Source organism: Impatiens glandulifera, chromosome 4, assembly GCF_907164915.1.
Source record: "Impatiens glandulifera chromosome 4, dImpGla2.1, whole genome shotgun sequence".
Classification (NCBI taxonomy): domain Eukaryota; kingdom Viridiplantae; phylum Streptophyta; class Magnoliopsida; order Ericales; family Balsaminaceae; genus Impatiens; species Impatiens glandulifera.
The window spans coordinates 38,770,334-38,842,422 of record NC_061865.1 but is presented as its reverse complement, the minus strand read 5'-3'; the positions used below and the strand labels follow the sequence as shown (position 1 = coordinate 38,842,422).

Here is a 72,089-nt window from a genome sequence, read left to right as displayed (position 1 = left end):
GAGTTTTATCTTCGAACATCCATAAAAACCTGCCTTGTTATTTACTTTCTGTCTGCTTTACTTTTTAACCGATCTGCACTAACCTACTAATACCGCTCCAACCGAATTACTAAGTTCCAAAACCGACCCAACAATCTTCAAACCTGTCCTGTTCGAAACCAGTTCTGCCTATCTTGTGTGCGTGCTGCTTCAACCTGAAACAAACCACTTCCGCGCTTGAACTCGGTTCAAGTGTTTGTGACAGTTTGTGTAGTATTGAAACCCCGGTATTAATCTCTAACCGGATTAATCACCACCCTTTGAGTGAGACGCGATAACCGGCCAACCCCGGTCCCCTAACCACAACCTAGATTCTAACAATATATTATAATGAGTTTTAATGTTAATTAATAAATAAAATAGGAAAACTCGAGTTTTAAAATCTAAAGTAAATTAGATGGGAATGAATGAAAAACTAGATTAATTTGAAAAGTTAAACGGAAACAATGTTAATTTAAGAATTGGTTTGGTTGAGAGGTTTAATACAGTGATAAATATATTTTATTATTAAATTTAATAAAAGTAATTTGTCTTAATTGGTTAATTATGTTTTTATAAACTTTATATAATATAGGTTAAAGATTCAAATAATTAAAAATAAATATATTTGTTTTTAATTATAAACATATATATATATATATTTTTTCTGATGAACCTTTAAGAAGGGTAGATCTATCTTAATGCATAAATTGTATCGCTATTCTTACTTAGCCTAAAAATAAGTATGTAAAGATTGAATACAACTAAATGATAAATAGTAATAAACACACAAAATCACTTGAATTTAGGATTGAATTTTCATTTTTTATTAATTTATTAAGAGAACATTTAAATATATTTCAATTCATAAATTTGAAAAAATAGTTATAATAATATTTAAGAGATTTATATAATTTTTTCACCTATTTTTTTCACATATTTCTTTAAAATTTAAACGTCAGATAAAATTTTATTAGTCTTTCAGACTAAGATTTTAATTGAATACCACCAAAGTGAGTATAATGGAATTAAGAGATAATTAGTTGAAATTTACATAAACATATTGTGCATATCTTAATTCAATTTAGAATGGTTTATATTTTTTTCCGTTAATTCATAGATTCCGCTTACACTTGTGCACCAAATTATCAACTTAATATGATAAAGGAAATAAATTATTTCCTTCATGCATCGCTATATTTACTTTAGCCCCTAAAAACAAATATGTAAAGATTGAATACAACTAAATGATAAAGAATAATAAACACACAAAATCACTTGAATTTAGGATCGAAATTTCAATTTTTATTAATTTAATAAGAGAACATTTAAATATAATTCAATTCATATATTTTATAAAATAGTTAGTACAATATTTAGGAGATTTATGTAATTTTTTCACATGTGTATTTAAAGTTTTAAGCGTATATGAACATATAACTGGATATAAAATTTTATTAGTCTTTTAGAATAAGATTAATTGAATCCCACAAAAGTGCGTATAATGGAATTAAAAGATAATTTGTTGAAATTTACATAACAAATTATGCAAATCTTAATTCAATCCGCTTAGACCAGTGCATCAAATTAGCAACTTGATATGACAAAGGAAATAAGATATTGCTAGGAATTTTTAAACTAATTTTATAACTTCAATTAATTAATGAAAATTAAATATGAGTAATAAAATCAAATCAAATTTTTATTAAATTCAACATGAATTAAGAGTTTGAAATTTGATTAAATGTATAATTTGAATTACTTAATTTTAATTTAAATTGATTGATTTAATATGCCTTGATAATGAAGGGGGCAGTTAATGATTTCTTTATAGAAAATAAAGAGACTAGTTAAAATGACTTTAGTCGTCATTGATATTGAAAGAATTTCAATTTATTGTGTAGAAAATATGAGATGAATGAGATAGTCAATAATTTCTTTGTAGGCATCAAATTTGTTAAAATAACTCTAATCATTGATGTTGAAATCATTCAATTTCTTGTATAAAATTATGATATGAATGAGCTCTGTTATATGATTTTAATCATGGATGTTGAAATCATTATAATTTTTTGTGTAGAAATTATGAAATGAATTGGGGCACTTAACAATTTCTTATATAGAAATTTAAATTACTAAAATGACTTTGTCAATGATATTTTGAAGCATTCTTATTTCTTTTATAAAAATAGTGTGATTATTTCTTTTATTTGTGTTATAACTAATTATATTAATGCATTTAAAGAGACAACTATATGAGTCAAAATTATTTTCGCAAGAATTATCTCGGTGAGAACGATCCACCTAGATTTGTTTAGAGTATACTCACTTTATATCGTTTATTGTTCAGAACATGACAATGTAAGTTCTTCAATTAAGATATGAAATATATTTATAGATATATTTATTTTATTATGTTGTTAAATGATTATTTATATATATATATATATATATATATATATATATATATATATATATTAATAATATGTTGATGAATGTTTATTTATAATAAGTATGATTATATAGCAATTTGTATACATATAAAAATAAATATCTATTGTATATAAATTTTATTTTAATAAATAATTTTGAAATTTGTCACAAAATTACGTGTCTTTTAATTGACAAAGATATTTTTATAGAAAGTTAAAGGCCATCCAATTAAGAAATGAATAATGGATAACATTAATAACTATTTATATAATTAATTAGTTTTATATTTGATTAAAGATAAATGGTCAATATTCTAAATAATTGTAATAATTAATAGTCTAATTTATTATTATGTATTTTATAGAGATATTTTTAATGATATATGAAATTATATATATATATATATATATATATATATATATATATATATATATTTGTTTAATAATATATGACATGTCATTTGTTTGATTATGTTCTAAACTATTCGATTATATATTTGATATACATTGTTCAATTCATCGCAAAGACTTACTTAATTTGATTTTTTTGAAATCAAATAATTACAAGAAAAATCTTATTTGATTTGAGAATAATGTGGCAAATGTGCCGATATAATGGGATACAAACGTGCAATCGAAAATAAATGTTTAAGCGACTTCGGCCAAGATGCATGAAACATTATGATTTCTTTTGTAGACATCATGTGACATGGTGAATATTAATTTGATTAAATGTTCTAATTTTTTTTATAGAAATAATGTGATAAAATAAATATTTTAATTAATTAAATATTATAATTTTTTATATAGAGATTATGTAAATAATGATTTATATATAAATAAATATTCTAATCTCTTGTATATAAATTAAGTTTTTTTCAATTAAATATTTATAATATACTTATCTTATTCATTGTATGATAAGTATCACAAAAGAATAGATGTTAAAGAATTATGTGGCAATCTCTTAATTAGAAAACATTGATTTAATTCACACATATGTGCGTGATTTTAAAGGTTACCAACGCGAATTTGGGGGAAAATATTTTTATTGATAATAACACAAAATTTATTGTGTATATTATGATAAATAAAAAATAATTTATTGTTAGAGAAATATGTTCTCTACAAAAGATAAAGTTGCACAATTTTACCAAAATAAATAAAATAACAAGAAAATATCTTATTTATATTTGCTGAGTGTGTGCTCAAATCCATATTTTAAATTTGAGAATTTTGAAATCAAGAAATGTGTCATATTTTAACATTATTTTCATAAAAATTTGAAGAACCAATGTCTTCAAAATGATTTTATGAAATAAAAAAAGAAAGTTTATAAAGTCTTGACATGACTTATAACAAATTTTATAATAATGATATGAAAATTTGATCATACTTTTATTAAAAATGAAGGTGACAATTATATATATTATGAAGACAATTAAAATTATTTCATTACGAGTCTTTTGTACGATATTTTTATCGCTAAAAATTACGATAAAAGTTATTAAATCCATTAAAGATGTGAATTGCACTGCACGAAATATCATGTTGTTATCAAATGATATATTAATATTATTAATTGAAAGACTTTACGTCTACAAGTTAATATGTAAACTTGAAAGTGGAATCTATGTATGAAAATCTTCTAAAAAAAATTATAATTGATAGAATAAACGTTATAATCTATAATTTTAACTTATGTTAGGAAATAAAATATGTTTATGCAAAATATATAATCGTTTACACGAAGACATAATAGTTCAAAGACATTTTGTCTACTAGTTAGCCAAGTAAATAATATTTTCATAAAAAAAGTTGTTCAAATGATAAGCATGTATGAATGATTATGCTTCTTATTAGAAGATATTACAAGATAATCTAAGAATGTACCAACGGGAATTTCTAATTATTGTGATAATAATCTGAAATTGGATAAGCTTAGAGTCTATGACAACTCTTAGACATAATGTCAATAAACTATACTCTCTAATAGAGTTATCACATTTGACTAAGTTAGTAAAAGATAACATTGTGGATTCACTAATCAAATTATTGAATAGAAAGTTAGTTTGAAGTCTTTTGAGACATTAACCTACTATAAGTTGATATGAAGGAAAACTCAACCTATGCAGACTGGAGATCCCCAAAACTAAGTTCAATGAGACAACCTAATCGTAATAACTTGGAAGATTATTGTTGAAGAATAGTACTATAACAAAATAATATATATTCTAATGAGAATAAGTGTTAGGATCTAGGTAGCCGCTGGAAGACCGGGGTTGGACCGGTTAGCGGTTCTCACTCGAAGGGTGGTGGTTAATCCGGTTAGAGATTAACACCGGGGTTTCAATACTACACAGCCTGTCACAAACCCTTGAACTAAGTTCAAGTGCGGAAGAGGTTTACTTTCAGGTTGAAGCAGCACACTCGTCTAATTGGCAAAGCCGGTTTCGGATGATGATGATTTGAGAATTGATGGGTCAGTTTCGGTAACCTGGTGAATCGGCTGGAATAGAGTTAAGTCGGTTATAGCGGTACGGGTCGGTTATAAAATGGAACCGGCAGAAAGTAAAAGACACAACAAGTTTTATGGATGTTCGGAGATAAAACTCCTACGTCACCCCTTCCTCTCGAAACCGCGAGAAGGCTATTCACTAAGGAAGTACAATCCGATCGAGACTTATTTCCTGCTCGATAACACTCTTACAATTTACACCGAAATTGTAAAACACACACTTTAACTTTAGGCTTTCTAGAACAACACAGTCTTATCACTTGTAGAATAAATGCTCTTAGAATTTCTCACTTGTTTCACTGTATGTCTGTTGTGTCATATTTACTCTTCTTCAACTGCCCCTTTTATAGGTGAAATATGCCAACGGTCATATTTCACTACCTTGAATCTGATTGGCTGAGCAGAGGTGCAGAGATTCAGTGATTCAGATATTCAGACCTGCGGTCGTTTCCTCAGACCTGATGGTCAACCTCAGACCTGGCTGTCTGTTCTTCCGGTGTGTAAGACAAACCTGCTAGGTTTGTCTTTTACTCAATGTAGACACTGTCTGTTAGGCAATTGTTTGTACTTGGAAGATCTCCTTTCTAACTTATCCCGAAGTGGAAAGATCCTGTAGGACTGTCTTCTGCAGACTGCAGACTTTCCTCAGACTTGTATGGATATGGAAGTGTTCAGTCTGTTCCTTTGGTATCATTCTCAACAGATACCCGAATTGTCTTCTTGTACTGGTCAGTCATTTGACTTAACCGGATGGCTTCCAGTACGAGTGATGTAACCGGACTTCTTCCGGTTATTCCTTTGCCTTGTGGCTGGTCGTCTGTTTGATGATTCCGGTTTTAAGCTTTGGCCGATCCTTTCTTTGTGCGGTCATGTTCCAAGTATTCTTGGTCGGTTTGGTAGCTTGACCGACTAGTTTTCTTAGCCGGTTCTTTTGTTTGTCCGGTCTGGTTCCTTGTTCCTGCATGGAAGATTTATTTAAGTTAAGTTTATTTGAACCAGTCTGATTTTATCTAACAATTTCTCCTTTTTTGATTATTTTATTTAAAATTATCAAAACAATGTAAGTTTGCAAACGTAGGCCGGTTCTTTCTTTGACCGGATTTTTGAAAGTGACTTGGGAGAATATTTCGAAAAGTTTGGAAAAATTTTGAGAAGTATTTTGGAAAAGTCTTATCTTTTTTATCTTATCAATTTCTCCCTTTTTGATTATTTTATTTAAAATTATCAAAACCAAGTAGAAAATTTGGTAGACACCCCTGAACTAAACCTCAGAAGAAACACTAAACATCCTCCTGAGCAAATTATAGGTGACCCTTCAGAACCTGTTCGAACTAGGCGTCAACTTCTGGAGGAATACTTCAATTCCGCGTTTATATCCCAGATTGAGCCGAAAAGAATAGATGAAGCATTATCAGATCCGGATTGGATCTTGGGAATGCAAGAAGAGCTAAACCAGTTCGAGAGTAGTAAAGTCTGGTACCTAGTCCCTAGACCGAAAGATCAATCGGTCATAGGAACAAGATGGGTATTCAGAAACAAACTCAATGAGGACGGTTTGGTCACGAGGAACAAAGCCAGATTAGTGGCTCAAGGTTACAAACAGGAAGAAGGCATTGATTTTGAATAATCATTTGCCCCTGTAGCTAGGATTGAAGCAATTAGAATTTTTCTAGCCTTTGCTGCTTTCAAAAACTTTAAGGTTTTTCAAATGGATGTTAAAAGTGCATTTTTAAATGGTGACCTACGTGAAGAAGTGTATGTTGAACAACCACCCAGTTTCAAAAGCGCTGCATTTCCAAACCGCTAACCGGTCCAACCCCGGTCCTCCAGCGGCTACCTAGATCCTAACAATTGGTATCAGAGCAGTTAGTTTCAATACTCAAGCAAGCATGTTTCAGGATAGGCCTCCAATGCTAGAAGGTGATGACTTTGCCAACTGGAAGGCACGCATGCACCTACACCTAATCACTTTGGATGATGAGATGGAGTCCATTCTGGCCGAAGGACCGATAATCATTAATAAGGACAGAAAAGAATGGACAGCTGAAGATAGAAGGAGAAACAACCTGGATAACCATGCTAGAAACCGGATCTCCAACAGTGTGGACAGAAACACATACTGCAAGATCAGAGATTGCAAAACCGCAAAAGAGACATGGGACACGGTTATCCAGATCTTTGAGGGAAATGAAAGAACAAAGGAGAACAAGATAATGGTGGCTACACAGAAGTTTGAAAGCATCAAAATGAAACCGGGAGAAACAATGAAGGAGTACAGTGACCGGTTCACTGGCGTGTTAGATGAGCTAGCAACACTTGGAAAGAGGTATGATAACAAGGAGATCATCATGAAAGTTTTAAGATCTCTTCCAAGTGCGTGGGACATAAAGACAATGGTAATGAGGGAATCAAACTGCCTAAACAAGATGAAGCTGCATGATGTATTCGAAGATCTTAAGGCATATGAGTTTGAAATGAGATCTAGAACCGAAGAAGAGGTTTCGGCCGCAACCTCAACCAGAGCATTGATAACACCCATAGAACCGGTTGTTCCTGCTCCAGCACCGATCAGAACCGCCGAACAGTTCACCGAGGATGCCATGGCTATGCTCGCACAGAAGTTTGGAAGGTTCATGAAAAGGGGCCAACCAACAAACTACAACTACGGCGATAAATCCAATGTAAGATGTTATAATTGTAACTGTATGGGTCATTTTAAGTGGGAATGCAGGAAACCAAGGAGGGATACCCGGAAACCGGATAACCAAGATAACCTAAAAAATTATCAACAAACCGGTGAAGGAAGTGAGGTACCGAAAACACTGATAGCCGATGATGGAGGAAGCTTATGGGCTCACAGTGACAGTGATGATGAACTCACATGCCTCATGGCAAATGAGGAACAGGTATTTGACTCTCCTTGTGATGAATTTACTAAAGATGAACTATACAATGCATTGAATGACATGGTAGAAGAATATAAGAACCTACTAGCAATGTTGCCTAAGCACCTCAACATTAGAACCGATCCTATAATACTCATTCCGACAGAACCAGAGGTACCCATTATAACCGAACCGGAAGTCGTAAAACCTGATGATACCCATATTTTAGAAACCGAGTTAGATCCTAAGACCGAACAATCCAGTGAACCGGCTAGAGAACTAACCGAGGAAGAAAATGCCCGACTCCAATATAAGATGGCTGCATATAAGAGATCTAGTGATATAGTAAAGAAAATGTGTAGTCATTACAGACATCCCCGTTGCAAGTTCGGCCTAGGATACACAGAAGATAGCTCCAAAGACCAAAAACCCGTAGAGAAAGTAAGGTTTACAAGAAGTAACCTCCCCCTTATAAGATTCCTCAAAAGCTCCTGGACCGCTGAAGAAGAGTTGACCGCATACTATAGGGAAGAAAAGATAAAATACGACTATGTTGGTCCAACCGACTCTGAAAAGTGGCTTGATCCCGTAAAAAGAAAAGCCGAAATTCTCAAATATATGAAAGCCAATCCTGAACCGCATAGGTTAAACCAAAGATCACCAAACCGAAGATCACCACCATTTAAGACCTATGTAGAAAAACCGAGATACACGAGACCGAGTGCCAAAAGGACGGTTAAAACCTTAGCAAAGAAGACTGTCCGGTTTATCAAGGTTTGGATACCCAAGGGACTAATCGCATGTGGACCCAAGTAAATGTGGGTACCAAATAGTTGTAAATATGTACATTTAGCACAATCCAAAGAAACGGTTAGGAAACTCTGAATGGTTCTTGGATAGCGGTTGCTCCAGGCACATGACCGGAAATAACAATTTGCTAACCGACATCAGAATAGAAACCGGTGCTCTAATCACCTTCGGTGATAACTCTAAAGGTAGAACTGTGGGCAAGGGTAAGATTGTCCATGGTAACCTAACTATTGATAATGTACTTTTAGTTGAAAACCTACGTTTTAACCTGCTTAGCATTAGTCAGATGTGTGATGCTGGATACACGGTAGAATTTCTTAAACATGCATGCTTAGTTAAGAACTCTCAAGGTATTATACTGCTAACCGGAAATAGGATAGGTAATATTTACAAGGTAGACTGGAAAACTAGAGTAGAACATCCTAAATGCATGATAGCTAAAACTGATCAAACCTGGTTATAGCATAAGAGACTAAACCATCTGAACATGAAAACTTTAAACTACATTCGCGGTAAAAAGCTAGTTGAATGTATTCCTGATATAGTGTTTAATCAGGATAAGGTCTGCTCAGCATGTCAAATGGGTAAACAAACTAGGTCAACCTTTAAGAGTAAAGGAAATATCCACTCTAGCAGATGCTTAGATCTTCTTCATATGGACTTATTTGGACCAATTCAGGTCGTTAGCATAGGAGGTATGCTGTACACCATGGTAGTTATAGATGACTACTCTAGGTTTACATGGGTAATATTTCTACTATCTAAACGTGAAACCGCATCAAACCTGATTACACTTCTTAAACGTTTGCAAAATGAAAAATTAACTCGCATTAATTGCATTCGAAGTAATCGAAGTACCGAATTTACCAATAGTACATTAACCGCATATCTTGATGAATCCGACATTAGACACGAGTTGTCTAGTGCTAGGACTCCTCAACAAAATGGCCTGGCCGAGAGAAGAAACCGGACTCTCAAGGAAGCCGCACGGTCCATGATAGCCGATTCCGGCATTGCTCAGAAATTTTGGGCTGAGGCTATCAATACTGTATGTTATACACAAAACCGGTCTTTAATAAACAAATTTCACAACAAAACACCGTATGAAGTCTATTTTAACAGAATTCCCAAACTTAAGTACCTCAAGATTTTCGGTTGTAAATGCTATATACATATAAATGGGAAAAACCAACTCTCTGTTTTTTGATGCAAAAACCGATACCGGGATCATGCTAGGATACTCAGCAGTAAGTAAAGCATATAGAGTGTATAATAATAGAACTGCAACCATGGAGGAAACACTTCACGTTGTTTTCGATGAATCGGTTGAAAGTAATACTGCATCATGCTTTGATCTACACAACAGATTGGAAAATAACAATATTCATTCTGATAGTGAAGATGAGACTCCGGTCTTCAGGCGGTTTGTCCATGACCAAATGGGTGGCATTGAAACCCAGCCGGATCAAGCTGTCCCACAACAGGAAGCTGACACTTTGGTCCGATCCGAGGAAGTCGGTCGGTCTGACAATCCTGTTCAGCCCACCGACATGTCTAGCCTTGATCTAGTAAACGGTAACTTGGTAGACACCCCTGAACTAAACCTTAGAAGAAACACTAAACATCCTCCTGAGCAAATTATAGGTGACCCTTCAGAACCTGTTCGAACTAGGCGTCAACTTCTGGAGGAATACTTCAATTCCGCGTTTATATCCCAGATTGAGCCGAAAAGAATAGATGAAGCATTATCAGATTCGGATTGGATCTTGTGAATGCAAGAAGAGCTAAACCAGTTCGAGAGTAGTAAAGTCAAGTACCTAGTCCCTAGACCGAAAGATCAATCGGTCATAGGAACAAGATGGGTATTCAGAAACAAACTCAATGTGGACGGTTTGGTCACGAGGAACAAAGCCAGATTAGTGGCTCAAGGTTACAAACAGGAAGAAGGTATTGATTTTGAAGAATCATTTGCCCCTGTAGCTAGGATTGAAGCAATTAGAATTTTTCTAGCCTTTGCTGCTTTCAAAAACTTTAAGGTTTTTCAAATGGATGTTAAAAGTGCATTTTTAAATGGTGACCTACGTGAAGAAGTGTATGTTGAACAACCACCCGGTTTCAAAAGCGCTGCATTTCCAAACCATGTATACCGGTTAAATAAAGCTTTATATGGTCTAAAGCAAGCACCTAGAGCCTGGTATGATACACTAACCGCATTTCTGTTACAACATGATTTCACCATCGGTTCGGTGGATAAAACGTTGTTTAAATTTGAAAAGAAGGAACATATCCTACTTTTTCAAATCTATGTAGATGATATCATTTTCGGTTCCACCGATCCTAAGCTATGTGATAAATTCTCAAAAATGATGACTGACAAGTTTGAGATGAGTATGATGGGAGAATTAAGTTTCTTCCTAGGTCTCCAGGTTAAACAACTCAAGGAAGGAACTTTCATAAGCCAACCTAAGTACACCAAGGAACTTCTAAAGAAGTTTGGAATGGACACATGCTCCTCATCGGCTACTCCAATGAGCTCATCGATTAAATTGGACAGGGATGATGAGGGCCAATCGGTAGACCAGATCGCATACTGGGGCATCATCGGTTCTCTCCTATACTTGACAGCGAGTAGACCGGACATTTTGTTTGCAGTCGGTGTGTGTGGGAGATTCCAAGCAAATCCAAAACAATCTCACTACACAACCGCAAAGAGAATATTGAAGTATCTAAAGGGCACACCTGATGTCGGTCTGTGGTATCCAAAGGACTCGTCCTTTAATCTAACAAGTTACTCAGATGTAGACTATGCAGGTTGTAAGATTGACAGAAAAAGCACCAGCGGAACATGTCAGTTCCTAGGTGACCGGCTTGTTTCATGGCATAGCAAGAAACAGACATCGGTGGCCACATCCACTGCAGAAGCTGAATACTTGGCGGCCGGAAGCTGCTGCTCACAATTACGTTGGATCCAACAACAGCTGAGGGACTTCGGTGTCACAGCCGAAGAGTCCCCGATCTTCTGTGACAACACGAGTGCCATAGCAATTACTTATAATCCAGTTCTCCATTCTAGGACCAAGCATATTGACATACGGCACCACTTCATCCGGGAACATGTCACGCAGAAGCATATCCGGCTGGAATACGTATCGACTGATCAACAAGTAGCCGATATCTTCACGAAGCCCCTACAGGAAGCTAAGTTCTCTCAATTCAGACTTACTCTCGGTTTAACCGACATTAGCCAGATCCTTCCTAAGGATGCTTAAAGGGAAACCGGTTCGGAAAGATAAAACCGGTAGTTCCTCCTAAATTGTTGGACTTCAAATTTTCAAGATACCTATGGAAGAACCGCCCAATTCATCAGATAGAGTAAACCGACCGGCCACCTGGTGCATGCACCAAATAACCGCATCAGGATGAACAACTGATGACTGACCGGTTTGGAAGCAGGTTATCCCAGATTATTTGAATTTCAAACAGAAGTGGAATAATTATCAGTGTGTAAAGATATCTGTTCTGAAACATTGCCCTTTCAAAGTAAAATGGTCGCACCTAAAAAGACGTGAAGATCTGATGATATCTTTCACAGTCCAGGTCTATGACCAACACCCTAGACTGCAAACATACCTATTTCATACAATATCCTTTATCCTGCAGTTAATAGATATCATCATATTTAATACCTGGACAACATGATACTCCCCAAACTAGTATTTAAGTGAATCAAACATTCGCCAAATCACTCACAAGTCAAAAGATTATCCTCTCACTAAGACAAAAATGTCTCAGTTCCCCAACATCCTTTAGATTGATTTTCAATCCTGTTCAAGCACAGAACACTATGAAGTGTATAAGATGATCAAATCTCTGGAGGATACCGGTCTTCGGTACTTCCTGGACGACAAGCACACCATTTATCCTGAATCCATACTAGAGTTTTTCTACCACGCCAGGGTGTTTAGAGAGACCCCCCACTTTGAAACTCACATCCAATCTAAGGTGGGAGACATCCTCTTTGACTTCACGGAGAAAGACTTTGCGCGGTGCTTTAACCTGCCAAAGCAAGGGTTGATAGATCTCGATGTTCCGGCGAACATAAAGGCCGAGATCTCCCTCACCCTTGCACGGTCTAACGAACCGGTTGAGGATCACGATACAAAATCACACTTGAGAGTTGAATATCAGCTCCTCAATGATGTGATCAGTAGGAGCATCTTTGGGAAAGATGTCACAAATACCTACAGTACCTCGAACTTCAACATGATGGCGGCTATAATCACCGGCACACCGGTGAACTGGTCCAGGGTGCTGTTTGACGTCCTCATTTGGATGGTTGGCATCCGATCAGTCGACCTCATCCCCCAACTAAGCTGCCTTCTTGTGGAGCTTGGTGTTCCGACCTGTCCCGGAGAAGGTTTGAACCAAGCCCAAGTACTGACCAAAGAGATAACCGACTCATTCTATGAGCGGTTCGAGAGAGCTTGGAGAAGGAGGAACCGCCATAACAACCCTACTGGTGTCGTCAACTCCCAAGCATACTGAGTCACTCCTTCCTGCACCCGGTCGTTTTGTTTCATGCACCGAGTGTATCTTTATCCAACCTATCTTTGATCGTTTCGGTTTGATCCATGTTTTCTTCGGCCTTACCTACGTTTATCTCGATCTTATGCTCACTTCGGTGTTATTCATGACCTTTCGGTATTATCTATGTTATTTTCGGTCTCTTTTGATTAACCTCGGTTGTGTTAATGCAATTAATGAAAAAGGAATCCTTAATTAATGAGATAACCCCCAACCACCTGAACTTTTACTATCCAACCAACTTGGTTACTTCTCAACTAATACCTACCTCGAGCTCTGCAATCTGCTTCTTCCCAATAAACATTGGAAACATAAAGATTCTCTTGTCTAATAAAACAAAACTGACAATCAAAGCTCATGTTTTCCCTCCAAAACCGACCCTATATAAAGGGCCATCCTTCACTCAACTCAACACATCCTAACACATATATCACTTCTGAAATCTCTTGAATTCTATCTCTCTCAAAACCGTAATCATGCCGAGTCGAACCTTGGGAAATTTTTTAAGCATCGATTTCGATTCATGTATGGAGGAATGGGACGGGCTGCACGCAAAGGAACTCATGTTCGAATCCCTCATTCTTATCGGCCTTCGACCGTTCCTCGAAGAATCCGGTCCGATTCTGACTGAGGACGTTAAAACGTTCTTCAGAAGCGCCTGCATCAGGGGCAATTACATTGTCTCTACGGTGAGGGACCACACTTTCTGGCTCGATGAAGCCGACATTGCCTCCCTATTCAACCTGCCCACAGAAGGGTTCTCTGATTTTCCACCTCTGGAGAGCTTGACGAATTCTACTACGCACTCCTCTTTTCTGGAACCATGGAACCGGTGGAAGACCATGGACCCAAAAACCTTCTGGGGAGACACGCTCAACTTCTTCTTGAGATTGTCACTCGGTCCATTCTTTGTCAGTCTCCTAATCAGCGGTACTCAAAGAACACCTACAACATGATGACCAACATCTTTACCAAAAAGGCCATCAACTGGTCCACGGTCATCTTCCAACGTCTGAAATCCATGGTGATAACCAAGAAAGGTCTTGGTTATGCACCTCACATCAGCAAACTAATTCTCACATACCGGCCAGAGTTTGGACCGGGTACACCGGCTTCACCCTCGAACATCCTTGACAAGGATTCGGTGGAGGAAAGGATTTCCAGAATGTTTCTTCCATAAGCTGTATTTTTCCATTTTTATGTATGCTTATTTCAATCTATCTGTCGGTTTCCCTTCTGCAATGCTTCTTGAATACAATCTCATTTCAGTTTAAATGACCGAGTTATTTTAACATCTTGAATATACATCTAAGTAACCGATTAACATTATCAAAATAACCGCGTTCCTATCCGGCTTCAAAGAAAAACCGCTTAAACTCAAAAGATTGCAAAACTCTGCTCACTCTAAATAACCGGTTAAATTTAGAAACCGCAGCATCAATCGGTCTCAAAAGAGGATTGCGTCATCAATGGCGAAAACAAAAGTTTTGGAGGGAAATTTCCCGCTCAAAACCCCCGCCCATGGATTGGCGCCTATTCCACTCCCGCCCATGGTTTGCCGCTCATTTGGGTTGGAGGGAAATTTCCCGCCCAATGTTGATGGGACGGTTGGGCTTCCAAACCGCAGCTATAAAAGGGAATCTCGGCCATTTTATTTCATTCTCACACGAAATTAATTTCTCTCTCTAAGCTCTCAAACTCTCTGAAGCGGTTATTCCTCAAACTTTCTCAAACTCTCTAAGATGGGGCGCGATTCGAAGGGTGGTGGTTAATCCGGTTAGAGATTAACACCGAGGTTTCAATACTACACAGCCTGTCACAAACCCTTGAACTAAGTTCAAGTGCGGAAGAGGTTTGCTTTCAGGTTGAAGCAGCACACTCGTCTAATTGGCAAAGCCGGTTTCGGATGATGATGATTTGAGAATTGATGGGTCAGTTTCGATAACCTGGTGAATCAGCTGGAATAGAGTTAAGTCGGTTATAGCGGTACGGGTCGGTTATAAAATGGAACCGGCAGAAAGTAAAAGACACAACAAGTTTTATGGATGTTCGGAGATAAAACTCCTACGTCACCCCTTCCTCTCGAAACCGCGAGAAGGCTATTCACTAAGGAATACAAGTACAATCCGATCGAGACTTATTTCCTGCTCGATAACACTCTTACAATTTACACCGAAATTGTAAAACACACACTTTAACTTTAGGCTTTCTAGAACAACACAGTCTTATCACTTGTAGAATAAATGCTCTTAGAATTTCTCACTTGTCTCACTGTATGTCTGTTGTGTCACATTTACTCTTCTTCAACTGCCCCTTTTATAGGTGAAATATGCCAACGGTCATATTTCACTACCTTGAATCTGATTGGCTGAGCAGAGGTGCAGAGGTTCAGTGATTCAGATATTCAGACCTGCGGTCGTTTCCTCAGACCTGATGGTCAACCTCAGACTTGGCAGTCTGTTCTTCCGGTGTGTAAGACAAACCTCCTAGGTTTGTCTTTTACTCAATGTAGATATTGTCTGTTAGGCAGTTGTTTGTACTTGGAAGATCTCCTTTCTAACTTATCCCGAAGTGGAAAGATCCTGTAGGACTATCTTCTGCAGCCTGCAGACTTTCCTCAGACTTGTATGGATATGGAAGTGTTCAGTCTGTTCCTTTGGTATCATTCTCAACAAATACCCGAATTGTCTTCTTGTACTGGTCGGTCATTTGACTTAACCGGATGGCTTCCGGTACGAGTGATGTAACCGGACTTCTTCCGGTTATTCCTTTGCCTTGTGGCTGGTCGGCTGTTTGATGATTCCGGTTTTAAGCTTTGGCCGATCCTTTCTTTGTGCGGTCATGTTCCAAGTATTCTTGGTCGGTTTGGTAGCTTGACCGGCTAGTTTTCTTAGCCGGTTCTTTTGTTTGTCCGGTCCGGTTCCTTGTTCCTGCATGGAAGATTTATTTAAGTTAGGTTTATTTGAACCGGTCTGATTTTATCTAACAATAAGTATATCTCTTCTAATGATTCTTTGTGAGAAAAGAGATCACCTATGTGAGGGAGAAGTGGGACCGCTTCAAAGGAATTGCACAACTCAATTCTAGACTCTCTCACAAAACCAAGCGCGTGTTCTATGGCCAAAACGGACACAACCATGAGAGCTTAACATGTATCAGGGATAATTCTATGTGAAAGTGTGTAATCGTTTACACATATGGAAGAATAGTTTAAGGACAATGAGTTTACTAATCGACTAGTAAAGTTATATACTTTTATAAGAGAAAGTTTAAAGGCTTACACCTACCTATCCTATGTAGAATTCAACTATTGAACCTTTCATCGGGTTAATCTTTCAATTTTTATTAATATGGGGGATTGTTGAAAATTTTAAACTAATTTTATAAATTACATTAATGAATAAAAATTAGAATGTGGGTAATAAAATCAAATCTAATTTACATTAAATTTAAACGTGAATTAAGAGGTGAAATTTGATCCAAATGTATAATTTAATTAATTAATTTAAATTGATTTATTTGAAATGCCTTGATGATCAATTAACAAATTGTTGTTAATTTTTAATATAACTTACATGAGGCAAGCAATGTAAGCCGTTGGATCAATTGATGATTTTATTTAATGGTTTAACTTTTAAACAATATAAAATATCTCATCAACAAATTATTCAAAATAGTCATGTATAAATGGCTAAGGTTTAATGTCATGAGATATGTAAGAGAACATGAAAGTTTTAACAACTTTCATGTAAGTTACTAATAAATAACATTCAAGGTGATCATATATGTATGATTGCGAGACTACCAATAGATGAGTCTTGGTGAAAGCTGACAAACTTTCTTATAGGGCTTACTAACAAGTAATGTATTGAGCAATCATATACAAATGATCATGGTACTATCAATAGATATGTTTATCGCAGGAGCTGACGAACTTGCTACGAAGGTCACTCACAAGTGATGTTTAGGGTGATCATGTAAAAATGATCGTGGCTCTATCAACATATATACTTTTTTGTTTTTTTTTTAATTTGAAAGAAGTTCCGATTGAAAAATAGGATTTTGATATACCTATCATGAGATACAGTTTCGTTTTGGGGTACCTATCGAGGGACATGTTTTTCTGATACTTATTCGAGTGATAGGTTTTATTATACCTATTCGAGCAATAGGGTTTAAAATACCTATTTAAGCAATAAAGTTTTATTAGGATCATGTACAAATGATTGTTGTGCTTGTTGATAAACAAGGCATGGATACCTATCGAGAAATAGGTTTTTTGTTTGAATACCTATCAAGAGATAGGGTTTTGTTAGGATCATGTATGAATGATCGTTGTTCTTGTTGATAAAAAATTCTTGAATAACAATCAAGAGATATAGTTTTTGTTTAAATACCTATAAAGAGATAGAGTTTTGTTAGGATCATGTACGAATGATCGTTGTGCTGGTTGATAAACAAGGCTTAAGACATAACGAGTGTTAAGATCTAGGTCGCGGTTGGAGGACCGGGGTTGGACGGTTAGCGCGTCTCACTCAAAGTGTGGTGATTAATCCGGTTAGAGATTAACACCGGGGTTTCAATACTACACAAACTGTCACAAACCCTTGAACCAGGTTCAAGCGCGGAAGTGGTTTGTTTCAGGTCGAAGCAACACACTCATGAGATAGGCAGAACCGGATTTGGATAAGACATGTTTGGAAGTTGGTGGGTCGGTTTTGGATCTTAGTAATTCGGTTTAGGTAATGTGGAGTCGGTCGAAGCGGTTAGTGCAGATCGGTAATAAAGTAAAGTAAGCAGAAAGCAAGTAACAAGACAGATTTTATGAATGTTCGGAGATAAAGCTCCTACGTCACCCCTTCCTCTCGAAACCGTGAGTAGGATATTCACTAAGGAATACAAACACAATCCGATCGAGACTTATTTCCTACTCGATAACACCCGTACAATTTTAACTGAAATTGTAGAATTACACTTCAACTTAGCGCTTAAGCTTTCTAGAGATAGAACACAATCTTATCACTCAGACTGTAGAATATTCAGAACTTGTAACCCTCTTAAAATCCCTTTGTGTCTCTTATTTACTCCTCTTCAGCTCCTTCTTTTATAGGTAAAATGTGCCAACGGTCACATTTCATTTCCTTGAATCTGATTGGTTGAGCAGTGGTTCAGTAATTAAGACCTGGCGGTCTAGTCTTCCAGTGAGTAGGTCAAACCGGCTAGGTTTGTCTTTTACTCAATGTGGTAACTGTCGGTTAGACAGTTGTCTGTACTTGGAAGATTGCCTTTCTGATTTATCCTGAAGTAGAAAGATCTTGTAGGACTATCTTCTCCAGCCTGTAGACTGTCCTCAGACTTGTATGGATATGGCAATGTTCAGTCTGTTCCTTTGGTATCATTCTCAACAGATACCCGAAGTGTCTTTTTATGTTGGTCGGTTATGTTTGTTAACCGGATGACTTCCGGTTATTCCTTGGCTTCTAAATGACCGACTGTCTAGTGTTTCCGGCCTTCTGTTTTGACCGATCTTGTCTTTCTTGTTCGGTCAGGTTTTTGGTCGGATTTGATAACTTGACCGGTTGAGTTTCTTAACCGGTTGAGCTAATTAGCCTATTGAGTTACTTGATCGGTTTCGTTGCTTGACCGTTCCTGCATAGGAAATTTGTTTGTGTTAAGTTCTATTAACCGGTCTAATTTTATCTAACAATTTCTCCCTTTTTGATTATTTTATTTAAAATATTCAAAATCTTGTAAGATTGCAAATATAGGCCGGTCTTGTTTTTAAGAGTTATTTGGCCGGATTTTTGGAAATTAACTTAGGAGAATTTTTCAATAAAATTTTGGAAAATTTTGAGAAATATTTTGAAAATTTTTATATTTTATCTTATCAATTTCTCCCTTTTTGATTATTTTATTTAAAATATTCAAAATCAAGTAGGATTGCAAATATAGGCCGGTTTCCAAAAATTACTTTATATTTATATATAAGAAGAAGACACTAAGGCAAAATGCTATATATATATAAATAACCGAAAATAAAAGTAAAGAAAGCGTTCATCAGTTGGTTGTCCCTTAGCCGGTCTGGAGGAGGGACCTTGACCGCCTGAGGTTTCGGTTTGAGGCTGACCGATCGTACTGATTGGAATCGCATCGAAAACCCGCTGTCTTGTGGGTAGCGGCTGGACATCCTTTTCGAAATCATCCTCAGTTTGCGTAGCCGGGTTGAGAGGAGGGTCAACAACTGTCTCTGTGATTCTGTCCAACATCATGTTGACTTGCTCCTTCTTTGAAGGAGCTTTCCTTTTACGTGTAGCCGGAACCGAAGAGAAGGCAACCACCTGGGACTTCTTGTGAGCCTTTTCGAAATTGTGGTATGTTTCTTGTTGAACCTTTAACCGGTTAGCTTCTTCGGCTTGTTTGGCCGCCATGGTTTTTGCGAGTTCCGGATTTTTGGCCGTTAATTTTCGTATTTGTTCGGCTATGTTCGCATCAGACCATGTCGCCTCCTTCTTTTTCCGCGTCTCCTCGTCCAGCGCATCTTGAAGTTGCCGGGCCGCAAGAGCATTCGCCTCCTCAATTGCCTTATTCGCAGCAAGTTTGGCCTTTATTAACTCAGTCACCTGTTCGGTTGACCGCCTTGAGGTCTGCTTCAAGCTTGGTGTTTCTTTCCTCAAGACTTGCATTCTTTTCTTCAAGGCTTATGACCCTGTCAAGTGTTGAACCGGCTTGGGCACTTGACCGCTCCAGGTCCTCATTGACCTTTGTCAACCGTTGCTCGGTCTTTTCTTGAGACCGTTCCATCTCTGCTATCCTTTGGCTGACCGACTCGAGGTCATCCACCAACTTTGGAGTCATATCCTCCAAGGCCTTGGTTCGCTTAAGATGAGCGCCGTATAATACATCGGCATTACCGTAGTTGGTTTCGACCGACGTGATCCGCTTGACCGCCTCGCCAAGATCATCCCTTGTTGTCTCGGCTATCTTGATTGCTTGAACCGCGACTTTCTTAATTTTCCTCTTCCAGGGCTTAACCGCGTCGTTGACAAACTCTTCAATGAGAGTCTTGACCCTTTCTTCTGTTACGGCCGGTTTGTCGGTGAGAGATACTTCGGTCATGTTGTTTGTTGGATCCGGTGGGGGAGAGAATAGCTCTTCATCTATCTGATTCCGACCGTCAACATTCTCAGGGGGCGGTGTGTTTGTTGTATCATGATGTTCGGGCACCGCTTCAAGCTGCGCCACTTCCTCGGTGAGCTCTCTTTTCTTGACCGTAAGTAACTCCAACACCAAGAGTTGTAATTGAGAATTCGGTGTTCCCGGAGTATACTTTTCTTTTAGGTGTTGAATATGTTCGGCTAGCTTTTGTAACCGAGCACGCGGTTCTACTGTTGCGTGTCGGTTCAAGGCTTCGTTGGGATCCTGAGCTTTTGTTAGGTTGATGACTTCCTCCTCTATCTCCATCAACCTTTCGAATTTCTGTCCAGCGGTTTGACACGGTAGCATTTGTTTGTAGAATATTTGATTCTGGTGCTGGAACCACTGACAAAATACTTCGGACGCCTCGCGAGCTTGTTGGTGGATTTCGTCTATGATTCTGTTCACGATATTCTCGGCCACCTCTTGGGTGTTGTCGTTAACTTGATCATCTTCTTCCCCAAGGCCGTCTGCACCGGTATCGGCATTTTCAAGACTAGCCGATTGTTCCTCGTCTATCGGTCCTTTTTCTTTACCGGACAGATTTTCTTCGGTATTCTGTGAAGCGGTTCGGTCAGAAGTGGAGGCCGAATCTTTCTCATTGGGCGTTTCGGATCGCGGATCAGCAGAATCGATCGGTTGTTTGTTTTTCTTGCTTCCAGATTTCTCTTTTACTGGAGCTGCTTTCTTAGCGCCTACCTTCTTTCTTCGGCCACCCGTAGAACCAGAGGCCTTCCTTTTGCTCTTCCTTTCCATGAATTGGCGGGACCTTATGATTTTGCTTGAAGGAAGAAGAACACCAGGACCGGTGTTGATGTTGTGGTAGAGCATAATTTTCCCGAGTGGGATGGAGTATCCCCATGACCGGGTTGAATCTGGAATCACCATTTCCTTTAGGTTGTTGAAAATAACCTTGGCCCAGTTTATTTGAATGCCGTTGAGTAAGCTGGCAAGCATCTCAATCTTCGCCTTGGTGAGACTGTCATAATTTCCCCCTCTCGCTTGGACCGATTTGGTGAAGATGTCACATAGTAGTCTGTATTCCGGTCGAAGTGATGTTTTCTTCCCAGAGACTTCGATAGGAGCCGCGGTTGCCGAGAGAACCTGGCAAGCCGTCTCGAAGGTCTCTTGATCTATAACTGCCGAGATGTTGCTTCCTTCCGATGGTACTGTAGGATTTTAGCGACCGATTCTTCTGTTAGTTCGAGTTGCTGATCGTCGATAGTTCCAGTGATCGTTCTTCCGGTGAGAGATGCGGTTCGGAAGAACTCGTTAACCGCTTCCTGGTATAAGATAAATGGACCGCCTAGAAAATATTCGAGGTTGGACTCGGAGATCCGGGATAGGACTTGCTTTGCCGAGCCAAACCGTTTGCCCGGATTTCTTCAAAGTCGACCTGGAAGATATATTTGAATAGTGCAGAGTCACGACCCATTGTTGATGATTGAATCGAGAGAGCAAGAGAAAACTTTTTTGAGAGAGTTTGAGAAAGTTGAGAGTTAGAGAGAGAAAGCCGATTCGCGTAAGAATGAAATAAAATGACTAAGGACCCTATTTATAGTCGCGGTTTGGAATCCCAACCGTCGCAAACCGTCCCATCACTTTTAGGCGGGAATTTCCCCTCCAAGTGTATTGAGCGGGAAACTGTGGGCGGGAAAACAGAGCGGGAGTTCAAAGGCGGGAAATTTCCCTCCGAAGACTTTGAGCGGATTTTTGCTTTAACCTTTGATTAAGCGGTTATTCTTGAAACTGTTTATTAAATGATATGATTTGTTAACCGCGAAGATGCGGTTTTTGACTTTGACAGGATATTTCAACGAAGACGAAGTTGTTTATCGATTTTAACCGGTTAGTTAGATGGATGTTCTGAATTTTGCAACTTTTGACCCGGTTATTAAACTGAAATGGATTTTCATTGAAGAAAAAGTACAAGATAGAAACCGAAACATGAATCGGTTTAGAAATAGAAATACATAAGAAATAAATATATAACTTATGTAATGACTACCCTAGAGAGCTTTTCTTCCACCCCATCCATATCTAGAATGTTCGAAGGAGATGTCGGTGTGCCCGGTCCAAATTCTGGACGATATTTGAGAATGAGCCGACTTATATGAGGAGCGTAACCGAGACCTTTCTTGGTCATCACCATAGTTTTCAGATTCTGGAAAATGACCGATGACCAATTGATAGGCGTATTGCTAACAATGTAGGTCATCATGTCAAACATTCTCTTAGAGTAGCGTTGGTTCGGAGATTGACAAATGATAGATCGGTTAACAATCTCATGAAGGAGTTGGATGTGGTGGGCAAAGCGGGTTTTTAACCCGTAGTTTTCCACCGGTACATCGGTTCTGGAGAAAAATTCTGAGTAATCGGTTGCTGCACTTCCCACCCGGGTTGGGAAGTCGGAAAACCGTTCTGTGGGCAGGTTAAATGTTTGAGCAAATTCGGCTTCATCCAGCCAGAAGGTGTGATCTCTCACTGTGGAAACAATGTAGTTTCCTCTTATACAGGCACTTCTGAAGAAGGTATTGACATCCGGAAGGAGTATGGGACCGGATTCTTAGAGAAAGGTGCAAAGACCAGTGTCAATGAGGGATTCAAACATGAGCTCCTTGGTTTCCAGGTCCCAATGTTCCATACAGGAATCGAAATCGATGCTCAAGAAGTTTCCTAGAGTTCGGCTCGGCATGATTCAAACTTTGCTAAGAGAGAGAGTTCAAGAAATTTTGTTTTGAGATGTGTTAAGTTGATTAGGGGGATGTTCCTTATATAGATCTGAATTTGGAGGGAAAATATCAGCATTTAATGTTGAATATCAGTTTTGTCTTATTAATGAAGAGAATATTTATGGTTTCAAAGCGTATTGGGAAGATGTTACTTTTGACCGGTTGCGGAGCTCGAGGTAGGGAATCTAGTTCAAAAGGAACCAAGTTAGTTGGATAGCAATTACTTATGTAGTTGGGAGTTAAGAGTTACTTTTCATTAATGACAGATGCTACAATAAACTGAAAAGTAACCGATTGAAACCGAAGATAGCATAGACCAAGCCGAAATGATCATAAGGAGTTGAACAGAGATATAACCGGTGCGTACAGCAAAATGACCGGTTATAGGAAGGAGTGACTTAATATCCGTTGAAGGTGGCGTGACCGTTGGAGTTGATGTGGCGGTTCCTCCTCTTCCAAGCTTTTTCAAACCGCTCATAAAATGAGTCAGTGACCTCTTTTGTGATTATTTGGGCCTGGTTCAACCCTTCGCCCGGACAGGTTGGAACTCCAAGCTCTAGAAGCAGACAGCTTAGTTGAGGAACGAGACCGACCGTTCGAACACCAATCATCCAGATTAGGACGTCGAACAACACCCTTGACCAGTTGACCGGTGTAGCCGTGGTTATAGCGGCCATCATGTTGAAGGCTGCGGTGCAATAGGTGTTTGTCACATCCCTTCCCAGGATGCTTCGACCGATCACGTCGTTGAGAAGCTAGTATTTAGCTTTCTATAGTGACTTGGCACCGTGGTCATCAACTGGTTGATTTGACCGGGCAAAGGTTAAGGAGATCTCGACCTTTAGTTCAGTCGGTACATTGAGATCGGTCAGCCCTTGTTTTGGTAGGTCGAAACATCTTGCGAAGTCACTTTCGGTGAAATCGAATACCAATTGTTAGGATCTAGGTCGCGGCTGGAGGACCGGGGTTGGCCGGTTAGCGCGTTTCACTCAAAGGGTTATGATTAATCCGGTTAGAGATTAACACCGGGGTTTCAATACTACACAAACTTTCACAAACCCTTGAACCAGGTTCAAGCGCGGAAGTGGTTTGTTTTAGGTTGAAGCAACACACTCACGAGATAGGCAGAACCGGATTTGGATAAGACATGTTTGGAAGTTGCTGGGTCGGTTTTGGATCTTAGTAATTCGGTTTAGGTAATGTAGAGTCGGTCGAAGCGGTTAGTGCAAATCGGTAATAAAGTAAAGTAAGCAGAAAGCAAGTAACAAGACATATTTTATGGATGTTCGGAGATAAAGCTCCTACGTCACCCCTTCCTCTCGAAACCGCGAGAAGGATATTCACTAAGGAATACAAACACAATCCGATCGAGACTTATTTCCTGCTCGATAACACCCGTACAATTTTAACCGAAATTGTAGAATTACACTTCAACTTAGCGCTTAAGCTTTCTAGATATAGAACACAATCTTATCACTCAGGCTGTAGAATGTTCAAAACTTGTAACCCTCTTAAAGTCCCTTTGTGTCGCTTATTTACTCCTCTTCAGCTCCTTCTTTTATAGGTGAAATGTGCCAACGGTTACATTTCATTTCCTTGAATCTGATTGGTTGAGCAGAGGTTCAGTAATTCAGACCTGGCGGTCTAGTCTTCCAGTGAGTAGGTCAAACCGGCTAGGTTTGTCTTTTACTCAATGTGGTAATTGTCGGTTAGACAGTTGTCTGTACTTAGAAGATTGCCTTTCTAATTTATCCTGAAGTAGAAAGATCTTGTAGAACTATCTTCTGCAGCCTGCAGACTGTCCTCAGACTTGTATGGATATGGCAATGTTTAGTCTGTTCCTTTGGTATCATTCTCAACAGATAACCGAAGTGCCTTTTTATGCTGGTCGGTTATGTGTGTTAACCGGATGACTTCCGGTTATTCCTTGGCTTCTAAATGACCGACTGTCTAGTGTTTCCGGCCTTCTGTTTTGACCGATCTTGTCTTTCTTGTTCGGTCAGGTTTTTGGTCGGATTTGATAACTTGACCGGTTGAGTTTCTTAACCGGTTGAGTTAATTAGCCTATTGAGTTGCTTGATCGGTTTCGTTGCTTGACCGTTCCTGCATAGGAGATTTGTTTGTGTTAAGTTCTATTAACCGGTCTAATTTTATCTAACAATGAGAGTTAGGGTTTTGCATTTTATTATCTGATAAAAGACGGTGTTTTGATTAGAGAATCCTACTTGGGATAGGATTTGTGAACAATGTTGTGCATGAACGGTTTACCGACCTTTCAATAGACATGGTTTTGGCAGAATCGTGTACGAACGATGTCTCAACCTATTGACAAATATGGTTTTGGGAAGAATTGTATACAAACAATGTCTCAACCTATTGACAAATAGATTTTTTACCAGAATTATATACAAACAATGTCTCGACCTATCGATATATAGGGTTTTTAGTGGAATTGTATTCAAACAATGTCTCGACCTATCGACATATAGGATTTTTGGCAGAATTGTATACAAACAATGTCTCGACCTATCGACATATAGGGTTTTTAGAAAAATTGTATATAAACAATGTGTCGACCTATTGACAAATAGGGTTTTATACGGAATTGTATACAGATAATGTCTCGACCTATCCATATATAGGCTTTCTAACGGAATCATATACAAATGATGTATCAACCTATTGACAACTAGGAATTTTATACGGGTTTGTATACAAACAATGTCTCGACCTATCAATAAATAGGATTTTTATACGGAATTGTATACAAACAATGTCTCTATCGATAGATAAGGTTTTCGCGGAAATGTATACAAACAATGTCTCAACCTATCAACATATAGGTTTTTTTGCAGAATTGTATATAAACAATGTCTCAACCTAACTACAAATAAGGTTTTTGGCGGAATCATGTACGAATGGTTGGTGCACCTATCGACAAATAGGGTTTTAGAAGGAATCGTATATAAACGATGTCTCGACATATCGACATATATGGTTTTGAGACGAAATCGTGTGTACAATAATTAGCACACCTATCAACAAATTTGATTTTAGAAGGAATCGTATATAAATAATGTCTCAATCTATCTACAGATAGGATTTTCAAACATAATCGTGTACGAACAATTGACACACCTATAAATAAATAGGGTTTTAGATGGAATCGTATATAAACGATATTTCGACCTATCGACAAATAGGGTTTTTAGACGGAATCATGTACGAACAATTGGCACAACTATCAATAGATAGAGTTTTAAACGGAATCGTATATAAACGATGTCTTAACCTATCAACATATATGGTTTTTACTTGATCATGTATGTATTATCTTAGGTCCTTGTCGACATACAAGATTATTAACGGGTCATCTACAAATGATATCTATGCTTGTCAACATACAAGGCTTACAACGTCATCGTGTACGGACGATTTCTCGTACTTACCAATAGATATGGTTTATAACGGAATCATATATAAATGATTTCTCGATCTATCGACATATAAGATTTTTACTAAATCATGTATGCATGATCATATGCCTTTTTTCTACAGATAAGATTGTTAATGGATCGATCATCTGCAAATAATCTCTATGCTTGTCAACAAACAAGGCTTACAACGGAATCATGTACGGACGATTTCTCGTATCTATCAATACATAAGGTTTAGGTTAACTAAGGATAATTAGGATTTGGAAACAGGATCGTGTACGAACGATCTCACGGACCTATCGACATATAGGGTTTAGATACCTAATTATAATTTGGATTTGAAAATGGAATCGTGTACAAACGATCTCACATAGCTATCAATAAATAATTTTTAGATATTTAACTACAATTAGAGTTTTGGTACCTAATTAAAATTAGATTTTCAAAATAGGATCGTGTACGAACGATCTCGTGTACCTATTGACATATAAGGTTTTGGTTACCTAATAACAATTAGGGATTCAAAACGAGATCGTGTACAAACGATCTCACATACCTATCGATTGAAAGGATTTTGATACCTAACACTAATTAGGGTATTTTCGGTAGAACTGGTATATCCTTGCCCTTGTCGTAGAAATTAAGACTAGAGTTTGAGTGAGAAATGGATGATGATTTCAATACCTCAAATACTTGAGATGTTTTCTTTTTTCGTTTACGGGGTGTATCTGGTAGAATCTGTACATTCTACTCTTGACTAGAGTTTAAGTAAGCACAAATGGTGATTGCAATACCTCAACAACCATATAAACATTTCTCATTTTTTAGAGATTTTTGGGGTTTATTTGGGTTCTCTTTTGGGAATTTTCATTTTTTTGTTTTATTCTTCCCAAAGTATCGAGTTTCATACCTCTCTTCCTTTAACAAAAGTAACAATGAGGTGTCCTTTCTCAATTTTGGGTTCTAGACCTGTTTTTATGGAGTTTATTCCGGTTATTTTTTTCAAAAAACCTTCTATAGTGGGTTACTCTTTGAATAATCTCCTATAAACGTAAAAGATCGTAATACCGATATCTCTTAAATTAGAGTCATTGTGAAATCTTCGGTTTATTTATGAAAATATCACTTGAATGGAAGCGATGTTATTAGTTTTGCTTCTCCTTGTTTCTTAAAATTTGTCACATCGACTTTAGGATAAAATCAAGGTTTTCTTCCTTTACCAAAAGATTTTCTCATTATCTTGAGGAAGGGACTGAGGGTTTTATTTATTTATGTGAGACCAGACCCAAAAACATGTGTGCTGCCTACGTATCTCATCTACTTTATTTTTTTTACATTGATAAGAATCAAGTCTTCGTAGTTTGGACATGAGTCCTCTGTCCATGTTGCAAGTAATACAAAACTTGGAATCGGATTAAGTTGAAATAAGCTTCTTTCAATGTCAAGCTGTAAACTGTTTTTTGCGTAGCTTGATATTATACAAAATATTATACTCTTCTCCTTCTATATTAGATAGGCGCACAACTCCTCCAGAGAGGATTTTCTTAACTAGAAAGGGTCCTTCCCATTGGGATCAAAATTTTTCCATGGGATTTAGGAGTTCCTAAGTTTGCTTGAGAACTTGATCATCTTCTTTGAGGTTTCTAGGTTTTACCTTTCTTTTGAAGATGCCTTACATGCGTTTTTCGTAGGGTTGGATTTTACATAAAGTGTTTAACCTCTTATCATCCATTAACGTTAGTTTTTCATATCGAGAGTTGATCTAGTCTTCTTCAATAACATGGCTTTCTAAGAGAATTCTTAGGGTTTGAATCTCGATTTCAATAGGCTATACGACGTTGATGCCGTAAACTAGAGAGTAGGGACATTCTTCTTTCAAAGTTTGAGCGGTTGTAAGATATCTCCATAAGGCGTATGTCAACTTCTCGTGCTATTCCTTGTACATCATGATCATCTTCTTGATTATCCTAATCATGTTTTTGTTTTCCGCTTCGACCACAACATTAGTTTGGGGTCTATAGGGTGATAATTTGTGATGCTTGATTTTTAACTCATCGAGAAATTGTACACTTTTCCTTAAAAGTATCGAACATTGTCTGAAATCAGGGCGTGATGAACTCCATATCTAGTGAAGATGCTAGTTCGGATGAACTTTGATACTTGAGATGATCTCAAAACTTTGTAGGAGGCTTCTTCAAACCATTAGTGAAGTAGTATATGGTGACGAGTATAAACTCGTGACAATTTGATGCGTGGGGATAAATTTTCCCTATGACGTCAATGCCCCATGTAGAAAAGGTCCAAGGAGAATGTCATATTAAGTTTGCATAGATTAGGCATTAGTGACAACTCCTTACATAGCTCACACATTCATGTTCGAGGTTTTGCCAATAATATCCTAAACGAAGTATTTTCTTGTCTAAAGGCATTCCATTCATGTGTAGAACACATGTCTATACATCTACTTCTTTCATAATTCTTTTGGATTAAGGATTATCTATGCAAAGCATGTTTTGACCGTCGAAAGATCGTTGGTAAAGCCTATTGGCGATCGAAGCATAATTTGTGGAATATTGGCGCAACGCCCTTCGTTCCTTAGTTTGGAAGTGAGAAGGATATTCTCCGTACTCGATATACTTTTAGAGAGTATTATACTAGGGCTTAACAACATTCTCATAGTATTTTACTACTCAGGTCATTTCTTTTGTTGGATTTTTAATGGTTTGACTTTAATTCTGTCAGGAATTTGAGTCATGACTACTAGAGTAGCTATGGCATTCACAAAGCGGTTTTCTCTTCTTAGAAAGTGAACAAATGATACTTGGTCAAATTTGTTCATGAGTTTGGTTAGGTGGGCATTATAGGGTTTCAAGTTTTCCCCTTTCACTTGTCATGTGCCATTGGCTTGGGATATAATCAATTTAGAGTCACCGACGACTTCTAGATTTGTTGCCCCTTTTTCATATTTCAATTTGAGATCCAAGAGGCATATCTCGTATTCAGCTTCATTATTGGTGATGAGATATTCGAGTTTTATGGATATGGATCCCAATTCCATAACCCTACTTTCCAAAAGCTTTGTTAAACATCAGTTTACATTTATCTGATGCTATACTCAGAATTCCTTTGTCGGGGAATTTGAATTCATCTTCTGACTCAATAATGATGGGTTGATTAGTGAGGAAGTCCACAATAATGCTTCCTTTGATAGATTTTTGTACCATATTCGGATAATATTATTATCTATTTGGCTAGTCTGGGTGACAGAAGAGTTCATTGGAACAAGAAATGGATCGGGTCTAGTCTTGATACCAATTTGATAGGTGGGTTTACATGTAGTATCTCAACTTTTTGGTAACCTATGCTAATGCCTAACATAGTGTAACTCATTATCAATTCACTTCACACTATCAGATTTTCTCAACTAAAGTGTAATTAAGTTCACACCCAGTCAATCATTTACTAATGTAGTACACATCCTTTACGAGTTTGTCCTCGTTTTCATGAGCCAACAGGCTTTCATGGCTATGTTTGTTATATTAAGGTATAAGATGAGAGGAATGTCGGTTCCGGGCGACATGAGTATGGGAGGGGATTTTAAGTAATCCTTTATTCTGTCAAATTTGTTTGACAGTTTTCATCCCATACAAAATTTTGTTTTTTCTTCGGCAGCTTAAATGGCAGATCACATGTCATAGTAAGCTTGATGATGAATTGACTAATATATTATATTTTATCTAGAAATCCTTGGACCTCTCTTTCATTTCGAGGGACCGATATAGATATGATTGCTTCTATCTTAGAGGGATCAGCTTCGATTCCCCTCTATGTGATTAGGATGTCTATCATTTTACCAGTTGTGACTTTGAAGGTACATTTCTTCGGGTTGTGTCGTAACTGATATTTCCTGATTCGTTGTAGATATTTATCGAGGTTTTGGACATGTCCTTGATCCTTCGATTTGATGATCAAGTCGTCGACATATAATTTCACTTCCTTGTGGATGATGTCATGAAGTATCATAATAGCTGATCTTTGATAGGTTGATTCCACATTCTTAAGACCAAAGGCATGACACGATAATATAAGGTTCCTAATTTTGTCATGAACGTAGTCTTTTCCTTGTCTTGTGAGGCCATTAGGATATGTTTTGTATCCTGAACATACGTCCATGAATGATAACAATTCATGACCAGTAGCATGGTCAACCAATATGTTGATATGTGGTAGTGAGAAGTGATCTTTAGGCCCGACCTTATTCAAATCTCGATAATCTACGCACACACGTATTTTCCCATCTTTCTTTAGAACAAGAACAACATTAGCTATCCAAGTAGGATATTCCATTACCTCAATAAATTCAACTTCGAGTTACTTTCGGACTACTTCTCGAATTTTTGTCACAACATCCTCTTTCATCCGTCCGAACTTTTTCTTTATCATGTTAGCGTCTAGATATAAAAGAATGTGAAGTCGTGTGATTTTTGATCAATGCTTGACATATAATTGTATGACTAGGCAAATACGTCTTTGTTGGATTTTAATAGTTCAACTAATATTAGACGGTATTACAAGTTTAAACTTTGGTCGATAAATATGATTTAAGGATCGTCGGGCGTGTTTAAATTGATTTTGATTGTCTTTTCTGCTGAGGAGACAATCTCGTCATTAGTTTCTAAGAAGTGTTTGGTTTTGAAGATTAAATTATAGTAAGAGGAAATATCCTTTCTACTAATATATTCAAAGTCAACTTCTGATGATACACGAGGGGTTTATTACGTGTAAGAAAAGATGATCTAACAAGATCATTGTTCTAAAATTTCTTACAATGTATTTGACATCTCTCTACACATGAGAGGAGAAAGAGTTCTATTTTTGTCATTCAAAGTATCGACAGTTGAAAGGGAATCGTCTATTTGGTTACTAGAAGAGTTGGCTTCCTAAGCTGGATCAATTGTCTTGGGAATACAAGACATGTTTTCCAAGGCGTCGCGCCAATAGTCCGTTCTTTTCCTAATCACGCAAACAAAAGAGCTTGGATTATGAGGACAGTCTGAAAAGATTTCGAGACTTGGAAAATGTCTTTGTAAATCTGGATTAATAAAGAGTTCTGGCAAGTCAAAGCATAAGGTGCTTTGTCACACGCGGATGAACTGTCCATTCAAGGTTAGCGGAATATCTATGAATTGTTTGGATATCCTTTTCTTATGGATTTCTTTGAATCATGTAGGGACATATCCTAAACCATGGCGCTCCATGTTACAACATGGTTGCGGGAATGTTGGCATGCCATTAGCATTAAGGCATAAGACTATGCTAGGGAAATATCCCATTCGACGAATTCTAAATGTACTAAAGTTAGGGTGTTTGAATGAGTCCCTACCTTCTAGGAAGATCAGACATATCTTAAACTCGCTTAGTTCAACCTCAAGGGTGTCAATATGGGTAGCCCCAATGACTGATGTAGTGTTAGTTTGGTCATTGACTGTGATAACCTGGTTGTTGGTAATGAACCAGAGTTTTTGGTACAGTATAGAGGCTACAACCTTGGCTTGATTCAACCATGATCTTCCTAAGATCAGGTTATATGAAGGTTTCATGTTGATGATGCAAAATTCAACTTGAAAGGGTATGTCGATCACTCGGACGGTGCACTTTAGGCAACCCATGTTAGCATTTGTCCTTTTAAGTTGACTCAGGAGGCTTTCTTCTAAGTTAAGAGCTTTGGGCTTGTCTTCCTTTCTTTTCCATACTCGTGGTTAAGAAGTGGATAGCACATTGGACGATGTGGTTTTCATGAAACTGGGTTGAAAATCTGTTACACCATGTGTTTCTGCAATGTCTATTGTGGCGTAGATGTGGGTATTCGTTTTTGACTTCCACCATTCATAAATTTTATCGGAATGAGTTTCTGACTTTTTTGGGTCAGGGATCAATCATGTTGATTTATGGTTTAGTGTCATGGATCAAGTCTAGTAACGTGTTGGTGTCAAAGGATGCTTCATCAGTTGTGATCATGTCGACTTTGTTATCTCTGGCTTGGCGATCATATTCTGATCGATCAAGTCCTAGAACATGTGTTTAAGGGTGCTACAAATGTCCGTTGAGTGGCCCTTTGTTTGATGGTAGTTGCACCAAGCGTTCTACTATTTTCCGAAGAATGGTTTGTTCGTTCTTAGAGTGAGTGGTTTGATATGAATTTTCTCTTGGAAAATCTTCATCAACTAACTTAAAGACATCCATAGGTCGTCAAAGACTTTAGGAGGTCTAGGTGTCTTTAGAGGTGTGGATTTAGTAGGGGTGGTTGTACCTACCTTAGTATGTGGAAGCTTGTTTAGGCTCATCTTTTGAGGAGGACGTTCCTTCTAGGCAGTGGTTACCTGGTGTACTTATGTCTTTTCTTTTCGTAGCAAATGACTTGGAGGTGGGGTAGCTTTGGCTTTGTTTCCATCTCTCCCTTCTTTCTAGATGGCTTCATCGAGATTATTGCTAGTTTTCAACAATTTCTTTATATTTTGAAAGGTTTTGATGGAGAATTCAACAGAATATCGTCTGTTAACGCTTTCCAAGATCATTGATCTTTCGTTGTTTTCTCGGGAGAAAATCGTTTTCATCGGCGACAACTTTCTATCTTTTGATGAACACAAAGAATTTATCATTTTCTCCTAGTTTCATATTCTTCAACCTCTTTTCTACTCGTTTCAGGTTGAGGTACATAGAGAAGCGTTACATGAATGTTGCAGCCAATTTCTTAGGGCTCTATAGATACACTATCTTTTATTGGTGATACCAGCGTAGAATGACATCAACGAGGTACTGAGGGAATAAGTGGAGACCTGTTAGTTCTCCAAGTCGCACAAGGGTTATTGTAGAAGTGTATATTTTGAAAAAGACTCACGTATTGCTTTTTCTGAGGTACCTGAATATGGATGGAAGCTTAACATGTAATGCAATGATTGCTCGTTCAATAGTTTTCATAGCATCTTTCCAGTCATAGTGTTCTTCAATACTATTTTCCCTTAACCATTTTGTATAGTTATGCTTACATCTTTGCCTATATGGCTTGAACTTGAGCCATTTGGCATTCATATTACGTTAGCGGTGATTGGCCCGTCGCTGGAATTTGTCCTTTGTGTGGTCCTAAGTGGTTGAGTACCTCCTCATGTATCCCATGTTGTACCCGTGTGGTTAGGTCGATATCCCATTCGAAGTCTTCGTAGAGAGAGACTTCCTATTGAGCTTGAGGACTGGTAGGACGGGGGTTGATGAGAGTGAACATAACTGGGATAGGCTGGGTAGATAATCGAGTGGAGGGCATGTTTTGGAATGTATACAAGAATTTTTTATTAGTTAAATAGTTTATGATCAGCGTGAGTTGTTCCGTCATATGTTGCAAAGTTACCTTCATTTCCCTAAGTTACCGCATGTGGTATTCTACCTCTAGAATTCTTGAGGAAGGTTTACTATTTACTGACGTTAGGAAGAAAGCTAGTACGATCTTTATCGTTATCATGGACGATCCTAAAGTCAAGAGGATTTCTCCATTTTTTACTTCCTTCTTGTTCCATTTTTGGAAGTCGATATATGTCTTTGTGAGGATAATATCATATGTTATCTTGGCGTATCCGTACTACTCTTGCAAGAAATGAAGTAGGCCCGTTTTACAGGATTCCACATTTTTTGAATTTAAATCATGAAGGTGTGGTTTATCTCAAAGTTTATGAATCTTATGATGGGAATGAGTTTATAGGATTGATAATTCTATTCGTTTTTGTGGAAACTATCGATCCATAGGATCAGTTCAATATCCTATAAAGGTAACATATTTAAGATGTTCATTTAGACTATAAATGCATACACTTAATACATATATAGTAGTCACATAAGGATTGTAGTGACGAGGTTTTGGTTGTCTTGACACTTTAAACAATCAACTTGGTGATAGTATCCAAGTTTTTTGTACTAAGGGGAATCATAAGGGAGTATCATTCGCTAATAGTCCAGGGAATATCAACTCAATTGGGAATTTTTCCCCACCTCCACAATGCCTACGTCCTATAGGACGGCTCATCGCCAAATGGTGGGGTCGATCACTTGCATTCTATTTTTTTCTCTTGCAAGATCACTCGTTTTGTAACAAGTGATCATTCCTCATTTACAATCTTTGTGCATAAGTGTAGAAGTACAGGATTTGGTCGTGTACTTCTTTGCAAGTAGAGTTAGGGTGATGTACCATTTACATGTATAGGCATTTAATAGGTTAAAACATATGCTTCCCTTAGGTGTTGTACTTTTCAAGTCATGCTTATTAAGTTAAAAATCTGATACAAATGTTTCAAAAGCAAAGTTTATGTTTTGAAGTTAAACATTTAATCCCTAGTAGAGTCGCTAGAAAGTTGTAATCCCCGTAAAACTCTTTTGGTTATGTGAAAGCTTGAGGTTCAAGAATTTCAACATCGGTTTACGTGTTAAGAATCTTTTAAAATAAAACATTATTTTTAAAAGATTTTAAATAATTGCTGTCAACTTTTAAAATTAATTTAAAATAATTAATTTGGGTTTAATTTTTAAATAATCTAGGGATTTGTAATAATCAAATTACAATTTTATTTTTTAGAAATTCGTTGTTTAAATTAATTAAAAATATTATTTATTTGAAATTAAGTCGCTAATTGATGTTTTTTGAAAATCAATAAAAAGGTATACGTGTACAAACATATTTTAGCAAGAGTTTCTTTTAGTTCGTAATTTGATGATACTCGGGAAAGGGATTTTGCACTTCATCCTCCGTACCCATTTTAAAATGGTCTCTACATATAAATTTGACTTTTGAAAATCAGTTGTATAACATTTTATTTTAACCAATTATTCTTTCGGTCCTAGGTATGCATAGACTTTAGCGTTATTTAAATAATTATAACAACAATTATTTAAATTCTAATACCTGTTGTTGATGATGACTAGGGAGGAAAATACCTGAATAACATCAGTTTAAAAGGCTGATTCAAAAATAAATCTTAAACGAGCCTTTGTTAGAACATTTTTTGTGAAAATATTTTGAAATCATTTTCTAATTTTTTGGGATTTTTAGAAAATGTTTTGAGCTTCCAAAAATTACACACACAATTTTGGAGTTTGAAAATGGAACCAAAAATGCCTTATGACTAGTCTCCCTTGATCATGGGTTCATTTTATCGGTTGAGGGCTAAGAGCCCTCGGTTCGAAGTCGGAAACCCCTTGGTTCAGGTTCAGGATCTTTGGTCGGGGTGCGGGAGTTCCTCAGCCAGGGTGCTAAGGCCTCTTGATCCTTGGCTAGAATTCTTGGTTGGGTACCAAAATTCTCGGTCATACGCATTGGTCCTAGGTGGAAGTCATCAGTCCTAGGTTCAAGAGTATTTGGTTGGGTGCGAGACTCCTCAGTCCTAGGTCTGTCTTTTCAGTCCTAGGTGGAAGTAATTGGTCCTAAGTTTAAGAGTTCTCGGTCAGATGCAAGACTCCTCGGTCCTAGGTTTGACTTCTCGATCATATGTAAAAATCATCAGCTGGAATTTTCGGTCCTATGTTAGATTTCTCGGTCAGATCTCTTGGCCCTCAAGAACATCAAAATTGCAGATTTTGCAATTTTGATGGAAGGTTAAATTCTTTGAGCCAATGGCCTGGGTAGATTCACAAAACTCCCATGAACATTTAGAACATCTCATCCCAAGGTATCAATCGACCTGGATGAAAATCAATTCAATCAAAACAGTTTATGGACAAAAATCAGGTTTTTGGTTTTAATTTTGTTTTGAAGTTTAAGGAGTTTTCCAATTGTTTCCTTATACTTCGTATACTTGATTGGTAACAGAACATTAACACTAGTTGTTCATTTAGACCAAATCAAGAACTTATAATTTTTAATTATTTTGAAAATTTTGATTTTGATCAAACATGATCGGGATGGACCAAACATTATTCAAATAGTTGCCCAACATCATTAGAAATATGTTGGGAAGCTTTTAAGCTGATGTTCTTGAGGATTAGCTCAAGAACAATAAATCTAATTTTTAGATTTTAAAATTCAAATTTTAGTTTTTCTGTTTAAGGTTGATTGATTGATTCTATCCTAAATAGAAAGTTTTGGAATGATCAAGAATTGATTTTCAATCTTAAAATCCAGCAATCAGACTGTATACAAACTTGTGAATAATGAAATATAAAAATTTCAAATTCAAACTAGAAGTATGAATTAAATGGTGATTGGAAGCATACCAAGGATGGGAGAACACTCTTTAGACCTTAAGAAAACTTTGTAGATGATCAGATCCAAGCTTTAAGACCTTATACAGAATTTCGAAAAATCCAATAAGCTAGAGCTTTAATGGCAGGTTTTTAATTTCTTTTGATTTGAAGTTGGAGATTGGATTTCCTGGCTTTGGAATTGTTGAGGGCTTCAAGTGGATTGAATCAGCTAAAATTCATTTATGGTATTTTAGTTGTTCTTCATCCAACTTGCCGAAATACGCATGATTAATGTCTATAGATGTATGAGAAATGATTACCGAAGTAGGGTGATTATTTCACTTTTTGAATCATCCGAAATGGTTGACTAATGGTTAGTTCTATCTTTGAGAATCAAAGAATGAGACATATTCTTATCCTTGGTATGCTAGGGAGAAACGACGCCGTTTTGGGCACATTTGGCGAACGCGGAGCGTTCCGTCTACGATCAAGCATTCTGTTGGCGTTTCAACTAACAGGCATTGGCTGATCTTGTTCGCCACGGGCGCGCGCTCCTTTGGCTACAACGGGCTATGCGGTTGCTCCTGGGACGTTAGATGAAAATCCAGTGCATATCCAATGGACGCAGTTTCGACTGTAGTTTTCTTTCTGAGTTTCGACTACACCCGATTGCGAATTTTATTTTTTATTTAAAACCTTAAGGGTTTATTTGAAATGATTTTTCTTTTACCCTTTTGGCTTTAATTTTAATCTTTTCATATAAACAAAATATAAAATAAATATGACAACTATTTCGTCAATTTATTTTATTTGTATATTTAGGCTAAATAAATAATTTTTAGGGATGAAATGGGTACAATATTTCATCCTTAATTATTTATTTTAATCCCTTAATTATTCTAAAATTATTTTGAGATAAATTGAGTACAATATTTATCCCAGAGATTTTTAATTATTTTATTGGCCATTTTTCTTAATTAATTATGTTTTTATCACAATAATTAATCTAATTAATTATTTTAATTAGGTTTTGGCCATGGAGTTAATAATTTTAATTTCATTTATTCAAAAATAAATCAAAATAATTAATTTAATTTTTTAAATTTGGTGCATAGATTTTTAGGGCTTACAATAATATTATAACAAATTACCCTAATTTTGGTTTTAAAATTATAACTACTATTAACACAATTACATAACAAATAATTATAAAATCAAGACGGAACATCATTAGTGTATCATTGATTATACAAAAAAAATAATTTTATAAACATATGCCGATTAACCCGCGATATTATATATATATATATATAATAGCATTAATGTGTAGTGCATGTAGTTATAAATTTTGCAAAATTATAATATAATAAATATTCAAAATATGGGTAGAATTTGCATCAAAATAAGAATTTTATAGTGTTGACATCAACAAGACGATAAATACTTATTTTTTAAAAGACATTGCATGTATATTTTAATTAATATTTTGAATTTTAAAATAATATTAATGTATAGGAACATAGTTATAAATGTTGCAAAATTATAATGCAATAAATATTCAAAATATGGGTAGAGTTTTTTTGAAACAAGAATTTTATGAGGTAAACATCAACAAGATGGTGCATAATTATTTTTTATAAGACTTTGTATATACATATTTAATTAATATTTTGAATGAAAATTTTATTTCAGTTGTTTCAATCTAAAAAGTATCTTTATAAATAAAAATTAAAAATAAATGTGAGATTAAATAACTTCATACACCATTAAAAGAAAATGAACCAAGTGAAAGAACAACATACATACAATATTAAAATTTCTGAAACTTCAAAAAGGTCACGGGTTCGATTTCACCGGAAAGCGTTTGTAGTTTAAGCAGTGGACCATGATTGTGGGGTGTCATGCTAGTTCTACTTTAATTCCAAAAAATATAATATTTATATATTTTATATAGATTGTGTTTAGCAATTATAATATTATGAGATTCATATGAAACACAATATAATGATAAAAATTATTTAATAAAATTTAAATAACTATTAATAATTTACAATTCATGTATAAAGTTATAAATAAAAAATGTAACTTAAATGTGTAAATTTTTCATATAATAAAATTTAATCAATTTAAAAAATTTATATTTATTGTATTTGATTAAAAAATTTAAAACTATTTGTAGAATTAGGCCTAGGATTTTGAGGCCCAATTTAGTGTACCTCAATGTTAGGTAGAAAAAAGGAAAGTATCTATATATATTATATTATATGGAGAGAGAATGATATATTCTAAAAGCGAAAGAATATATATATATATATAATATTATATAATATAATATAGAGAATAATTCTTTCTAAACGTTTATATATATTTACTAGTGTTCTAAATGGCGGTGACAGAGCGGTAAGTGACTGCCTACTGCCTCGGGTGCCTAGGCGGTGCCTAAGCGGTTGAATATAAACATAAATAAATTTAAATATAAATATAAATATAATAAAAATGTTTTATAATTATCATTTTACCAAAAAACCAAATTAATATTCTCTAACATAGTAACATCTAACAAAAATAAGTATGTAGACGAAGTGAAGAAGAGATAGATATTTTGATGATCAAAGGATATGTAGATGATAAGGGAGGTGAGGTGAATGAGATAAGAAACGAAAAAGAAGATGAGAAATGAAAAAGATAAAATGAATTACAATGTAAAGAGTCATTTCAAAATTTAAATAAATATTGGGAGATAAAAATTTTTTTTATTAAATATATATATATATATTAATATTAGTAATTAATTAATTAAAAATAATAAATAATTAAATAATATGTCCGCCTCATGTATAGGCGGAGCGGTGTTGGACCGCCTACTACCTAGGCGGCCGCCTCGACCGCCATTTAGAACATTGATATTTACAATGTAAACGAGTTGTAAAGAGTGGTGAGACTAAAATCTAGAACATACAGAGAGTTAGAATTTGTAATTATAACTCTATTGAATCGATTATCCGAAATTAGGATGTAGGACATTGTTGGTTTGAATATGGGTAAAACTCTTATGTTATAATTCTGTTTATTCTTTACTTTTATCTTATTATTCTACATTCGTTACGATTGCTATATTTCTGTTTTTTATTATTCGGGTAATAGTTTTCACAACAAACTGATATCAGAGCGAAGTTGGTCTAAGGCGGTCGTAGTTCGATTATGTTGACTTGAGATGAGGTCGACTTCTAGGGTGGATATCGAGAAGTTTGATGTGACAAAGGATTTTGGGTTATGGAAGATGAAGATTAAGGCACACCTAGGAAACATGAGAGTCGCTAAAGCACTCGAGGGGGAATCAAAATTACTAGCCTCGATGGACTTGAAGAAAAAGATGGAGGTGTTGGAAAGGGCCTGTAACACCTTGATTCTTAGTCTTAGTGACAAGGTACTACGAGAGGTTGTTAGTGCCACGACCGCAACAGAGGTGCGACTTTAGTTAAAATCTTTGTATAAGACTAAAACACTATCGTCTCGGATCTAAATCAAGAAGATAATCTTCATGTTTAGAATGACTAAGGGGAAGGATTTGCAAACGCATCTCGACGATTATGTCAAGATTCTCCTTGATTTAGAAAATATTAAGGAGAAGTACAAGGATGAATATAAGGCGCTAATGCTTTTGAATTCTTTAATGAAGTCGTATGAGATGTTCATAGACATACTCGAGCATTGGAGGGAGGATATTACCCTCGATGATGTAATTAGTGCGTTGAGATCGAAGGAACAAAAGAAGAAGAATGTTGAGAGAAACATGAGTGGAGATGGACTCTTCGTTCGAGGGATAACGGAGAAAAGAGATAATAAAAGCAAGAAGAAAAGGCGTTCGAAGTCTCTCGGGCAGAAATCTACTAAGTGCTACAATTGTATCAAGGAGGGGCACTTTAAACGAGATTGTCCAGATTTGAGTAATAATGGGAAGAAAAACAAAGAAGCGACGGTTGTTCAAGAGGTCGAAAATGGGTACAAAAGTGTGGATGTTCTCGTTGTCTCCACTAATTAGTTCGACAAGCGTTGGATTATGGATTATAGGTGTTCATTCTATATGACAGCTAACGAGAGTTGGTTTGAGATCTATGAGAAGACTTTGGTGGGTGAAGTTTTGTTAGGTAACAACAATTCTTGTAGGGTGATGAAGATCGGAACAGTGCGTTTGAAGACGCATGATGGAATCGAGAGGGTATTGACGAAAGTACAACACGTCCCGGATTTTCGGAGGAATTTAATCTCTTTTGGCTCACTAGACTAACTTGTTTTTGTATGGAATGGCGATAAGAATGTATTAAGGGTCACAAATGGGTCACTAGTGGTAATGAGGGATATGCAAGAGAAAAGTTTTTACGTCCTTCAAGTCAGCACCTTGGTTGGTTATATGACTCTAGTGGCAGAACCTCGAAATGTATCGTCCACTAGTCTATGGCATAAAATATTAGGGTATGTGAGTGAGAGGGGGTTAAAGGAGTTAAGTAAAAGAGACTATTTTGGTATGGAGAAACTCAGACCAGGAAGAAGGTTAAAAAGGAGTGGAAGAAGATAGTAGAGACTCAGACCAGGAAGAAGGTTAAAAAGCTCGGAACAAATTATGTGTTGGAGTACCTAGGCGAGGAGTTAAATTAGTTCATCAAGGAAGAAAGGATGATTCGTCACAAAACCGTCCGACAGTCACCGCAACAAAATGGCTTGGCGGAGCGAATGAACATAACACTACTTGAGCATGTCTGGTATATATTGTTTAAGGCTAGTATAACGAAGCAGTTTTGGGGTGAGGCAATTAACACTACGACTTATCTTATCAATCGTTGTCCATCGACGATATTGGAATGCAAGACACCAGAAGAAGTTTAGAATGACGCTCCTCCAAAACTCGACAACATGAAGGTATTTGTGTGTGTGACATATATGCACCAATGGGATGGAAAGCTTGATCCGAGAGTGAAGAAGTGTATGTTCGTTGGATACTTTGAGGAAGTATACAGTTGGAAACTCTTTTACAAGGATGGAGAAACGTCCAAGTCTATCATTAGTCGTGATATGGTCTTTAGGGAAACCAAGTTCTATTATGGATCAACACAGTTAGTCAAAGATGGCGAAGTCGCTATAGAGATGATTGAATTTGAGGTGGAGTTCTTAGGAGGGATTACTAAAGAATCAGTAGACATGGAAGAGGCTAGTGAAGAGGATGAAACAGACAGTCAGGTAGAGGAGGAAGGTACAGATCCGGAAGGAAATCTTAGCTCATACCAGTTAGCACAAGATAGAGATAGTAGGACAACCCGAGCTCTAGAGATATTTGGCTACTCCGGTTTTGTAGACTTTGCATTACTTGTGGTAGATGAGGTACAAGATTCAGAGTAGAAATCGTTTAAAGAAGCGATAAAGAGTAAGGAGAGAACTGAAAGCAAGCGTGCTATGGTTGAGGAGATGACATCGCTTGTCAAAAACGAGATGTGGGAGTTGGTGAACAAACTCAAGAATCAGAGAGTGGTTGATTTAAAATGGGTGTTCAAGCGCAAAGAAGGTGTATAGGGTAATAATAAGTCAAGGTTTAAGGCAATATCGGTAGCTAAGGGATTCACACAACGCGAAGGAGTCGACTTTAACGAGATCTACTCCCCGATAGTGAAGCACACACCCATTTGTGTGTTTCTCGCTCTAGTGAATGAGTTTGACTTGGAGCCGAGCAAATAGACATGAAGACAATATTTCTTTATGAGAACTTGGAGGAGAAGATATTCATGACATAACCTGAGGGGTTCGTTAAACTCATTAATGAAGGCAAGGTAAGTCTCCTTAAATGATCGCTTTATGATTTGAAACAATCCCCAAGATAATAGTATTTGCGCTTTGAAGAGTTCATAGATCGTAACGATTTTGTGAGGATCAATTTTGATAGTTGTGTCTATGTCAAGTGGGTTGATGGTTGCAGGGTCTTCTATTGTTATATGTGAATGATATGTTGATCACATCAAGAAACAAGGAAGAGGTTTGCTAGGTCAAGAGTTTGTTAGGGAGTGAGTTTGATATGAAGAATATGGGACCGAAAAAGAAAATTTTGGGAATGGTGATTGAGCAGGATTGGGAGAAAGGCTCTATGTTCTTGTCTCAAAGCGACTACCTCCAAAAAGTGGTTGCCAAGTTTGGAATGTCTAACGCCAAGGCTGTTCAAACATTGTTAGCTACTTATTTCAAGCTCTTCTCAAAGATATCAACGAGTACCGAGGAGGAAAAGGTTAGAATAGAAAACACCCCATATGCGAGTATCGTTGGGAGCCTAATGTATACCATGGTATGTACGCGACCCGATCTTGCTTACATGATTAGTCTTGTTAGTCGCTTTATGGAAAACATGGGGAAAGAACATTGGGAGGCGATAGAGTGGGTTCTCCGTTACGTTAAGGGATACTTAGATGTCGGTCTTTGTTTTAAATGGGCGGGTGTAGGTGATGATAAGTTGAGAGGACATATTGATGCTGATTTTGTATGTGACTTGGACAAGAGAAGGTCTCTAACGGGATATGTGTTTACCCTATTTGGATGCTCGGTAAGTTGGAAGGCACAATTACAATCAGTAGTTGCTCTTTCAACACGGAAGCCGAGTATATCACTATGAAGGAGGGAGTCAAGGAGGCACTTTGGTTGAAGAGTCTCGTGGGTGAATTTGGGTGAAGCATGATAAGGTGGAGTTATTCTGCGATAACCAAAACGCCATACACTTTTCCAAGAACTCAATGTTTCACGAGCTCACAAAACTCATAGACATTTGACTTCACTACATTCGAGATGTTATAGCTGGTGGAGCGGTACTTGTAGAGAAGATTTACACAGATGAAAATCCCGCAGATATGGCCACGAAATTAGTGACGGGAATCAAGTTTAAAAAATGTTGCAACTTGATTCACGTTACAAAGTTAAGAACATAATCAGAGATGTAAGAGAATCGATTCTAAGATATTCTTAGTGATGAGACTCATTTGTTTGACAATGGACATAAATACAATGTGGAGATTTGTGAAATTGGGCCTAAGGTTTTAAGGCCCAATTTGTGTACCTCAATGTTATGTACAAAAGAAGGAAAGAATTCATATATATATATATATATTATATTATATGGAAAGAGAATGATATATTATAAAAGAGAAATAAAATAAAATAAAATAAAATAAAATAAAATAATATAATATAATATAATATATATTGAATGATTCTTTACTAATTATGAATTCTAAAAGTTTATATATATTTATATTGTAAACGAGTTATAAAGAGTGGTGAGACTAAAACTAGAACATAGAGAGTGTCAGAATTTGTAATTATAACTCTATTTAATTGATTCTCCGAAAACAGAACATAGCACATTGTTGGTCTGAACCTGGGTAAAACTTTTGTGTCGTTATTTTGTTTATTATTTGATTTTACGTTATTGTTTTACATCAATTACAATTGTTATATTTTCGGTTTTCATTCTTGGGGTGATAGTTTTCACGACACTACTGAATATAGCAATCATTAATATATTATATATTGTGATTCAAATTTTTTTTATAGAAATTTTGATTTTTTTTAAATTTTATGTTTAAATTATTTCACTTGTATATTTGTCGTGTGCAACGTACAAGAATTCTCCTAGTTATATATGAGAAATGATAAGGACAAGAATTGAGAAAGTGAATAACGTGATGCAATCTAATTGATTGAATAAATTAAAAAAAATATATAATACCATGTTATTTCTTCCTTTTCCCCTCAAACATTTTTTTTTAGTTAATGACATAATGCAAACATCATTTCTTCCCTCATTTCTCCTTCAATTTTCCTCACCTCTTTCTATATATATTTTTTTATTTTCATATCAACTTTTACTTTATTAATTATTCATTATATATTATATGAATAATTATTGTGTAAACAATGTCATTTTTTACCTTTAAGACTGTTTTTTAAGTCACTTTTTTTTAGATATCCTTATTTGGACATTACGTTGGAGTTTTTGCAAACTTAGTTAACTATGGGTGTTCATTTAGTTCACAAGTGAATCGATGTCAAAAAATTATCATCATCATATTTGTACATTCTTTTTATTATTATTATTATTCTTGATTGCGACATATTATTCAAAGAAATTCTTCCTTATAATTTCGATTATAACCTTCACAAGTATATTTAACATGGAAAATATATTTTAGAATTGGTCTTAATTTTAAATTTTTTAAAAAAATCTCTTTTATCTTGAGTTTAGAAGAAATATTAATATAAATAATATATATTATATTTTAGCATTGTTATTAAAAATATTAAATATTATGATAATAATATTGTTATATTTATTTATTTATTTATTTTATATACATAATTTAATATTTATAAATTAGACATAATTCAACCAAACTTAGAGTTCATATTAACTTCATAGCTTTAATTTATTTTTATTATTTTTCTTTAAATCTACTTCATAATCCATCCTCACTTTTCTTATGTTATGCTAAAACAATTTACTGTCGATTCTTTATTCAACCCAATAAAATATTTCCCTCATTTATAATATAAACAAAGATTAAGAAAATCTAACTTGACATGTATATATTGTGTGCATGAGAAAGAGACAGAACATCAATATGGAGCAAAAGATAATGGGAATGCCTAAATTTTCTTTATTTTTCTTATTGTTATTATTTTTCACACTAACTATTGGAGGAAAGACCAACATGAACTTTGTTGAGGGAAAACAACCCATTCAAACAATTGTTGTTCTTGTTTTAGAAAACCGATCATTCGACCACATTTTGGGTTGGATGAAGAGCGTTAATCCATCCATCGACGGTGTAACGGGTCGAGAATGCAATCCGATTTCCACCAAATCTAAGTCGTCCAATTCAATATGTTGCACGGACGACTCGGTATATGTGGATCCGAATCCGGGTCATGAATTTCTTGAAGTTAAGCAACAAATTTTTGGATCCGGAACCACCCCTTCCATGTCAGGCTTCGTTGAACAAGCAATTTCCATGTCAAAAAACATATCCGACGTCGTAATGAAAGGGTTCAAACCCGCATCCGTGCCCGTGTATGCCGAGTTCGTGCGTGAATTTGCCGTTTTCAATCGTTGGTTTTCATCGGTTCCTGGTCCGACTCAACCCAACAGATTATTCGTATATTCCGCAACATCATCCGGAGCCACATACAACGACAAACTACATCTCTCCCTAGGTTACCCACAAAAGACCATTTTCGACTCTCTTTACGAAAACGATATCGATTTCGGCATCTACTATGATCACATACCTGCCACATTGTTCTATAAGAATCTTAGGAAAATAAAGTACGCCTTTAGGTTTCACCATTACAGACTAAGCTTCAAGGAACACGCTAAGGATGGGAAACTTCCAAACTTGACCGTAATCGAGCCGAGGTACTTTGATGTCTTTGGAAATCCGGCAAACGATGATCATCCGTCCCATGATGTTGCAAACGGTCAAAAGCTAGTGAAAGAGGTTTACGAAGCTTTGAGGGCCAGTCCACAATGGAATCAGACACTTTTCGTAATAACCTACGATGAGCATGGTGGGTTCTTCGATCATGTCCCGACACCTATCATTAATGTTCCAAACCCGGATGATAAAATCAGCCCGCCTCCCAATTTTTTCAAGTTCGACCAACTCGGAGTTCGTGTTCCCACTATTATGATATCTCCGTGGATTAAAAAAGGCACTGGTAAGTTTATACAATTTAAGAGTGGATGCGGATAAGAGATTAAATGTCACGAATTCAAATCTCATTAATAAATAATGATGCAGTTGTAGGAAAGGCACAAGGACCAGAAATTAGCTCAGAGTATGAACACTCGTCAATCCCAGCCACCATTAAGAAGATGTTCAATCTTTCTTCAGACTTCTTAACCCGTCGTGATGCTTGGGCGGGCACATTTGAACACATAGTCGGAGAACTTGACTCTCCTAGGACTGATTGCCCAAGTAACTTTACATAATTATTGAGTGATATTATAACTTGATCTCTAAAACCGACTGATTTTGTTAGAGGTCTTATCTTTTTCAAAATATCACTGGATGGACAATTTTCAAAAAAATTATTGAGTCTCAATCTTTTGATTGCAGTGACCCTTCCAGAGCCTCCATCTCTAAGAAGTAGTGACCCAGATGAAAACAGGGAAGTATCAGAGTTTCAAACAGAGCTGACAGATCTAGCAAGATTCCTCATTAAAGACGACTATAACTTGATGAACAGCAAGATGGGGAATGAGAAGAAGATGACGGTAAAGGAGGGTGAACAATATGTAAGAGAGGCCATGTCAAAGTTCTTGAAAGCTAGCAAAGACACATTGAGGTTGGGGATTGACGGTTCAACCATTGTGGACTTAACTACATGCAACCATGACAAAGAATTGGCTTGTTAACTCTTTGATAATAGTTAAATAAAATAATTTATATACATTTGGGCCTTGGAAACAACTCGAGTTTGTGATAAGCTACCATCAAGTTTTCACCAAAAAATTCTTAATACAACGTTTCGAATTGTAAAAAAAACAAAACTCTAGATGACCAGTAGTGCTTCCGTTTTTTATGGGCAATTTCTAGTTACCCTTTTGTTGAAAATGCTGACATATTTGAATTCTACACCTGTGTGGTGAGTAGCATTTTTCAAAGCTAAATTCGGAGTTCTAAAACAAGAAAAACACGATTTCTAAAATAAAATTGAATTTCACGCAGGTTGCTCGTTGAGTTTTCGGAAATCAGATGAAGAACGCCAAGAAGTGCTGTTTTTTTTCTCATTTTGTGCCTTCGGCCGGGTCGTCGATTGAATACTAAGCCACCGTTGGGCCTTCATTTTGGGACGTGAGTGAGCCGCACGTTGGTCAAAAATCAGGCCAGCATCTGGAGTCTGGACTGGCGTCTAGGGCTGGTCTGACTCGGTTTTGTAGAAATAAGAGAACAGACCTGACGAGTTCCTTGGAAGACCCTGGTAATGACCCTGTAACGATAAGTCTGAAATAAGTTTATTCTTTAATATGTCGCGTGAGTAACATCACAACAACATGTCCACTTAGTGATTACATTCACGTGATGTAATTATTGTTACAATCACAAGTATTCTAGTGATTACATTCGTGTGCGAATAAACAACGCTCTTCAGTTTTGCGATGATATTCATGTGATAGAATCATTATTGTAACCATAAATCTACTTAGAGATTATATTCGCGTGTGAATAAACATCATTCTTCAGCTTAATGATTATATTTGGAATATAAATTATCGTTGTAACCACAAGCATGCTTAGTGATTACATTAGAGTGTGAATAAACACCTCTCTTCAACTTATCGATTATATTCATGTGACAAAAATATTGTTGTAACCACAAGTCTAATTAGTGATTACATTTGTGTGTGAATAAACATCACTCTTCATCTTAACGATTATATTCATCTTATAAAATTATCATTGCAACCACAAGTCTACTGAGTGATTATATTTGCGTGTGAATAAACATCGCTCTTCAGCTTAACGTTTATATTCATGTGATAAAATTATCTTTGTAACCACAAGTCCGCTTAGTGATTACATTCGTGTGTGAATAAGCATCGTTCTACAATTTAACGATTATATTAATGTGATAAAATTATCATTGTAACCACAAGTTTTCTTAGTGATTACATTCGCGTGTGGCTAAGCATCATTCTTCAGCCTAGCGTTTATATCCATGTAATAAATTATCGTTGTAACCACAAGTCTACTTAGTGATTACATCCGCATGTGAATAAACATCGCTCTTCAGCTTAGCGGTTATATTCATGTGATAAAATTATCTTTGTAACTACAAGTCTGTTTAGTGATTACATTCGTGTATGAATAAGCATCGTTCTTTAATTTAACGATAAAATTAATGTGATAAAATTAATATTGTAACCAAAAGTTCGCTCATTCGCGCTTGAATAAGCATCACTCTTTAGCCTAGCAATTATATTCATGAGATAAAATTATCGTTGTAACCACAAGTCTGCTTAGATATTATATTTGTGTGTGAATAAACATGGTTCTTAAGCTTAGCGATTAAATTCATGTGATAAAATTACGTTGTAACCACAAGTCTCCTTAGTGATTACATTCGTGTGTGAATAAGCATCGCTCTTCATCTTAGCGATTATATTCATGTGATAAAATTATCGTTGTAACTATTATTATGCTTAGTGATTACATTTGCGTTGTGAATAAGCATCGTTCTTCAACTTAGCGATTATATTCATGAATATAAAATGTTGTTGTTTCGTCATTTGCATTTAAGTTAGTAATTAGACCCTTTTAACCTTCTAGGTAATAGCGTCTTTTTCGACGTTTTGTAACGTTAGTATTGAAAACAAATCTTAAGAAATTGGTTCCATACATCGTTCAATATAATGTTTCATGAGAATACCAAATGCAACTAATGGTATTCAAGGTAATCACTATTATTCTTGGATTTAGTCTTACGCACAAACGTTTTACCTTATTTTTTTCGAGGAATTATTTTGCTCGAACATCATTTTGAGGTCCATATTATGCTTAATATTTCAACTATGTACCATGAGATTTAGTCTGACTTCTCGGATTCACAGGTTAGCGTGTTTCGAACTCTATGGACTTTGACCTCTCTTCTTAATGAATAGTGTGTATCTGATTGACTCTAACCACTCTGTTCTTACTTTTAGCAAACTAGACAAGAGTTTAGATGATCACAAGTGTTGATTTTCGTATCTCGACTAACATAGTCTTGCTTGATTTTTTGAGGTCATAGGTTCTTGCACATGACCTCTATTCGAGACGACACACCGCCTCTATTGACAACAAGGTTCCGAGTTTGGGCGTTCATCTTCTGCGAGCTTTCTCTTAAACATTAGTAGTTTAAGCTTACTTACTCGTTTCTTGAAAAAAAAACTTACTCATTTTTTAACATTGGGATTGAGAAAGACCCCGTTGGAGAGAACCTTGTTCAAAACTAAAGAGTTACATTGGCTCGTCAGGAGACATCCAATAGGAATGATGTCTTTTTCCGCATAATTATTCGTTTCTTAAACATTAATTCGAGGCTTTGTCTCTTGCACAATTCGCTTTTGGGCCTAAGGGTTTAAGGGCCATCGTTCTTCCTTGTTTATTTATTTTGAACCATTTTTATTTTAATAAAAGTTCCATAGTATTGACACAGGAATTTTGTATTTTTATGTTTATTGGGATCGAGCCTGTGACAAACTGCCTATGGATTCTCATAAAAGAAGAAATTAGGTTTGGACGTGGTTCCTTTTTGTTGGCGATGAAATGTAGTTGAAGTTTTTATTATGTATGAAATGTGAAGGTTTTTTCCATTTTCTGAAATCATTTTTACTTTAATAAAAATGCCTATAATATTGTTGTAATGGTTTTATTGTTTTTAGTTTATTAGGATCGAGCCCATGACAAGATTCTACGTATTCTCATAAAATGAGAAATCATGTCTGAATGTAGTTCCGAACATGTGTGTTAGAAGTTTGTTTTAAATTTTGTTTTCATGGAGTTAGTTTTAAATTTTATTGGGATCGAATCTAGATAATAGGCTATCTACGCACTCTTATGATAAGGAAATATCAGGTCTAAACATAGTTCGTAATGTGTGAGTGTTACAAAACTTGTCTCATTGTTTTGGATTTGATCAATTTTATTTTAATAAGAATGCCCCTAGAATTTATATAGGGGCTTATTGGTTAAAAATCATCTAAAGATAGAGTAATTTATGGTTTTGTTAGAAAACATGAATGGATTCGATCGCATGTGCTTTAAATGAACGACACTAAAAGATCTTCTACGTCCAGGGTGGATAATTGTGTGGCACCACATGACAGAACTATTATTACGTGGTAGGGTCCTTCCCTCAGAGTTTTGAACTTGCCTCTAGGGTCTAGTATCTGTAGATTCATTTTTAGGACTAGATCGCATTCATTAATGTTTCGAGGTTTCACCTTCTTGTTGAAGACTTAACCATCCGACTCTGATACACTTGTGTATGACATAGTGCCTATGCAGTCGTAGGGCGAAAAGAGCTCAGTCCCAATCTGATCATAACTCGAACTTCGGGGGAAAAGAGGCTCTCACCATGTACATTATGTTAAGAGCCCTCGCTTTGACCTCTTATCTTCCATTAAGACTAGTTGGTCATATTGAGACATACACCAATCTTCTACCACTACTTGACCTTTGAGGAGTACTCTTAGAGTAAGAATTCGATCTCAATTAATTGTACAATATCCATTTTATAGACCAACGCAAACGGGGTATCGTCTGTTGAAGTTTGAATAGTCATTCGATAGCCTTAGAGGGCATATGGAAACTTCACTTGTCAGTCTTTGAATGTGTGAGTCATTTCTTGATGATTGTGATAACGTTCTTGTTAAATGCTTTTATTGTACTGTTTTTTAAGGACAATAGGGCGATGACTTGTAATTCTCGACCCATTATTCATCTAGTATTTTGAGTACTTTTCTTTGGAAATGACGATCATTGTTTAAGATCAGGGCTTGAGGAACTCAGTATCGTGCGACGATATTTTGGCAAATGAATTTAGCGAAGCATGATGACTTCAAGGCCTTGTAATATTGTGCTTTGAACCCCTTAGTGATTTAGTCAATGGTTAAAAGGATGAACTAATGTTCGTTCACAGCGTGAAGATAAATCTTCCTAATGATGTCGATTCCCGAAGTTGAGAATGTCCACGGTGATTTCATGTTGTATAGTAAGGATGCTTGAGTGTGCTTCATCTTAGCATAAAATTGACATTGATGACACTATTTGACGTAAGACGTGCATTCTTATTTCATATTCTGCCAATAATAACCGAAGCAAAGGATGTTTGGTGTCGAGTCATTCATGTGTGGTCCAGTATCGTGCGACGATATTTTGGCAAATGAATTTAGCGAAGCATGATGACTTCAAGGCCTTGTAATATTGTGCTTTGAACCCCTTAGTGATTTAGTCAATGGTTAAAAGGATGAACTAATGTTCGTTCACAGCGTGAAGATAAATCTTCCTAATGATGTCGATTCCCGAAGTTGAGAATGTCCACGGTGATTTCATGTTGTATAGTAAGGATGCTTGAGTGTGCTTCATCTTAGCATAAAATTGACATTGATGACACTATTTGACGTAAGACGTGCATTCTTATTTCATATTCTGCCAATAATAACCGAAGCAAAGGATGTTTGTGTTAGGATTTGTATCTCCCAAATCCTACCAGCTTGAAAACAATCTGTAAAAACACAAGAAAGAAGAACACAAGAACACACAGATTTATAGTGGTTCACTCAAATTGAGCTACATCCACTTCAGCCACCACCAGATTTACTATGAAGAAGAAGAAGGAATACAGAGTTTTTGCCTCATACTTTATCTCTCTAGAATTCTGTCTACACAATATAAACCCTTAATAATTACATATTTATAGGGTAAACATTCAGGTAATAAACCTAAATAACTTTGGTCAGGCCCAAGCCCCCAAAACCAAAAAAAAATATAAACCCAATAAACTCTAATTAACAATGTAGAGTTTATTATAAGTGTAGGCTCCATAACTCAACAATCTCCCACTTGGAGACTAACTTCATCATCTCTCGATCGGTAGTGGCTTTTCATTCGGTTTCTTAACGAAGAAGACCAACTGAAGTTGCACACAACTTTAGTTTCTCATTTGTCACAGTTTTCGTCAACATATCAGCTGGATTCTCACTCCCGGGAATCTTCTCAAGAGCTAATACTTCATCTTCTAAAGCTGACCGGATGAAATGATAACGAACCTGTATATGCTTCGTCCTGCCATGATAAACAAGATTCTTTGCCAAATGAATGGCACTCTAACTGTCGCATCGCAACACACTTCCCTCGTAGTCTTGACCCAATTCTCGCAAAAAGGGTTGTAACCACATCATCTCCTTAGCAGCTTCTGTCACAGCAACATACTCTGCTTCACAACTAGAAAGAGCAACAATCTTCTGCAATTTTGATACCCAACTGATTGCAGTACCTCCCAGAGTATAAATGTACCCTGTTGTGCTCTTCCTACTATCAACATCACCACCATTGTCAGCATCAACATATCCTTCTAAACCCATATTAGACTTTCAAAAACACAAAGCGAGACCCGTACTTCCTCTTAATTATCGTAGTATCCACTTTACTGCTTCCCAATGTTGTCTACCCGGATTGCTCATGAATCTGCTAACAACTCCCACTGCATGTGCTATGTCTGGTCTTGTGCAAACCATCGCATACATAATACAACCAATGGCAGAGGCATACGGAACAGTTGCCATGTAATTTTTCTCCTCCTCTGTTGAAGTCGACTGATCTTTAGATAGTCTGAAGTGACTAGCTAAGGGGGTAGTAACTGATTTTGCATCATACAAGTTGAACCTACTAAGAACTTTCTTCACATATTCTTCTTGTGAAAGCTTGAGAACTTCTTCATCCCTGAAAATTCTCATCCCAAGTATTTGTTTTGCAGCACTCAAATCTTTCATTGCAAACTTTTCAGACAACTCTTTCTTAAGCTTGTTAATCTCATACAATCTTGCTCCAGCAATCAACATGTCATCAACGTAGAGAAGAAGAATAATGTACGATTTATCAAACCTCTTGATATAACAGCAATGATCAGCTTCACACCTCAAAAAATTGTTACTTTTCATGAAGCTATCAAACTTCTTGTACCATTGCCTTGGAGCCTGTTTCAAACCATACAGACTCTTCTGAAGCTTACACACAAGCTCATCTTTTCCTTTGATTTCAAATCCTTCTGGTTGTCGCATATAAATTTCTTCATCTAGATCACCATGAAGAAAAGCAGTTTTGACATCCATTTGTTGAAGATGAAGGTCTTCTTTCACAACCAAACTCAGAATAGTTCTAATTGTCATCAATTTAACTACTGGACAGAAGATTTCATTATAGTCAATACCTTCTTTCTGTTGAAATCCTTTCACAACCAACATTGCCTTGTACCTCATAGTTTTATCATGTTCTTCTTTAATCCTGAAGATCCATTTGTTGTGAAGTGCTTTCTTTCCCTTTGGTAGCTCAGTGAGCTCCCAAGTCTGATTCAACATCAAAGAGTCCATCTCATCTTTCATCGCAGACTCCCACTTAACCGATTCATCAGATTGTATTGCTTCCTCATAGCATTCAGGTTCACCTCTATCTGTCAACAAGATATAGTTTAGAGATGGAGACCACCTCTCAACTGGTTTCGATTCCTTGATGATCTTCTCAACTGTATAACCGGTGTTTGCTGATTTACCTATGGGGCCACGTTCTCAACGATTTCATCTTCAACAACACATTGTTCTTCTTCGACAGTCGGTATATATTCAGCTGAAAAATCTCTCAAATCGACTGTACCAGTCTCTTCCAACTTGGAATCACCACCTGATGTCTTCCCAACACAATCTTTGTAGAGAACATGTTCATTGAAGATAACATTTATGCTACGAATGATCTTCCGATTTTGATTATCCCAGAAACGATAACCAAACTCGATATCACCATAACCAATGAAAAAACATTTATTAGACTTTGGATCAAGCTTGCTCCTATCACATTCATTAATATGAACATATGATAAACATCCAAACACTTTCAAATAAGAAAGGTTTACCTTTTTATTGCTCCAAGCTTCTTCGGGAATTCTGAATTCAAGAGGAACAGAGGGTCCCCTGTTTATCAAATAGGCAGCAGTATTAATAGCTTCTACCCAGAAGGTTTTAGGCAGCCCTGCATGCAATCTCATGCTTCTAGCACGCTCGTTCAATGTTCGATTCATTCTTTTAGCTACTCCATTCTCTTGAGACGTTCGGGGAACAGTCTTCACCATACTGATCCCATTCTCAGCACAATACTCTTTGAAATCTGAATTGATATATTCACCTCCGTTGTCGGATCTCAAGCACTTAACTTTCTGATTTGTTTCATTTTCAACCAAAGCCTTCCACTTCTTGAAAATAGCAAATACTTCAGACTTGTGCTTCATAAAGTAAACCCATACTTTTCTTGTTGAATCATCTATAAAAGTCACATAGTAGTATGATCTGCCAATAGAAGAAACAGGTGCAGGTCCCCACACATCAGTGTGTACCAACTCTAGTCTTTCTTTCTTTAGCTCCTTCCCAGTTTTTAAGAAACTCACCCGTTTTTGTTTTCCAAGAATGCAGTTTTCACATAACTGATGTTCAACAGACTTCAGTTCTGGAATCTGTCCATTCTTCAAAAGAATTTTCATCCATTTTTCGCTCATATGGCCCAACCTGCAATGCCATAGCTCACTGTTCTTCGAGTCATCAATTACAGCAGCAACTGTTTCTCTGCAAGTTGAAGTCGTGTATAACGTTCCAGTTTTGTGACCTCGAGCAACAACAATTGCTCCTTTAGTCACCTTCCATGCACCATTTCCACAACTGAAATTGTGACCTTCTTCATCAAGTTGTGTAACAGAGATCAAATTGCGCATTAAACCCGGAATGTGTCTCACCTTATTAATCTTCCAAACAGAACCATTTGCCATCTTCAATTTGATGTCACCAATGCCAACAATATCCAGTGGCTCACCATCTGCGAGATAAACTTTCCCACAGTTTCCAGCCACATAATTCTCCATTAATTCTTTGTGAGCAGTGGTGTGGAAAGACGCTCCTGAGTCCAAAACCCATGAATTTATCGGGCTATCAACAGACAGAAGTAACGCATCAGTGATAGATTCTGTAACAACGTTGGCTGCATCATTTTTATCATCACCGTTTTTCTTCGGTGCTTTGCAGTTCCTCTTCAGATGACTCTGTTTACCACAATTCCAGCACTCAAATGTCCTCCCATACTTGGACTGACTCCTCCTGCTCCTTGACATAGATCTGCTCTTACCTCGGTTGAAATTTCTATCATTACCTCTTCCCCTGTTTTCCACATTCAGAGCAGAACCTTTGAATGTTTCACCAGAATCAATTTTACGAACCTCTTCAGCAAGAATACGATCTCTAACTTCAACAAATTTCAGTTTAGCATTTCCAACTGAATTACTAATTGTTTCCCTCATAGGTTCCCAGCTATTTGGTAGAGATGCTAACAAAATCAGGGCACTAACTTCATCCCCAAAATCAATCTCAACAGATAGCAATTGATTCACAATTGTATTGAATTCATTCAAATGAGTAGTGACAGAAGTACCATCAACCATTCTTAAGTAAAAGAGTCTTTTCATTAAGTGTACCTTGTTGTTAGTAGATGGTTTCTCATACATATCAGAAAGTGCTTTCATCAGACCCATGGTGGTCTTCTCCTTTGCTACATTGTGAGCAACTGTCTTGGCTAACGTCAATCGAACAACTCCCAAAACCTGTCTATCAAGGAGTTTCCATTCAGCTTCATCCAACTTCTCTGGTTTCTCACTCAAAGGAACATGAAGCTTCTTTCCATAGAGATAATCTTCAATCTGTATTCTCCAGAAGGCATAATCTGTCCCATCAAATCTTTCAATCCCATGTCCTATACTGTTCTCACTTGCCATTGTTTCCAATGCTCAGATCTAGCCTAGCTGCTCTGATACCAGTTGTTAGGATTTGTATCTCCCAAATCCTACCAGCTTGAAAACAATCTGTAAAAACACAAGAAAGAAGAACACAAGAACACACAGATTTATAGTGGTTCACTCAAATTGAGTTACATCCACTTCAGCCACCACCAGATTTACTATGAAGAAGAAGAAGGAATACAGAGTTTTTGCCTCACACTTTATCTCTCTAGAATTCTGTCTACACAATGTAAACCCTTAATAATTACATATTTATAGGGTAAACATTCAGGTAATAAACCTAAATAAATTTGTTCAGGCCCAAGCCCAAAACCAAAAAAAAAGATAAACCCAATAAACTCTAATTAACAATGTAGAGTTTATTATAAGTGTAGGCTCCATAACTCAATAGTTTGGTATCGAGTCATTCATGTGTGGTCCACATGTGTCTGTGAGGACTTCATCTATGTTCTTGGCTGTTGGATATTGATCAATACATAACATGTTTTGACGGTCCCAAGATCGTCGATACAACATTCTAACTAATAGCACAAAGTTAGTAGTGTATTTACACAAAGTCCTCCTTTATTTCTTATGGAAGTGGGAAGGATATTCATCGTGTTTGATTTACTTCTGTAATTCTCGGACAACGCTTTAGGGGTTACATATGTATTGGCCATCATCTTCTTCTTGAAGTCTCATTTTTTCTTCTATCGAATCTTCAAGGGTTTGATTTTGATTCCTTCTGGAATTTGTGCCATTGTTGCTAGTGTAGCTAGAGTGTTGGTGAATCGATTCAAACTTCCCAAGGCATATATGAATGTCATGTGCTCGAACATGGTTCTCAAAGTGACAACTATTGATGATAAGGCTTCAAGTTTTCTCCTTTTACTTCACATTCACCTCGAGCTTGTGAAAGGAATAAGTTAGAGTCACCTACCACTTCTAATTTTTTGACTCCATTCTTTTGGGTTATCTTTAGACTAGACAACATGCTTCATACTCTACTTCGTTGTTCATCACAAGATACTCAAACTTGATTGAGATAAGATTTTATGTTCCTACAAAATTGATGAGTAGGATCCTTATATACTAGCCTTTTTTAATTGATGCTCCGTCCAATCGTATCTTCCAATTCGTCATATTTAAGGTCATTACTTCACCGTCTAGAAAAGTTAGCTCGCCATCGTCTTCTACTTCAATAAGTTGATCTTCTAGAAATTCTGATACAACGCTTCCTTTGATGGACTTATGCATCATATATACGATGTCATACTCCGAGATCATCAGCATCCACTTAGTTAATTTAGGAGACAATATCGTCTTCTAGAACATGTGGTGGCTAAATATAACATTGACACCAGTTTAATCGTATGAGCTTGCATTTAATACCTTAGCGTTTTGGTAACCCACACTAGGGCCAAACACACTTTTTCTATTGGTGGATACTTAAGTTCGTAGACTGTCATTCTCTTCATCACGTAGTGGATTGTGATTTGGTATTCTCTTTGTTTTTTGATTGAGTAAACTACTCATCGCGGTTTCCGTCACTATCAAATAGAGGATTAGAGGGACACACATCTTAGGAGGCAGCCATGCCATTATTTGGTGTGGCTTCAGAATTCAAGGTCTTCAATTGGCTCTTGTGTGGGGACATCACCAATCCCAACTTCTGAATCTCTCGGTCTGCAACAAAATTATGTGTGGTCCCCAAATCAACCAACGCCATCACTTCTCTTTCATTGATGTAGACTTTCACAAACATCAATCCCATTCCTGGATATGATTTCTCCGCATGCAAAACACTCAATAGCTGCATCGGATTCACCCTTACAGGAGCTTCTTCGTTAGGCTCATCCTCTTTCTCGGCCAAGAGTGCTGCTACCCTTGCACGCTTTGGACAGTCTTTCATGCGGTGGTCTCCTACACAAATGAAACACCCCTGGTTGGCACGGTCCCTGAAAACAAAACTCCTTTTTGTTTCCTTATTTTTGCTAGAATCCTCGGACTTGGCTGTCTCTATTTCATAAGATTTAGCCTTCCCCTTGTCCCTTTGAGTGTGCTTCTTAGCATTAGGATTCTCACCCCCGATTGCTTTGAAGTCCACTAAGTGAAGGTGGTTGTGATGCCTCACTTGGGAGGGATTTTCATTGTTGATCCCCCACACTCATAACAGGAACTTACAACTCTCCAAATAAAAGTAAGTCGGGATTCCTTGCAGCCATGCAGCTAGTTGAAAGCCGTGTGGGGGAAGAGGAGGCATATGCGTCGACTGGGTTGGAGATGAAGGCCAGAAAGGGCCAAGTGTCGGCCTGTACTAAGGTCCTGACGTTTTCTAGGTCCAGACTTTCGAAAGATGCTCGAAAGGTAACCAAAGAGGGTCCCAAACATCAGCCGCGGGTGAAGCTAATGGCTTGTTTTGTGTGCAAACTGGACAAGACCGAGAAGAAGATGGAAGTGGGTCTACTGTAGCGACCATCACATATTCCGGGGAGATTGGGAAAATATCTCTCAAAGGGCTTCGTTCTCGAATTCCCAAGTGCAAGTGGGAAGATCTTTATCCCGTGTGTGGGTAGATCAGCCAAGTATACGGTCTCAATGGGGGTGCTAAAGGTGTCTTCAGCGGAGGAGATCGAGGAAGGGTTTGCTAAATACTTGGGTGCAGAAAAATTCCTAAATGGAAGCAGGAAGACCTCTGTCTCGAGAGTGGAAAGATTATACGAGTACACAGTCAGGAGGGCAAGGCTGAAAGCGAGTTCGGCTAGGAAGACTGAGGAAATAATTCTTAAGTACTTGGGAGAGGCAAGATTGGTGCAGGCCCCAACGAGGACGTTGGATTCCTCTAGTGGGGGTGGTATGTTACACCCTTGAAATGTGGCCTCAGTCTTGGCTTGATTGCGGATGGCTAGGACCGAGAGGTGCCTAAAAAGAATGTCGTGGGTGTGCGGCATGGGCACCAGAGTTGTAGAGTGCTAAGTGTCCAAAGTTTTTGTCGTGGCATGAATATTGAATACCAGGACCAAAAGATAAATGTTAACATGTGTGTTTGTCTTGGCATGATGTGGAGTGCCAAGACCGAGCCTAACTATGGTCGTGTGCAAGCGACCTAGGTGCAAAAGAGTGACAACGGCCAACACATTGAGAGTGCGCACATAGATTGCGGAAAATACGGAGTCGACCGATGACGGTTAGAGGAGGACCGAGGGAGATCAAACGAGGGACCCTGAAATGTCGGCATGATGAGTTAAGGACCCGAAAATATTGGAATGATGGGTTGAGGACCGGAAAAGTCGGCATGATGGACTGAGGTGGGGAATAAAGTCAACAACAGCTGGGTTCGAGGGAAAACGTGGGTGCAGTGGACGGTTACAGCCCACTACTTGCAGTTATACCCACATCCAGCAGCCTGTGGCGCAACTAGACCAAGGAAGAACGTGGGACTAGATAGTGGGCAATTAAAGACCCATTATTGGCAGTTGAGACCCACGATTTAGCACCCACGACCGAGCAGTTAGACCCCACGTCCTGAGTTCGTTATTTTCTTGGGTAGATGTTATTTCTTTGGCTATAAATATAACACTTGAGTTGGACAAGGACGCTTGGTTGAGTTTTGATACCACCTGTCACACGGGCAAATAATGTAGTGGATTTTACTAACTTTTTCGCCCTTGTGCGGCTTATTTTGCGCACCAAAACAATCATCCAAACTCAACACCGAGGTTTACTTCTCGCACAGAAATAAACAACGAACTCACAACAATCAATAAGTATGCAGGAAAGTAGAAAACACACAGAATTACGGGCCACGCCCAACTTTATAATTTGATTTCGCTCACAAATAACAATTACGAAGAGACTATAAACTCACTTGGCTGCACACAAAAAGAATCTCACTAGCTTTGGGTAACTCTTTCCTCCACAGGGATTCTTGAGATACTCGTTTTGACAAGCGTCGTCCCAAACAAACATTTGGTCATGGTCAAGTTATTTATGAAGCGACTTCTATACTAGAGTTTACATAGAAAGTCTCACAATTCTTTCTCACTTCAGGGAGCAGGAATGACCATGATTGCTTGTATCTTGATCAGATCTACTTCAATACCTTATTGTGTGATAAGAAATTCAAGAGTTTTTCGATTATTATTCTGAACATGTATTTCTTTGGATTTAGTCGGCTCTGGCACTTTCTGATGCGTTGTAGAAATAAGTCGAGATTCTGGATGTGTTCCTCTCGTTCTAGCGATTTGACGATCATGTAATCAACGTAGATTTCTACTTTTTTGTGGATCATGACATGTAGAATCATCGTTCTTGCTTGCTGGTATGTAGGCCATGTGTTCTTCAAGTCAAAGGGCATGACTTGATAGTAGAACAATTTCACTATATGTAAAGATAATGTTCGATGTGTCAACTTTATGCTCGTTATCAAAAGAATTATTTTTTGATGGTCATTTTTTATTTTCTTTTATCATCATTTTTATATTAATTAAAATTCTCTTAGTGTTGACATAGGTTTTTTGTTTTTATTTTTATGTTTATTTGTATTGGGACCGAGCTCGTGATAGTGGCTGCCTATGTATTCTCATATTATGGAGAAATGAGGTCCAACATAGTTCTGAATGTGTAAAAAAAGTTTGAAAATGGAAATTGAGGAAGATGTAGGAGCATGAACGACGGGACTCTTAGTTGTGTGAGGTCTTCTTGCATTATTCTTCCTTTGCCTTGAACAGATTGACCGCGTGTGTAAGTAGTGAGTTAGATATATACTTCGGTACTGGAATGATCTTAAAGTCCATAAGATTCTGAATTTTATGCTTGAGGGAATAACACTTATTAGTTACAATCCCTTTCACTTGGTGATAATGACACCATTCGACCTTGTTTCTTCCAATCGATTCCTCTTCTGGTTCTAGCACTAGTGAATTGATTAATCTTTATTCCACTAGCATTTTGAAGACCTTTGATTGAGACATTGTTAGAGCATCGGATTTTCTGGTTGGTTTAGGTGGGTGCCCCAATCCAACACTTGATGTGTTTGTCTGATTCGTGTTCTGATAAAGAAGCTTGTTTGGATAGGGCCTCCTATCCTCTTCGACTCTAATTTGATCCTCGAGATGTCATTTTTAAGGCATGTTTGTATGGGCTAATTTATCTGGTAGATCATATGTTCTAATTGTTTTCCATCAATCCATGAATCATAGGAACTCTTTGTTTCCCCCTTGTCTCTTACTTTTTAATCCTTCAAGTCTAGGGGAGTCGAGTGTCGTGCAACTATTGATCTCTGAGGTGAGGGCGTCAAACTGTTCCTCGAGTTGTAGAAGCGTAGCCCGAAGCTCCTCTATTTTTTATCAATTGATTCATTGAATCTCGACGGTTGGTTAGTCATGTTGTTTAAATTAAGAGGTATCATGGAAAGTTAGTGACAATAACTATAATCATACAAACATTCACAAACACAAAGGCAAGGAAAGATTAGTCATTTCGGTAATTTCAAAACACATTTTTTTAATGCAATAAGGAAATCGCTCATGCGTTCGTCAATGAAGGAACTAAGAAGTGTAGTGAAGAATAGTGGATCTTGAGTTGAGTGGTGCTTATACATTCGTCGACGAGGGAAAGAGAGAATTCCATGAAGATTCATTCATTCATCGACGAAAGGTGTGAATGATTCTGTGAAGAGTCAAAAACTCTAAATTGAATGGAGCTCGATTGTCGGTGAAATATCGTGAACTCTGAGTTGGAAAACACTCATGCTTATGTAGAAAAGTAATAGAAAAGGTTTTACAACAAATTCGTGGATCCGAATTATATGTTATCGTCGACAAAAAATAGAAAGAATTATACGAAGAATCGTAGATTTTAAGCTGAGTAAATCACGTTCGTCGACGAGGGATGTAATGAATTCCACGAAGAGTCGTGAATTCTGAGCTAAGTGAAGCTCGTTTACTTGTCGATGAAAAATAGAAAAATGTCATAGATTTAGAGTGGCACGATACTTACATGTTCGTTGGATATCTCCTCCGTGGTATGCCTTGTAGTTGCTCCGTCAAGAGAGATGGAGAGATGATAGAAAAGTAATCCCTTTACTTAAATGCACGTATATCCTAATATTTAAGTATATGCGCTCATTTTCCATTCATAAGAGAATTAGTATGTTAAAAGAAGTTGTGTTTTATTGTTTAGGTCTGTGGATTAAACCAAACTCGCAATCACAAACTGTACACCCCTCATCCTCATGTTTACAAAGAGTCGCTCGAAAATTCAAAAGAAAATTTTCATGAAAAGAAAAAAATACAAAAAGTCATAAATCTAAGTTATGTTCTTTGTCTTCTTTCTATTATCCGCGTATATTCCTCGTGTGTTAGAGTGTCTTGAAATCGAAAGGTGTCGTTCATCCATATTCCTTTGTCTTTGCCCATCGCGTCATTAACCCTAAGGGGCTGGCTTTATTCTCCGGAGACCGCTACGTGGTCAAAAGTTTTACCCAAGAGCTTCCTATGTATAAGGAAGGGGGCTGGTGGCTAAGCTTGCCTCAACTCAACGGGAAACTCCCACAACAAGAGGCTTTCCCGTGGGCTGGCTGGGTTAGGAGAGTAGCCGCATCTTCCCTCTCTAAAAGCCGATTCAGATATACGGATCTATATGCTACGATTGGAACTGGAAGTGGAAGAACAGGCGGCTGGTATACCACCATTATGAAACTGCCTTTTATTTTGATTATTTGGAAAGGATTTTTGTTGGTTTCGTTGGGAGGCTCGCGTAGTTTGTTACGTCAGTTCCAAAAGGATAAATTGTGTTGGAATCAATAAAGTTATTTGGAGTTTCTAATTGCATAAAAGGAGTCAAAGTAGTGGGCGCGTTGAGGTCCCCGATAGCCCGGCCTGCCGGGCCATTTTTCATGTTAGTCATTTTGAGAAAAGATGAAGAAAATAAACACGATTTCTTATAGAGAAGTTAGAGAAAAATTAGGGTTCTTAAAAACTTGTAAGCGTAAAATCTTCAAACACATGCACAATCTCCTTAAATAGAATCTGAAAGGTCACATGTTTTAACCGTCACCTTTGACAAAGAAGGCCCAACAATTAATGTTAGAGGCATTATCCCCAAAGGTAGTCATCATTAACTGGGTTTAAACCAATAATAATTTAATATTTAAGGGTATGTTAGTCATTTTCCTTGACATTGAAAGACATGTGTCTTCAAGTCGTCAATAAATGACTGTTTAGTGTTTGAGCGGGAAAATTAGATGACTACGCGTGAAGACAAATGTCCTCAATTAGTCCGAAGATGAAGCGTCTATTTGCACACATAGTTAGACGTGTCCTTTGCTTCTACATTCTGGCATCTAAGTTGAATAGACGTCTATTAGACGTATGCGTCTAATCACGCTTGTCTTATAGAGGTCTAAACGTCTATTAGACGTAGACGTCTAATTAGGCATGGACAACACGTATTAGACGTTAGCATCTATCTACGCTAGTCTTATAAACGTCTAAACATCTATTAGACTTCGACGTCTAACCGCACAGGTTTTAAACCAAGACATTCCATCTCAGAAGCACAAACTATATGTAAACAGATGTATGTCTAAGTACTGTTTTTCTATTAGACGTCCTTGTCTAATAGACCAATTAAAGCTTTCGTCTGCGTTCATCTGTTTAAACAATTTAAAAATTAAATTTCCCCCTCAATTTATGCATATTTACAGAATGAATAAATGAATGTTTTAAGGTCCTTAAGTCCAAAAATATTTTTAAGGAAGAAACACTTAGTCTGTGGAAATGGCAAATGGGCCACTTGTTGATCTTCTGCAGCATGTTCTCAAAAGAATGTGCTCCACTTTTCCTTCATGCTGCTACCTTATACCACTTACACAAAAATGTATTTACATATTTTGGTACCCACATTCACTTAGATCCTCGGTCAATCAGTCCCTTAGAGATCCATATTTGAGTTATCTTGATGGATTTCCCATTTTATGTAGTGATAAGTGCGTATAATTTAGGATTAGCAGACGTCTTTCTACTAGTCGTTGATCCCTTAACTTTAGAGGATGTTTTTCTTTTAAAAATCCTTGACTTCCTGTCAGGTTTTGATATGCTAGACTTGCTGGCCGCTTCTAACCTAGGTTTCAGTTAGCTAACAGTTGGCGGAACATAAGTTATTTCATCCTTTAAAGTTAAATCCTCAAAGTTTGGATCAGTTCTAGTATTAGTTAAACTCCCTTTGACAAATCTTATTGGCTTAAGCTTATCAGTTGTTGAGTTTAACTTCTTATAGGACTTGTCTAAGTCATCGTTATCAAATCCTAGACCGGATTTGCATCCAACAGGCCTCAACAAACTAATCTGATACTTGACAGTTTCTCCAGACCTTTTCCAAGAACTGACAATCACTCACTAAATGAAGAGAATGAGGTAGCAGATGAACCTGTTTGTTTTGTTTGTCGGTAGATTATTTGATGATAGTGAGAGGGAAGATGAAGAGACCGGTTTCTTTGCCTATTCATTATTTGATGTAAATATATGTGAAGTAAGCTTCATTAAGAGGCTCCTGTTCATAAAGGAATAAATGATTTTACATTAATGTATTAATGTTCTTACCTTAGTTCGGTAGTGGTGTTACATGAAAGGAATAAATGATTTTACATTAATGTATAAATGTTTTTACCTTAGTGCGGTAGTGGTGTTACATGAAAGGAATAAATAATTTTACATTAATATATTTTTTTTACCTTAGTGCGGTAGTGGTGTTATATGAAAGGAATAAATGATTTTACATTAATGTATTAATGTTTTTACCTTAGTGTGGTAGTGGTGTTACATGAAATGAATAAATGATTTTACATTAATGTATTAATATTTTTACCTTAGTCCGGTAGTGGTGTTACATGAAATGTACACTCTTATATTATTATCATATAAGTGAATCATAAGAAAACAAACAGCAACAACATGAAAAACTATTATCACCATAAATAATAAGTGTATAATGTGAAATATAATAATTCAAATTCATTTATACAACTCTTATCTTAATCTAAGTGAATTATTTAAGTTTCTCTTATTATCATGCAGGTCTGACATAAGAATTTTTATAGGTATTTTATCATGAGTGTGCTCAAAGCTTCTTCAGCCTTCAAAACAACAAGAGAAAGTATAAGCAAATCAAACCAAGTAAAACTGTGCAAATGAAGAACATATTTTTAACACTTACATTGTCCTTAGTGATGTCAATATCCCAGTTAGTCCAATATCCTCTATAAGTTTCCAAATGCCTCATACAATAAATACCACAACAGGTTTTGTTTTTTGGATCTTAGTACTTCAGTTTTACAGAAGTCAACCTCATTGATTCTAATTTATAAGCTAATTCTAGTAGGCTTAAATATCTCAAAAAAGAAACAAAATGTGTCATATGTGTTCTTATACCGGTATACTTACCCATAAATGTCCTACCATGCGGAATTCCGCTGTTGTCTAGTATTTTGATTTTTGGAACAGGCATATTCGCACATATAACATAGTAATGCCAGCTATGGATGACCATTGACCGGTAGGAATATCTGTAAAAAGAATACAAAGAATAATTATTTGATATCATTGCATATAAGCTTAAACGAAATTGCTTAATTTGAAGGGTTTAAATACGAGGTCAGCATTTTTTATGTCTTCTTATGTTATATTACAATTCATCATATCTTCCTTAACTGTAGAGGAAAATAATGTGTAACCAAATTGCATATTAACTTGGAAATAAATTCTAAATTATCAATGTCATTAACATTGAGCAATACATAGCACAAAACCAAGTGAATTACTTACATATGATGATGTAGAAAAATAAATTATTCGTTTTTCATGCCTTCAAACCTCCTAAATTTCGAGTTCATTATACGGGCCCAAGCATCCACTACTTCACTCGCAACTTCTGTTTTTTCTTTCATTGTTTGAAATAGGGCACGGGTTATATTGGGAAACCCATTGATGAGTACCTCCCTACAAAGCACATTCATTTGAACATAGCTACTTTGTTATTTTCATTTGAGAAAAGCTTGCTTTACTTAACTTTCATCTAGGTCTTCAGAAAAACGAAATCGGCCAATCTTTGTTCCTTGTTTGTTATTTTTCTCAACTTATTGGCCACAACTTTGATGTAGGGGGATTGAAGGCGCACAAGGATTTTGGTGATCTTCCTCTTTGGATAGTCTCTAATATTAACGCATCCCCCCTCATCTTCATCTCAGAAGATTCATAAGCTTCACAAGCTTTGGATTTCTCGCCTAAATCATTCCATTTAAAAGAGTGTGTTGGACTATCTTCATTGTTCGCATTTGAATCCTCGGAGGGGTTGGGACTATTAATTTTCACGTCATCACTATCTAAAGTGTCCCCAAGTGCCACCTTTGGAGGATCTTCCCTATTCACATAACCCTCTACATTCACTTTCAAGTGTTTGATGAACACTTCTGACTCTGTCAGATTCAGGAAACTGGCCTCAAAAATAGGCTTGTGATCGATGTTGCGTTTCTCTAACAGTTGTTGTGCCATATCTTTAAAAGTTTGAGAGACTTTAGATGTTAATATCTATAGATAATAAACACAATACTTTATTAGTCTCAAAAATATGAATGTATAGACAAATATAAGTAAATTTGTCCATTCAATACCTTATCTGTGTTCGTTGGATTATTCAAATTCATCATCTCGTGTTCAGGTAATTGCAATAAATGAACTAGAATCTCAGGTTCATTTTCGTTAATTGGTAGGCGTGCCCTCACACATCCAAAACCACTCGCTCGAGATTCTAACATGATAATTTCTGATAATATGGTGTCATCCCAGCAAGAGATGATTGGAAAAGATCTTTGATAAGGATATTGTACACCATTTACAAAAACACCATGTAAGTAGCATATCTGGAAAAAAAGAAACATGTTAGTGAATATTTCATATCTATAAAACAAATAGAAGAGTGTAATTATTAGTGAATAGAATATTTACCAATAAAAAGATTAGAGGTCCATCAAAATATTATTGTTTTCCTTTTACATCATTTAATTTCCATCTTCGGACACTGTCAACCAATCCTTCTATTGTGAATTTGCACCAGTTCAGGTTCTTTATGTTCTCAACATTCATTAAGGATTTGAGAATTTTGAACTTGAATTAATATAATACATGTGTAAGTATTCACAAACACAAATACATATATAATAGATTTGAAAAAATGTTTACATGGCTCGTGAATTTTGAACTGAACATAAAAAACTTAAGACAACGAAATCGATTTTGAAATCGTCGTCTGCACTTGTGTTTAATATGTTGGGTATCATAGTATTTGTTTCAGGAGCTGAAGTTGATTCTTTTACGCTCCATATGACCCTCTAAGCCCTCAAGAATGAATAATAGTCAGGGTCATGTATGTTGATCCCAATGAACTCAACTATGTCCAGTGCCCCTCTAGGTAAGTTCAGCACGGACTGGACAAGGTCTTCATCGATAAGTATGTGATCAACGTTGGACATACTAGAGAACTCTTCTTGTAGTCAAAAGTTCTGACTACGTGTTTCGAAAAATGAACAAGGAACTTAGAGACATCCAATGTAAGAAGAGAACCAACTCGATTTCCTTCACAACTTCCTTCTGTTCTACACTAAGTTTTTGAATCGGGTTGAAAAGGCCACTAGGGGATGATCTTGTTTGACATACTACTTTCCTTTTTCTGGTTTTCGGGGAAGGTGGTAATTCTTGATTGAGATGTGTAGTTGTAGCAGTATCAGTAGTTGTAGAAGCAAGAATAAAAACTGATTCATCAGTCGATGACTTCATCTTCGTTTTCCTCTTCCTTTCATATTGATTCGTTATAACCCTACAGCACAAAATTTTCGGTGAGAGATAAAAAAATCAGTATTTTATGAAAGAAATGAAATAAAATGGTGTTATAGTAATGAAAATACTCGAAACACAATATGAATCAAAATAAGCACCTCTCTGATTTGTTGTCGGCGTTGTCGTTGGATACAGGGACAATTTCGTTTATGTTGTTACACACCGCCAAAATGAGCTCTCGGGCGTTGGAAGTATCCACTAAGATGTTGTTGCCTTCGTTTTATGACATTTTCATAAGAAATCTCGTAGCGTAGAAAATAGCACTGGGATTTCAAAGTTTAAAGATGATCGCTAAGAGAGAATGTGAAGAGTCTCTTGAGAAAGTGAATAGTGGGATTGCAACAGGAAAATTTTGTTTTAATACTTCATTCAATGATTTTAGCTTCACAGAAAAGAAGACAACTTCACTAGGTTGCACTTGCAAATTTTGAAACGAAGACAACTTCACTAGGTTGCGGCAAAATCTGAAATGAAGACAGCTTCACTAGGTTGTGTTTATAAAATCAGAAGAAAAAAAAAATACAGCTTCACTAGGTTGCGCTTGTCAAAACAAAAAATAAGACAACTTCACTAGGTTGCACTTGTAAAACAGAAAAGAAGACTACTTCACTGGTTAGCGCGTTTGTTTTATTTCTCCAATAGGGTTTACATACATGAAGGAAAATATATTTTACACGACCGCTTAAAACTCTCAACATTAATGTGTTGAAGGTTTTCAATTAACTTCCAGGCATATAAACTAAGTGATGCGAAGGAAGCTTCACTCAATAACGTCTCTCTTCAGTCCGTTTTTACAAGGAGACTGAAGCGAAGGAATCTTCACTCAATAGCACCTCTATTCTATCTGTTTTACATGACAAGTGAAGCGAAGAAAGCTTCACTCAATAACGTCTCTCTTCATTTCGTTTTACATGGGAGTGAAGCGAATGAAGTTTCACTCAATAGCGCATCTTTTCATTTCGTTTTACATGGCGGCTGAACCCAGAATGAAATCCGAGTTTTTGGTTCTCTCTTCTTTTCAACCCGATCATTGATTTATTAATATAATAATGCTGCTGAAATCTGATTGTTTCGCAATAAGAAAATACTCTCTTCGGTAGCAGAACATCTGAATTGAATAAAATTGGCTTGTTCATGAAAGAAAAATATTTCTTTTTATGATTGGAGAAGTCGGTAGAGTGAAATAAAACTGACCACACTCTATTCTTGATGTCATGGAATTCTTGTGGCCAAGCGTTCCTATTTCCCTCCTAATAATCTCAGTTCCCTTTGTTAGGTTCTAGACCAGAAAACCCTATTCTCATTTCGAAAAGCATCATCATCTTACTCATGGCTCTACATTCTACCGGTGCACTTCTCGCAGTTCTGGGTCCCAGAAGAACACAGAGAATAAGAGCAGTTACGTCCGAGAACTTGGCCGGCGGGAAAGTGGAAGAGGAAGGAAAGTTAAAATTGGGCGGCTCTGATCTCAAAGTTACGAAACTGGGTATTGGAGCTTGGTCATGGGGCGATACAAGTTACTGGAATAACTTCGAATGGGATGGTAAATATAACAATCAAATAGAAATCTTGGAATTCTGCAATTGTTCATGTTCTTGTTGATATTATTAGTTTAATGCACAGATAGAAAGATGAAAGCTGCTAAAACTGCATTTGATACCAGTTTAGATTGCGGAATTACTCTCATTGATACTGCTGAAGTGTATGGTTCAAAGGTAATACCCTTGTTTTCCCTTTTTGTAATACAAATGCTGATTTTTTCTTTTGCAGCTCTCTTTTGGTGCAATCAACTCAGAGACATTATTAGGGAAGTAAGTAATTGTCTCCCACACTTTTATGAATCTATATCTTCATGATATAATAATCTAACCCAATTGTGTTTTTAATTGACTTGAATAGATTCATCAAGGAAAGAAAAGAGAAGGATCCTCAAGTAGAGATAGCGGTTGCAACTAAATTTGCAGCTTTGCCATGGAGATTTGGCCGCCAGAGCGTCATCTCCGCCCTAAAGGATTCTCTATCTCGTCTTGAGCTTTCTTCTATCGAACTTTATCAACTCCACTGGTTTGTACTTTTCAATAGTTTATATATAGGTTGTATCTAGACAAATTCACTGTTAATGATAAAGATTGAGATTAATTGGCTATACTCTCATTGTAGGCCGGGCCTGTGGGGAAATGAAGGTTGTAGTAATCTTTCCATGTAACAAGTTTTTGTTTTCCATTTCGAGTTGTTAATAATTGTTCATTCTTTGATAAAATGAGAGCTTCTCAAGGAAGAAAACAAAGCAAATAAGTTAAAAGTTAGGATCAAAGTGGTGATAAACTTACACCAGATGGCAAGAAACAAAGAAATGCAATGAATCAAAAAGGAAATATAATCGATGTTATGGACGCTAGTTGTGATTTCCTGGTTTTCTCCTTTTTTCTCAATATGAAAATTATATTTTCAGGATATCTTGATGGTCTTGCTGATGCTGTTGAACAGGGCCTGGTTAAAGCAGTTGGTGTCTCCAACTACAACGGTAGATTGCTATAAGTTATTTTTATTTATTTTTTCTTTTCCTGAGCTATTGATTTAATTGTGGTTTTAGAAAAACGCCTTAGAGCTGCACATGAACAGCTTAGGAAAAGAGGCATACCATTGGCTTCAAACCAGGTTAATTACAGTCTCATATACAGACTTCCAGAGGAGAACGGCGTTAAGACTGCTTGCGACGAACTTGGTGTAACTATAATTGCATATTCACCTATTGCTCAAGGTAATAATAATGCTAATAATAATATAATATCTTCTTATATTCATATAATCAAGCATATATGCATTGTTATTGAAAATATGCAGGGGCTCTGACAGGGAAATACACCCCTGCAAATCCACCCACTGGTCCTCGAGGAAGGATTTACACACCCGAGTTGTTGACAAGGGTAAGGGTTACAGCATCTGGATGATAAAACGCCGATAAATTTCTAAATATCTTTCTGACTAACTTCAGTTTTAAATGTGATCTCATATGGTATCCAATAGAAAAAAGTGTTTTCAAATGAAGCTATTGATTCTTTGTTTGCAGCTTCAACCTCTAATAAAGAGGATCAAAGAGATAGGCGACAAGAATGGAAAAACAGCGACACAGGTTTGTGACATTTGTAGACTAAGTAGGGTTCAATAGACTGCCAAGGGATTTACGAAAATTTGATATAAATGATTCTCGTTTTGTACAGGTTGTGCTCAATTGGTTAATATGCCAAGAAAACGTGGTACCTATTCCAGGAGCTAAGAATGCAGACCAGGCTAGAGAATTCGCGGGTGCACTAGGTTGGAAGCTCGGAAATGAAGAGATTGATGAATTAAGATCTTTGGCATTGGAAATCAAACCCGTCATTGGGTTTCCAGTTGAGAACTTGTGAAAAACTCATGTGTATATCTGATCATACCCAATATGAATCTACATACAAGTATAAATAAATTATTTGTGTTTACTTGTTCTTGTGTTTACTTGTTCTAGCCTCGTACAAGAAAAAAAACATACTGAGTTTCTGTAAACTCAACACGGTTGGATGAATAACAACAAATGACACACTCTATGTGTATTTCTTGATCCTCAAGGAGATGAGAATACTTGATGAAATTCCAATTAGGGAAAAAAGTATGACAAAATAATTGAGTTGTAGAACCAGTTGCCGAATCTACAGAAGCACCAATGAGGGTACTTGATGAAATTGTAGGCAGAAGGAAATCCAAATCAAACGTGTACCTTTGTGGCTG

The 72,089-nt window shown here is 36.7% G+C and overlaps 2 protein-coding genes across 2 annotated transcripts; both read left to right on the top strand.

Moving 5' to 3' along the window:
- Window positions 1-45,572: 45,572 nt before the first annotated feature.
- On the top strand, window positions 45,573-47,278 carry LOC124935105 (non-specific phospholipase C6-like). The gene is made up of 3 exons (XM_047475563.1): window positions 45,573-46,578; window positions 46,662-46,838; window positions 46,980-47,278. Exons 1-3 carry the CDS (start codon window positions 45,573-45,575, stop codon window positions 47,276-47,278), a joined length of 1,482 nt encoding a protein of 493 aa, XP_047331519.1.
- A 22,254-nt stretch (window positions 47,279-69,532) lies between these two features.
- On the top strand, window positions 69,533-71,803 carry LOC124936542 (uncharacterized oxidoreductase At1g06690, chloroplastic). Its single transcript, XM_047477049.1, has 10 exons — window positions 69,533-69,867; window positions 69,948-70,039; window positions 70,095-70,135; window positions 70,224-70,388; window positions 70,485-70,507; window positions 70,777-70,848; window positions 70,918-71,085; window positions 71,169-71,251; window positions 71,395-71,457; window positions 71,546-71,803. Exons 1-10 carry the CDS (start codon window positions 69,654-69,656, stop codon window positions 71,729-71,731), a joined length of 1,107 nt encoding a protein of 368 aa, XP_047333005.1. The 5' UTR covers window positions 69,533-69,653; the 3' UTR covers window positions 71,732-71,803.
- The last annotated feature ends 286 nt before the right edge of the window (window positions 71,804-72,089 follow it).

Bases quoted from the DNA above. Each gene is read 5' to 3' on its own strand.
- LOC124935105 (XM_047475563.1), top strand. From the start codon at position 45,573: ATGAACTTTGTTGAGGGAAAACAACCCATTCAAACAATTGTTGTTCTT. The intron at 46,579-46,661 runs GTAAGTTTATAC...ATAATGATGCAG, and splicing joins GTGGATTAAAAAAGGCACTG to TTGTAGGAAAGGCACAAGGA. The intron at 46,839-46,979 runs GTAACTTTACAT...TTTTGATTGCAG, and splicing joins TCCTAGGACTGATTGCCCAA to TGACCCTTCCAGAGCCTCCA.
- LOC124936542 (XM_047477049.1), top strand. From the start codon at position 69,654: ATGGCTCTACATTCTACCGGTGCACTTCTCGCAGTTCTGGGTCCCAGA. The intron at 69,868-69,947 runs GTAAATATAACA...TTTAATGCACAG, and splicing joins GAATAACTTCGAATGGGATG to ATAGAAAGATGAAAGCTGCT. The intron at 70,849-70,917 runs GTAGATTGCTAT...TTGTGGTTTTAG, and splicing joins TGGTGTCTCCAACTACAACG to AAAAACGCCTTAGAGCTGCA.